At 38.9% G+C, this 72,089-nt stretch overlaps 1 protein-coding gene across 1 annotated transcript; it reads left to right on the top strand.

Moving 5' to 3' along the window:
- Positions 1–37,070: 37,070 nt before the first annotated feature.
- Positions 37,071–58,538, top strand: LOC129501867 (uncharacterized). The gene is made up of 6 exons (XM_055313163.1): positions 37,071–37,152; positions 42,870–42,940; positions 46,619–46,715; positions 48,182–48,283; positions 55,734–55,892; positions 58,049–58,538. The coding sequence occupies exons 1-6, from the start codon at positions 37,075–37,077 to the stop codon at positions 58,067–58,069; spliced, it is 528 nt and encodes a 175-aa protein (XP_055169138.1). The 5' UTR covers positions 37,071–37,074; the 3' UTR covers positions 58,070–58,538.
- Positions 58,539–72,089: the final 13,551 nt, after the last annotated feature.

Here is a 72,089-nt window from a genome sequence, read left to right as displayed (position 1 = left end):
ATTATGATCTTTTTTTCCCTTTCCTACTTTCAAAGTTTTCCACAATGGTCATGTACTACTTTTCTTGTTAAGGAAAAAAATCACATATATTTTATATTTTAATTCAAGTATCCTATCTTAAAACCTACTCCCTGCTGGGCTGCAATAGGTCAATCTAATAAACATGCCTATTAATTTGTTGGTGTATAAAATAATGTTTTAACCTAGTGAACTTGGTTGCAAGAAGCAGAAATTACAGTTTGCTGTACATTAAAGCCAGAAGACTAATTATAAAAAGTAGGGTCACATAAGAATATGGCAGCTCCTGTAACAAATAGTGTGATTGGATTTGCAGGGAAGGACAGTTTCTAAGACAAAGGAAAACAATTCCAGAAAAGCAAAGGCTTGCCAAGAAAAAATATAATAGACATCAACCTACCAGCTAAAGCACAAATGTATTTATTTAGCAGGCCTGTGAACAGTTTCTCTGGTGAACTTCCAATCTGTCTTAGACTGGGTTCCCAAGTAAAATCTGAGGTGGGAAGCTGTGTGCAGGAGGATTTTAGGCAGTGTTCATGGGAGACACTTTACCTGTAAGGATGTGAAGAAGGCTGAGCTGGGCAGAAGGAGGAGCTGACAGCAATGGACTTGCAACTGAGCTCTCAGCCAATCCTGCAGGGAGCTCTGGAGCTGAGACAGCCCTTTAGAGTTCCTCCAAACTCAGGCAAGGAGATAGGCCTTCATACACCCACATCAGTCAAGACGAGGCACAATCCTGGGCAAGGCAGTTTCCTGCAGCACAGGTGCCAGCACAGTGAAGTACACAGCTGTTAACCATTGGCAGCCCATAGTCCCAGCAGTGGGGGGATGGATGGGTGTGCCACAGCCCCAAAAAGGGTATCAGGGTGGGCACCACACTACATCAGTGTGGTAGAGCAGAGTTAAGCCCTACCCCTACCTCCTTTTCAAAAGCATAGTAATCACCAATTTTTAATATTTTATTAAAGGTGTAGTTACCCTCATAAGTAAAATAGACAAATTGTGACTCAGAAATAAAAAATCTAGAGATAAGCAAGGGCTAAAGACTGTAGACCTCCTAGGCTTTGAAATCAGAAGCAGCCAGTGCTGGCTACAGCATGGGGCTAGGGTGAGAAAGTCTAGGATCTGGAAGATGATGGCTCCTAGTACTGCTCTGTCCATTTGTAAAAATTAATCGAAGATTTAGCCACCCAATATACTCAGTACAAAGGCTCCCATCAGGTAAAAAAAAAACCATAACCCATTGAGGCGCTGGCTGAGAGCAAAGGGAATGCAGAATGGGTAGTAGAAAAATAAATTATAAATACCAACTTTAATCTTATGGTTAGATACATAAATGAGAATTATAGTAACCATATATATTTTTTCCTTATTTTATCTCTACACTTTTCTACCTTTTCCCTATTTTATACAAGGTATGTTGCTATGATAAACTTTTTTTTAGATTTTTATTTATTTATTTGAGAGAGAAACAGCACGAGCAGTGGAGGGTGGGTAGAGGAAGAAGCAGACTCCCCACTGAGCAGGAAGCCCAATGCAGAACTTGATCCCAGGACTCTGAGACCATGACCTGAACCAAAAGCAAACACTTAACCAACTGAGCCATTCAGGTGCCCTGATGTGATAAACTTTATACCATGCTTTTTAGGCTATAGGATCTCAAGTTGCAATTCTGACTTTATTAAAAGAGGCCTAATCATCATTCAGAACCAAAGATGATTATTAACACAGTTCTGTAAGCTCAGTCCAATAAAGAGGGCAAAGAGGAGAAAAAGCATCCCCCAGAAATGGTTACATAGACTGATGGGATGCTAGATCTCTCTTTCCTAAGGAGAGAGTGTGTTTCCTCTGGACTGAGAGACAACTGTATCACCTGAGGCAGGAGTATGTTGCTGTTTGAAAATTCAAATATGGGTAGAAGTGCATAAATAAAAACTAGCTATATAACATTCCATTAAAGAGATAAGCCACAATTGACCATACTATTCCTCCATCCTTTTAAGTTGGTATTTAAGTTATTTCTAGTTATTGCCATTACAAATTATATACTGATAGTTTTGGAATTTTGTAATGGTGTCACAGAATTGGAATCCAAGGATGTATTTCTAATCCTCTCAGCCTTATACAGCTCTGTGAAAAAATTCCTTCTCTCTTTCTGGAAGAGTGGCCAGCAGGGTCAGAAAACCACTGATAGGGGCACCTTAGTGCTTCAGTCTTAATGCCTGTTCATTGATTTCCCTGATTCTCTATGCTAAAATCTTCATACTCAGAAGAGTGGGGGAGACCAGGAGGAAGCTCCTTCTCAAGGTGGGATTGTACTTTATTTACTCATTCAACAATCTTTTAGGAGAAACCACTTAATATTGTGCCCTAACAGTGTTTCATTTACCACAAAATAAAATGTTAGCACTCTTCTAGAAAATATACAGAATTTCATGGCATACCTTTTGTCTTCATTCCATCTTTCTTTTCCATTCTTTTTTTATTTTTTATTTTTCACCTATTTCAAATTTCTTTACTCATACTATATTGTGGCTGCCTTCAGTTTTTCTTGATACAAAGAAGAGAAAGGAGAATTAAGAATACATCTGCATACTCATGACTGCAATGAACAGAACGCCCACCTTAGAGTGCTTTAAGCAATAAAGGCACATCATCATTTCAAGTAATAAGTCTGAAGGCATATTATTCAAGAATCAGTCCAGCAGCTCAGTGATGTCATCCAGGGCCCAGGGTCTTCCCATCCTTTTGCTCTGATATCCTCAACACACTGGATTTTCATCTTCTGGTTGGTTGTCTCCTGGTGGTGTGATGGCTGCAGCAACTACAACTATCACATCCTCACACCACAGTGCCAAATGCTGAAAGAGAGGAGGAAATGGTCTCCCTATATAAATCTCTCTCATGGGGAGAAAAATCTTTTCCAGCCCTGCAGATATCTCTTATGTTTCATTGACCAGAACTGGGTAATGTGGATACCATTAGCTGCAAATACACTGAGAAAATGGGCATCTGGCATTTTGAGCTTCATTCAAGAGGGAGGGGTGGGCTTTCCTAGAAGGGAGGAGGTAGTAGAAAGTATGTATTGAGTCAGCAACCAAGTGACTGCTTTAGATACAGGATTATGGAGTGGGGCTAGTGGTGAGTAGAGGGGTGGATGCATGTTTACATATCTATATAAAGACAAATCCTTTTTTAAAAGCTTTAAGGCCCAAATGTTGTCTTCAATGTTTCTATCTAACTATGTATCACAACATATGGCTCACAACTCTCATACACATTCTCTCACCCTTTCCTTGCCCACTCCCCTCTCTCACACACAAGAAGTTTCCAAAAAACGTCCTGCAACCTATTTTCTAATATTTCCATTTCAACACTGTCAGTGATGCAATATCTAATGTTCTTTGTTTGGAATGGTTGACATTAGCAGACATGTCTACAACATTTCCTTTCTAGATGATATATCCTTCTACGTAACAACAATCAGATGTGTCTGGAAGTCTAATGAGTCACCATGAATAAGTTGCTATATATAATTTGGTAATTCAGAAAAAAAACTCCAATAAGAACCTTATATTAAAATATAATTATAGGGGATCCCTGGGTGGCTCAGCAGTTTGGCGCCTGCCTTTGGCGCAGGGCGCGATCCTGGAGTCCTAGGATCGAGTCCTGCGTCAGGCTCCCAGCATGGAGCCTGCTTCTCCCTCTGCCTGTGTCTCTACCTCTCTCTCTCTCTATGTCTATCATGAATAAATAAATAAAATCTTTAAAATAAAATATAATATAATTATAAAATACCTACTTCTTAATATATAATGCTCCACCATCTACTAAGTAAGTATTCTCATATTCATTATCTTACTTATTCTCACAATGACCCTGTAGAGTCAGTATCATTATTAGCATTTTACAGATGAAGAAACAACTGGTCATTAGAATTAAGTGACTTTGGCTAGTCACAGAGAAGAAGTGACAAATCAGGACTTTAACTCACTTATCAAGACATTACACCAATTGCTTTTAGGTCCCACACAAGTAGGAAAGAATCCAGTGATTTCTCATATTTTATTATGTAACTACGTTTTTTAAGAGTTATGAAAGTTTAGGTATATCACTTAAACTCTCGGTGATCCTTAATATTTTGTTCTATAAATTAGGGACTTAAATAGATCAAAGGTTCCCAGCTATCAGTATAGCAACTAGAAAAGGTGACATAGTAAACCTCTGAGCTTCACCTGAGTAATATCTGAACAACTACCACTGCCACAATTCCTTTCCTTCCGACCGTTACCTCCAAAGTGGTCTTATTCATCTATATATGCATTCAAAAAACATTTATGAAGCAACTGCTATGGGCCAGAAATTTTCAGGGGGAAAGAGTTCTTCCCCAATGTCTATGCTTTCACTGTCAATAACTTTATACCCCTGCCCTGATACTCAAATTTTTATGGAAAGATTAAAAGTGGTTTATTCCTGATGTTTGTGTTCTAAAACTCTGTGAATCTATGACTTTGGACATGAGAAATCTAATAGAGTGAATATAAGAAAGAGGGACTGGGGCACTTGGGCGGCAGTTAGTTAAGTGACTGACTTATTGATTTAGGCTCAGGTCACGATTTCAGGGTCGTGAGATCAAGCCCCGCATTGGGCTTCATGCTGAGTGTGAACCTGCCTGAGATGCTCTCTCTTGCTCTCCCTCTCCCCCAACAACCTTCTTCTCTAAAAAGAAGAAGAAGAAGTGGAGGAGGAGGAGAGGAGGAGGAGGAGGAGGAGGAGGAGGAGGAGACATGCAGGGAGATAAGTGATCAGTGAAAGTAAAGGACTAAAGCCAGACATAGCAGCCCAGTCTTTTGCCATTAACAATTCCTCAGATAACGAGCCTCACTTGGTTGAGGTCCAGATGAAGCCAGCACTTCCACAGACCCAAACACAGCCCCATCACATCAGCCACATCTCCCCACAGGCCCACTGTGCCTTCTCATGAGATCAATGCCAGCACTTGATGATCAGATCACAGTTTGTATTGTCCCACCTGGGACCCCGGGTGCAGCCCTATGCTGTGCCTGTGGAATCTCATATTTCCTTTTTTTTTTAATTTTTATTTATTTATGATAGTCACACAGAGAGAGAGAGAGAGAGAGAGAGAGAGAGAGAGAGAGAGAGAGAGGCAGAGACACAGGCAGAGGGAGAAGCAGGCTCCATGCACCGGGAGCCCAACGTGGGATTCGACCCCGGGTCTCCAGGACCACGCCCTGGGCCAAAGGCAGGCGCTAAACCGCTGCGCCACCCAGGGATCCCCGAAATCTCAGATTTCCTACAGGCAAAGATGGGTGGTGATGGATGTTTATGACTCCAGAGGGCCACTGTGAAGATTGATGACTTATGTTTTGCAAAGTGTTTTTATCCCCAGATGAGAGCTGCTCCTTCAGCTGGCTGCTGCATGATTAGCATTTGCTTGCTTTAAATTGGTTGCTCTTGCCATATTTCAAGACCCCAAGAAAGACCAAGATTAAAAGAAATGCCCAGGAGTCCACTGATGACTCTTAGATTGCACTTCCCCAGAGGCTGATGGGCTGACAGAGATGGAACACTTCTTTTCAGCACCACCTTTACAGAGACACACTGCATCTTGACTTTCAGATGTGAGATCAAGATCACGAAAGTCACATTTGAACCAAGATCTGATGTGCCCCTTGAGGCCACGCTGCAGACTGCCAGCATACTGTTCTGCTTTGGGAACATTTCCAGGCTAATAGCAAAATGATTTCTTATGGGACTGCTGGAGGGGGAAAGACTGAGTGGAAATTTATCTTGCAATTTAGAAAAATAGTAAATAAGTTTGAGTGATAATCACAGAAAATCCAAACTGGTTTAATATGCATGGTTTCTAATAATGTGAAAATTGATTAGAAACTATACTTACTATCTGATTATCTTTAGAAAACCTAGAACAAAGACCAGTTTTGGAATTCTATATTATTTCAAGACTGATTTTTGGGGGGTTGGCAATTTGAGCAACTAACACTTTAAAAGATAAAAATAAATTGCGTTGATCCAATAAAGAGAAAATAAAATTCCTGTATTGCTTTTCCCCTGTGAAGCATTTTCCCTGGCCTTTCAAGTTTTTTTAAAGAATATTAAAAGTATCGAAATGAGCAAGAGTTATAATTTATAATTACGGACCCATGCACACTCTAAAATGTTTCTGTAGTACCACTAGCACAGGTATGGAAGTCAAACTTGAAGTAGTTACAAGTGCAGTGAAAATCTGCATTTGAGAAGTTCTAATGGCTAGTGGAGTCAGAGTTTTCACGAAATACACAAAGTAAACCCTTGCCCTACAAAATTAGATTTAAATGAATAGCTAGTAATAATGCATGAAGTAGTCACATGAATATTAGCAAAGATTCTTGACTAAATGTACTAAATGTAGAAGTACATTAGGAAAAATGGTGACTTCATCATGGCTTATTTTGAATTTTCAATTTTCTTAATATTTGGTTAAAGTCCAAGTGGCTTAAGGAATAATAATAAGTTTTATAGCCTTTGGCTTCTAGGTTACTCTCAGCAGTCCTCACTGAAGTCTGTATTAAGAATGAAAAAGATAAATTTACAAAGGCTGCCCTTTGACAATATCTCCCTATATTCCTGAATAAATTTCACAGGTGACTAGGAATAATATTAAATGGTTAGGCTTCAATAAGTAAATCAGTGAATATCCTTCTTTTGATCAGCTAAAAAGGAATCAGGAATTATCTGGCACTTAGTTATATTTTTACCATTTAGAAGTAGCAATTTTCACTGAGACACAGAAGCCCTGAAAGTGAGGGACAAAGCTACATCCACTCTATTCCCAGTCACAGTGCTGGGCCACAATATAGGTAGGTACCATGGGAATGACAGATGGGACCAGAGTAATCCAGTAAGCACATAGTCTTAACTAAGAATGTGACTACTACAAGCCCAGTGATAGGGCCTTAATACCAAAGAACCAAGTTGCTACTAACCTAGAAACCCTGGAAAATGGCCAAATAACAATAATAATACTTACCACCTCTTCTTGAGTGTCCACAATTTCACAGGCACATTGCAAACATTAATATTAATATTCACAACTCCATAAGACCAGAATGACTATCCCCATTTTACAGATAAGAAAGTCAGACCAAAAAATTAAATCATTTGCCCAGTTCGAAGCAGCACAACACAGGAAAAGCATAATTCAAAGACAAGCTACTCTGATAACCAAGCCAATGTACCAGACCTCTCTACAAACTCAGTGAGCCTGAATCCAGAGCTGCAAACACATGCTTATGCATCCTGTATATTTACATACTTGGGTCATGGGCATAATCTTTAGGGAAAAAAAGCACAGAAGTCATATAAAAAGGTGATCATATTTTTACACAATACATATTGAGAGCTATCATCTGCAAAATTACTTTTGTGACACTTTCCAGGTGTGATAGTCTGCATGTGGTCCTTGAACCATCAGCATTACTTTGAAGCTTGTTACGAATGCCCCACCCCACACCCACTGAATCATATATTCTAGAATAGATCTCAGCAATGTTTAACTAGCCCTCCAGGTGAAAGAGACATATGCTAAAGTCTGAGGACACTTAGGCTTTGACCAGTTCTGATTCGACCTCTGAAGTTAGAGCATGATCACATCCCTGAGGATACCTAAACAAATGTGGGGCTCTGACAGCAAAAGGGTGTCTGACACAGAGGCTCTGAGTCAAATGCTTCAGGAGACCAGAAAAGTTTAGAGGCTACAAGGGAAATGACCTATGACTCAGCCAGCAGCATGGGGAGAGTTTAACAGGACCATAAAGGGCACTTCAAAAAGTGGAAACAAACAAACAAACAAAAGTGGAAACAAAATGAGAGAAGGAAGTCACTATAGTTCCTTTAGCCCAGAGCCACTTAACTGATTAGGATTCATTTGTTGCAGATGAAGTAAAAATTCATTTCCCCGAATGTCAATCTAATATACATGAACACCCCCCAAGTCCTTCTTTTTCAATTATAAATATGCCTAAAGGGGAATTGTAATTTTAAAGTACCTCAATGTGAACAAAGCAACTAACTCCCTTGAGGTTATTTTTCATATTTAGATTAACTTAGTGAGACCTTATATTACCCACATCATAGTTTCTCTGTATACCCAAATTATTACTACTTTTCTCAAATGGCCAGTACAAATTTTAATAATAGCTGGGGTAATACTTTCAACTTTGGGGTTTTCTAATGTGAACAAGAAATGAATATCAAAATGTGGCAAATAAATAGGTTACAGATAAGTAAGAGACTGGAGAGAATATTTGTAATACATAGACTAGAAAAGGAATTAATATTCACAATATATAAAGAGCTCTTCCAATAAAAAAGAAAAACAACTTAATAGAAAAATGAGCAAAGGAAGCAAACGGGTCATTCATTCATCATTCAACAAATACTATTTTTTTAGATTCAGTATCATTTGCATCCTGGCTCTAGCCTTTCTAGTTGTGTGACCTTTAGCAGTTTTTTTTTCTTTTTAAAGTAAACAGAGGGATTGAATTCACGACCCTGAAATCAAGAGCCCCTTGCTTTACTGAGTGGGTGAGCCAGGCACTCCTGGGCTTTAGTACTTTATTTAACCTCTGACTTAGTTTTCTCACCAGTCATAAGCATCCTAATAACAGTACCTACTTCACAGGGTCTTTGTAAGTATAAAAATATACATAAAGTATAAGAAGGCTCAGAAACTGCTAGATATTGCTATTATTATGTTACATATTATATGATTAAGACTACTAGGCACTAGCAATTCTCAAAAGAAAAATAAGTGGAAAAAATAGTAAAAGATGTTTACTAGCAAAGATATGCACAGGTGTGTAGGGAAATAGCATTCCCATACTTTGTCAGTATAAACTGGGGGCAAAGATTGTGGAGCTGGTATCAACTTTAAATGCACATACCCTTCAAAAATAAATAAAATAAAACAAAATAAAATAAATGCACACACCCTTTGATGTCTAAATTAGAACACTAGGAATTTACCTGAGAGTACTCAACAAAAGCATGAAAATACTCATCACAACATTTTTATAACAAACAAAAAATTGAGGGCCACCTGGGTGACTCAGTTGGCTACGTGTCTGCCTTCAGCTCAGATCATGATCTCAGGATCCTGGGATCAGGTCCCACATCGGACTCCCTGCTCAGCAGGGGTCTGCTTCTGTTTCTCCCTCTACCCTTCCTCCCTCTTTGTGTTCTCTCTCTCTCTCGCTCGCTCGCTCTCTCTCAAATAAACAAATAAAATCTTTTTTTAAAAATTGGAAATATCCTGAATTCATATATAGAGTTGATTAAAATAAATAGGGTATTCAAATTCTGGAAAACCCACTGAGAAAAATAAGATAGGTGTGTAAGTACTGATATGAAGACATCTTAAAAATATATTGTTTTTCAAAAGAGTGTAATGTGATCTTTTTGTGAACATCTTAAAAGGATTTACACATTATATTGCATATGCATGAAAATTTTCTAGAATAACATGGTCACCTTGGGATGAAGAACTAGAGATTAGGGGTTATGGATGTAAACTAAACTTATTGTGGCAAACATTTCAAATCTATACATACATCAAATCATTATATTGTACACCGTGGACTAATATAGTGTAGTATGTCAGCTACATCAAAATAAAACTAGGAAAAAAAGAGAGAGGAGATTATCATTTTAATTTTTCCTTTTTATACTATTGTAATTTTTCTGGGAATAGATATTATTCTTTCTATGAAATTATGGATTATCTTTTTTCTCTTCTTTGTTTTTCAGTATTTTTTAAATCCGATTTTTAAAACGCAAATATTTATTCTCTCACACAATTTCCAAGATTCAGAAATCCAAGCACAGCTTATTATGGTGCTTCTAGCAGTGAAGATGCAGGCAAGATGTAGACCGGGGCTACAGACTCACCTGAAGGCTTGGCTGGGACTAGGGGATCTGACTACAAGGTCACTGACATGTCTCTTAGCCAGAGGCTTCAGTTCTTCCCTCTCGTCCTTCTCACAGGGAAGTTGCCATCTCTTTCACAACATGGTCTCTGTATTTATACACCATTGCTTCTGCTTCATTCTAATTCATTAGAAGTCAACCAGCCCAAATTCATGAAGAAGGGAAGTAGAAGTATTAATAAATCTGTAGACATTTCAAAACCACCACAGAAGGGCAATATTTGGGAGGCAGATTTCAGAGGGGAATGAAGCTAGAATCACAACATACTGAAGTAGATATGTGGAAAGAATACTGGCCTTGAATCAGGGGAGCTGGTGTCTATTTCCTGACAAACATACAGCCAGCACATAAAAAATGTTTGTTATATAAATGCATAAATAACTTTTCTGAGATTGCTTCCAAATCTTTGGCCGCGGGCATAAGAGCACATCACCACATTACAGGGCTCTCCAGAGGGCTGACTGGAATAATGGATAGCAGAGCTCTTTATAAACTCAACACTTATATTCAACGACACCTGGAGGTGAACATGGCCTGGACCATGAAGAAGGGGCTCCAGCGCACAGGAGTCCTAGCCCATCCCAGGCATCTCCTCTACCTGTCTAGCACCTAGGACCTGGGGAACAGCTCCGATTCCAGCTCTCTATCTCAGCCTGAGTCCAGGCTCCTTACAGTGTCCTACCACCAGTTAGGTGCTAGCAACCTAACATTTTATTTTATGAAACACTACCAAACTCTTCCAGTATTCCCTATCTCAATAAATGGTGACTCCATTTCTCCCACTGTTCAGCCCAAAAACTTGGAGCCATTCTCAACATCTCTGCCTTTCTCACTCCTCATATCCAGTTCATCAGCAAGTCCTTCCAACTATATTCAGAATCCAGCTGCTTCTCGCCATTTCTATTACTACCACCCCCTGCCAAACATGACACCTGATATACCAACATGATTTCTTTATATGATTGCAAAACTTTTTTCAACAAGCCATTTTCCTGGATCTAACATCCAACTCTGGATACAATTTCTTATGCTGCCACCAGCATCATTTGCAAAATTTTCCACAGGTTATAGAACACAGCATTATATAATAACTAGGTATGATGCATGCCTAATGGCACTATATTACAACCATATCATGATAAGCAATCTGTGAGCATCATCTGTCTCTTGCATCCCAAGACCCAGGCCTGACCAAGGTCTACCATGGCATGTAACATCTAGACGTACTAAACTATTCGTGATAAGGAGGGGACATTGCCAAACACAGAGGTTTGTAGAGCAGTAAAATAAAGTATACATGGTCCTCTAGGATATTGTTGTATCATCTAATTTAATTTAATCAAGCCTTGAACTGCCAGGCTTGGTCATGTCAGATAATAAAGACTTCATTGTTTGAACTATTAGTTGGCTTTTCTTTTGCAGCAAAAACATCCTTATCAATATAACAGCCATAACTAAAAAGGGTGGTGGCAACTAAAAATAACAACAAATACAATAGGTCAGTTAAAAATAGGTCATAAAATGATTTTAGAAACCCAGCAGAAGAACAGAATTGATGACACCACCAAAAATCTGAGATCAGGTAAATGTCAGCATTAAATTTAAAGTTCCCAACTACAAAGAAAGAGAGAAAGGTACACCAACTCTTTAGAATAAGAAAACTTTTTCCATAAATATCTCATGGATGCTAATTCCATGAGATATTTATCACAAAAAGATAAAGGACACAGAATAACAAAATGAGGCAGTGTGTCTGTAGCAAAAATTGTTGATGCTTCACCAAATATCCACGTACTTCTATTTCCCAGCCCCCATGAATCCAAGTGGATCATGTCACTAATTTTTTTTTAATGGGAAAATTTGTAGCTGCCACTGCTTTATTTAAAACTATCTTTTAGTTCCAGGGCACCTGGGTGGCTCAATCAATTAAGTGTCTGATTTCGGCTCAGGTCATGGTCTCAGAGTCCTGGGATCAAGCCCTAAATGGGGCTCCTTGCTGAGAAGGGAGTCTGCTTCTCCTTCTCCCTCTGCCCCTCCCCCAACCCGTGCTGTCTCTGTCTCTGTCTCTCTCAAATAAATAAGTAAAATCCCTAAAAAACAACAACAAACTATGTTTTAGTCCCTGAACTAACTGACACAGTCCCTGAACTGTGTCAGGTTGTTAGTCTTTTTTTTAATTCCATTTAGCAGTTAACATACAGTGTTATATTAGTTTCAACAATTCCATGCATTACTCAGTACTCATGATAAGTTTACTCTTACTCCTATTCACTTGTTTCACCCAATCCCCCATCACCTCCCCTCTGGCAACCATCAGTTTGTTCTCTATAGTTAAGAGTCTGTTCTTTGAACATAGAGACTTCTAACTCTGGGAAACGAACTAGGGGTGGTGGAGGGGGAGGAGGGCGGGGGGTGGGGGTGAATGGGTGACGGGCACTGAGGGGGACACTTGACGGGATGAGCACTGGGTGTTACTCTGTATGTTGGTAAATTGAACACCAAAAAAATTAATTTATAAAATAAAAAATAAATAAATAAAAATAAAACTAGACATTTAAGGGCAACCTGGGGGGCTCGGTGGTTTCGGGCTGCCTTCAGCCCAGGGCGTGATCCTGGAGACCCAGGATCTCTCTCTCTCTCTCTCCTCTCTGTGTATTCTCATGAATAAATAAATAAAATCTTAAAAAAATAAAAAAAAGTCTGTTCTTTGGTTTGTCTCTTTTTTCTTAAATTCCACATACGATTAAGATCATATGGTATTTGTCTTTCTCTGACTTATTTCACTTAGCGTTATACTCTCTACTTCCATCCATGTTGGAAATGGCAAGATTTCATTCCTTTTTATGACTAACATTCCTATATATTTATGTATATATATACATACATATAGATACATACATATAGATATATATAGAGATATAACACCTTCTTTATCCATTCATCTATTGATAAACACAGGGATTGCTTCTGTAATTTGGGTATTGTAAATAATGCTTCAATAAACATAGGGGTGCATGCATCTTTTCAAATTGGTGTTTTTATATTATTTAGGTAAATAAATACCTAGTAGAATTACTAGATCATACGGTAGTTCTATTTTCAATTTTTGAGGGACCCTCCATTATGTTTTCCACACTCTGCACCAACTTTCATTCCCACCAACAGTGCACAGGGGTTCATTTTTCTCTACATCCTTACCAACACTTGTTGTTTCTGACAGGTGTGAGGTGATCTCATAGTGGTCTTGATTTGCATTTCCCCGATGATGAGTGATGTTGAGCACCTTTTCATGTGTCTGCTGGCCATCTGGTCATCTTCTTTGGAGAAATGTCTGTTCATGTCTTTGGCCCATTTTTAATTGGAGAATTCGGCTTTTTTGATGTTGAGTCCTATAAGTTCTTTAGATATTTTGGACACTAACCCTTTATCAGATATGTCATTTGCAAATATCTTCTCCTACTCAACAGGTTGTCTTTTAGTTTTGTTGATGGTTTCCTTTGCTGTGCCGAAGCTTTCTATTTTGAGGTAGTCCTAGTAGTTTATTTTTGCTTTTGTTTCCCTTGCCTGTGGAGTCATATCTAGAAAAATGTTGCTACAGCCTATGTCAGAGAAATTACTGCCTGAGCTCTCTTCTAGGATTTTTATGGTTTCAGGTCTCACATTTAAGTCTTTAATCCATTTTGAGTTTATTTTTGTGTATGGTGTGATAAAGTGGTTCAGTTTTATTATTTTGCATGGTTGTCCAGTTTTCCCAGCACCATTTGTTGAAGAGACGGTCTTTTCCTATAGCATATTCTTGCCTCCTTTATTGAAGACTAATTAATCATAAAATCATAGGTTTATTTCTGGATTCTCTGTTCTGTTCCACTGATCTACATGTCTGTTTTTGTGTCAGTACCATACTGTTTTGATTACTACAAGTTTGAACTATATCTTGAAATATGGGATAGTGATACTTTCATTTTTTCTTCTTTTTCAAGATTGCTTTAGCTATTCAGGGTCTTTATGGTTCCATACAAATTTTAAGATTATTTGTTCTAATTCTGTGAAAAATACTGTCGGTATTTTGACAGGGATTACATTCCATTTATAGATTGGTTTGGGTAGTATGGACACTTTAACAATATTAGTTCTTCCAATCCATAGAGTATCTTTCCATTTGTATCATCTTTAATTGCTTTCACCAACATTTTATAGTTTTCAGAGTATAGGTCTTTCATCACCTTGGTTAAGTTTTTTCATGGTTATTTTATCATTTTTGGTGCAATTGTTGTCTTAATTTCTCTTCCTGCTACTTCTTAGTAGTATATACTTCTTATATACTTCCTGCTTCTTCTTAGCAGTATATACTTCTTATATACTTATTAGTGTATAGAAATGCAACAGATTTTTGTATATTGATTTTGTATCCTGCAACTTTACTGAATTCATTTATCAGTTCTAGTCATTTTATGGTGGATCTTTTAGGGTTCTCTACATATAATATCATGTCATCTGAAAATAGTGAAAGTCTTACTTGTTCTTTACCAATTCGGATGCCTTTTGTTCCTTTTTCTTCTCTTTTTGCTGTGACTAGGACTTCCAGTACTATGTTGAATAAAAGTGGTGAGAGTAGACATCTCGTCTTAATCCTTGTCTTAGAAGTAAAGTTCTGTTTTTCACCATTGAATATGATGTTACTTGTGAATTTTTTATAATTGGCCTTTGTTATGTTGAGGTATACTATCTCTAACCTTTCTTTGTTAGGGGTTTTTATCATGAACGGATGTCATATTTTGTCAAATGCTTTTTCTCAATAGATGATCATATTCTTTTTATCCTTTCTCATTGATGTGATGTATTACACTGATTGATTTGCAAATATTGAGCCACACTTGCATCTCAAGTATAAATCTCACTTGATTGTGGTGAATGGTTTTTTTAATGTATTGTTGGATTCAGCTTGCTAATATTTTGTTGAGGATTTTTATGTCTATGTTCATCAGAGATTTAGGCCTATAGTTCTCTTTTTTTTTTTTTTTTTTTTGTACTGTCTTTTTCTGGCTTTGGTATCAGGTTTCAAAGAATGAATTTGGAAGCTTTCTTTTTTCTATTTTTTAGAATAGATTGAGAAGAACAGGTATTAACTCTTCCTTAAATGTTTGTTAGAATTTACCTGTGAAGCCATCTGGACCTAGACTTTTGTTTGTTGGGACTTTTTTTTTTTATTTTAATGCAATTTCATTTCTGGTAATCATCTGTTCAAACTTTCTACTTCTTCTTGCTTCTGTTTTGTGAAATTATATGTTTCTAGGAATTTTTCCATTTCTTCTAGGTATGATATAAAAGAGAAATAAACCTTTGCTGTGTTAAGCTCCTGAGATTTTTCAGGTTTATCTACAGTCTACTTATTAAGATTCTGGAATCAAGAATGTCATTTAAAATAGATAACTAAAGTTTAATTCTTCTAAGCTGACCACACCTTTCCTATTACATAACCATCCTCAGCCCATCTCCCACACATACACAGAAATTCATACTACTCTTTGGTATCTTTTCTTGAGTCCACCAGGCATCCTATTAGCTCTAATAGATGACCCCTTCTCAGGGAAGTCTAGTTCACATCAATTCTGTTTCATCCTCTCTCTGCAGCGTTCAGGAAGTTGAAAACAGAAGGAAGATGAGGGCAAGTTTAAAACAAATTTAGATGATGATAAGTAAGAGAGTATTACCTGAATGTTGTATATATATTGGGAGAATCCTCTATTTTTTAGCAATAAAAATCATAACACACTAATACATCACTTCAAATGCTATGTTAAGAATAATCCATTACTGGGATCCCTGGGTGGCGCAGCGGTTTGGCGCCTGCCTTTGGCCCAGGGCGCGATCCTGGAGACCCTGGATCGAATCCCACATCGGGCTCCCGGTGCATGGAGCCTGCTTCTCCCTCTGCCTATGTCTCTGCGCCTCTCTCTCTCTCTGTGACTATCATAAATAAAAAAAAAAGAATAATCCATTACTATAAAAAGTTTGCCAAACCAAAAATATTTGAGATCTCCAAACAAGAGATTTTGCTTGACTAAAAACATTATTAGCACATACATTATTTCAATTATATAAAAATAAACTCTGAAAGAGCTGAACACTGCAGGGATAAAAGGGATAGACACCCAATGAAACACTGTTGAATTTCATCATTTCAGGTGCCAATTTACACATTTTTCCTACCCCTGTTTTCCTGGGTATAATGCAAGTACTGATCTTCCTTTACTGGAGCTGCTCCAGCCACCACTCTGGAAATGTTTAACACTGAGGCATCCCTCCTAGTAGATGGTTAGGGAAGGGGTTGCTAGATCTCCAAGTCTAACATGATCCCCCTTTACCAACACTCAGACCCAGGACACTATCTCCCAAAATGACCACTAATTTCCTTTGTAAACCTTGAATCTTTCCTCTTAAGTTCCTATTATTTATTAAGTTCCTGCTTATGATTTTACAGGAATTTTTCTTTGGTCCCTATTTCAACTTATTATTCCTAAAATCATTATTACTAGTCCTGTACTCCCTCTCCACAAGAAAACCCTACCCCCTAAGCTTGGGGCATATACCCAAAGATAGTTAATAATGCTAAGTATTCATCAGGCCATATGCTAGCAGTTTCCTACGGCCATATGCTAGCAGTTTCCTACAGCATCTTTAAATCCCCACAACCATCCTTTAAGGTAGGTACCATTATTAGCCCCATTCTGCAAATGAGAAAACTGAAAACCAAAGGTTAGGTAACTTGCTCAGAGTTTCTAGGCTGGGAAGTGGCAGGGTCACTGCTGTCTGACACTATTTAATTTAAGGAATTAAATGTACCACAGTATAATGGGTTTTAATAAACTAATGTCTTGTCTAGAGGCCTGACAGTGAGAGTGATCATTGGGTCGACAGACCATAAGATTGATGCTCCTAATCTGTCTAGGGCCTCCCACGCTTGGGTGTATGGCAACACTTGCTCAAGGGAGACCTGAGTATGTGTGTACATGGGTGACAGTGGCAAGTGCAGGGAATGGAACTTGGCCCAGCCAGGATAAGATATTACCCAAGTCAGTCCATAAATGGACAGCTTGGCTTTTAAAAAAAGGTTAATTTTTTTCCACCAGTAAATCAAGAAAAACAAATGTAAACTTCGTCATTTTTGGTGACTTTAGCCAAATGTTTAGACAGGTTAATCCAAAAATTGACTGACCACACAAGGGAATCCAATTTATGTAATGTCTGTACTGTCAGGACTGGCTTAGAGGAAGAGTCAGAAGGGCTCCTTAAAGGAGTTTCACCAGCTGCTGACCATCTTCTCAGTGCTGGCTTGATCCAGTCTCATTTCTCCCCTCACACCCTTCCTCCAGAATCAAAGTTAAATCAACCTCATTTTTTGAAGGTTCTTTATTCTTTTAACTCTATGGTATATTCAGAGTAAGGGAAAAAGACAAGATTCCAGTTCTTTGAATAGGTAATACAAGTATATATAAATATATAAATAAATATATATACATTTGTGTTTGTGTATATGTGTGTGTATGTACATACATATCTGGTCCAAGATATATATGCTCGAGTTCATAGTCATTTATTTAATCAGTATGTAACGTTATAAGCTAAATTTAACATCAATTCTCAAACCTTGCATTGAATAAGAGCACCCTCCTCAGGCCACAACTAACTTACTAAGTTATATTAATAGTGCTAAACTGTCACTTAGCTTCCAAGACAAGAAAATTGTGCAACAGTAAGTGAAAATTATAGAAGTATATGCCAGCCATCCCATAATTACTCCTCAAAGTCATCTAAAGTCAAATTCTAATTTAATAAAAGCTATTGCTGGGCAATGTTTTGTGTAGGGAAAAGAACACTAAAATAAAAATGTTTTAGTCAAAAGTTCCACCATTAACTGTAAGACCTTGAGTAAGTGGATGAACCTCTCTTAGTCTCCATTTATTCATCTCCAAGATGGTTATAACCCTTACTCAATCTGCCTCACTAGGGTCCAATAAAATATATCTGAAAGTACTTTGTAAAATACAAAGCAATTTTTATTTTTTCAAAATATTTTATTTATTTATTCATGAGAGACACAAAGAGAGGCAAAGATATAGGCAGAAGGAGAAGCAGGTTCCCTGTAGGGAACCCGATGTGGGACTCGATCCTGGAATCCCAGGATCACACATTGAGCCAAAGGCAGACACTCAACCACTGAGCCACCCAGTCACCCCACAAAGCAATTTTTAAAATACAAAGCAATTATAAATGTCAGGTATTATTAGTATTAATCTTTACTGAAATGATATATCATGAGGAATCACTTCGTTTTGTTCAGATCTAGAACATCTTACTTGAGAAAAAAGACATTTGTTATTTTTATATAATAGGTATCCACTTGTTTAAAGAGTGAATGAGGGATCCCTGGGTGGCTCAGCGGTCTGGCGCCTGCCTTTGGCCCAGGGCGCAATCCTGGAGTCCCGGAATCGAGTCCCGCATCGGGCTCCCTGCATGGAGCCTGCTTCTCCCTCTGCCTGTGTCTCTGCCTCCGCCTCTGTCTCTCTCTGTGTCTATCATAAATAAATAAATTTAAAAAAAAAAAGAGTGAATGAAAAAAAAAGAGTAAATGAAATCTTCAATTACAAACAAAAACAAAACACTGGTTCTGCCAAGGATCTTTGCCCCAATAAAGACGTGCACTTCAGACTCACATTTAGATGATCTCCTTTTCAGCTCCTTGGTAAGGCTTTGAATCATTTAAATTAGAGGTCAGTATCAACAAAGATTCATTAAGCATCAGAAGTAAGGCACTGTGTTAGGAATTCAAAGAGAGCTCAATGAAAAGCACTGAATTTGTATTTAAATCCTAGATACTAGGAAGCACCTCAAGAAATCACCTAATGTACCCACTAAGTTTCTCTACAGCTCCGTGTCAGAGAAAGATCTCAAAGGATAAAAATCTGTTAATTATGATTAACCTCTAGAAAGTGTGGTTAGAAGTAGGACCATCACTTCTGTTTTGTTTAAAAATTTTAAATACTGGGGATCCCTGGGTGGCGCAGCGGTTTGGCGCCTGCCTTTGGCCCAGGGCACGATCCTGGAGACCTGGGATCGAGTCCCACGTCGGGCTCCCGGTGCATGGAGCCTGCTTCTCCCTCTCCCTCTGCCTATGTCTCTGCCTCCCTCTCTCTCTCTCTCTCTCTGTGACTATCATTAAAAAAAAAAAAATTTAAATACTGTATGTTGGCAAATTTAATTTAAATAAAATATTTTTTAAAGTTTTAAATAATAAATACATGTTGCTTTGTCATCTTAGGAAACAAACAATGATTTGCAAAAGCTGGTAAGCTTTTAAAAGACTGAAGCCAACATGAATAAATAAATAAAATCTTTAAAAAAAAAATGACTGAAGCCAAAAAGTATAGTCAAAAGCCTTAGTTTCAAAGAACATTAGTCTAGGGATAACAATGCCCAGGCTAATACAAAACTTCAGACTCCTTTGCTTGCACCTCACCTTTAACAACTTTGTTAACAATGTATCTTGCACAGTTTTAAATGAAATATCTAATTTTTTCACCATAATTATAAATAATTTCAAAGGATATAATTTTTGGTATGCTGTAAATATTGATATTTTAAAATGTATACAATTGAATCTAAAAATCATAGTGATTTCATACTTATATATCACACACTAATAAATAAGCTCCTTTTTAAAATTTGAAAATGCTACATCCTTCATCTTTATCCTTCAACTCTGCCTGAATCTATTGGGGTTCAGAGCAAGAAACAGAACCCCACCCTACTTAACGGGGAGTCTGCTTCTCTCTGCCCCTCCCCAATGCCCATGCTCTCTCTCTCTCTATCTCAAATAAATAAATAACATATTTTAAAAAGAAAAGAGAAGAAAAGAAACAGAACCCCCCCAAGAGCACCTGGCTGGCTCAGTCAGTGGAGAATACGATTCTTGATCTTGGGGTTGTGAGTTTGAGCTCTACATTGGGTGTAGAGATTACTTTATAAATAAATAAATATATATATACATATATTTTTTTAAAGAAGCATTAGCCCTTCAAGACATGTTAAGCAGAAATGAATTTAATACAAAGAATTAGGCTCTTACAGAATCGCCAAAACAAGTGAGTAAGCTTCCTAAAGTCCAGTCTGGGCAAATCTATAGAGATAGAAGGTAAATGCCTCATTTATTACTAGGGCTGGTGTGGGGGTGTAGGAAGTGACTGTTAATAGGATAAATAACTTCAGGGCACCTGAGTGGCTCAGTCAGTTAAGCATCTGCCTTGGCTGGGTCCTGATCTCAAGGTCCTGAGATGGGTCTAAGCTCAGTGGGGAGTCTACTTCTCCCTCTCTCTAGACTCTCTCATTCTCACTCCCTCTCAAGTAAATAAATAAAATCTTTTTTAAAAATAGACTAAACAACTTCACTGGAACACAGCCCTGTCCAATCGGCTACTATGTGGCAGCTTTTGCACTATAAGGAAGAGTTGAGTAGTTGTGACACAGACTATGTGATCCTCAAAGTCTTAAAAATTTACTACCTGGCCCTTTAAAAAAACTCTGCCAACCTCCCTTTTATTCAAAGATGCAGTGTTGAACTGTCAGAAATAATATGTAATTTTTCATCTTCTCTTCTTGAAATGAAATTAAATAAGCACCCAAGGCAAAGATTGAGGCACTGGGGAAAGCAAGTCCTTACCAAGCTGTTGCTCACTCCTAAGAATTGTAAAAATACAGAATGGACCTCCTTGCAAGCTAGAATTTCCCAGCATGCTTCTTTACAAACTTTAAATATTTGAAATCTAAGAGAGATAAACAGTAGTTTTACTTTTAAATGGTAATATTTATAGTACACCGGAAATTGCATCTTTTGCAGCTATTTAAACTTATGATGAGGGCAGCCCGGGTGGCTCAGCGGTTTAGCACCGCCTTCAGGGCATGGTCCTGGAGACCTGGATTGAGTCCTGCATCGGGCTCCCTGCATGGAGCCTGCTTCTCCCTCTGCCTGTGTCTCTGCCTCTCTCTCTCTCTCTCTCTCTCTCTCTCTGTCTCTCATGAATAAATAAAATCTTTAAAAAAAATAAACTTATGATGAAAAATTTTAGATGTAAACTTAAGAATGTATGTGGAAAACATGGCCAGGTTTGTTGTTTTGTTTGTTGGTTGGTTTCATAATTTTTAGAGAGGACATGCAAGTAAAAAAAGTTGAAAGTCCACTGGCCTAAAGAAGAAAGTCATCTTTGATTTTAAGCAAGAGACTTAGGTAGAGTTATAAACTCCCCCTCCCCAACTGAAACTATTAGAATTGCTCTAAAAGTTAGCTATCTTCTTTTATTTGTTTTAAAGATTTATTTATTTTTAAGAGAGAGAAAGAGCACATGAGCATGGAGGAAAGGGATAGGGGGAGGAGCAGAGAAAGAGAAAGAATCTCAAGCAGGCTCTAAAGCCAGTACAGAGCTTGATGCAGGCTTGATCTCATGACCCTGAGCTGAAATCAAGAGTCAGTCACTTAACTGACTGAGTCACCCAGGCGCCCCATCCTCTTTTATTATTATTAAGGTACATAGTGTTTCTGTTCATTCAGTATATCACATAGAGGTTTCCAGAAGACAAAGTGTATGTACAAGTCATTCTGTATATGGATACATAAGTAAAAAGCAAACTAACATTCATTGAGCACCGATTATTTGCCAGGTTGTCTACATCAATCATCTTATTAATTCCTCATAATTAAACTATGCGGGATATATTATTATATTAATACTATTTTTTGGCTATGAAACAAAGCTGATACCAAGTGAGTGTAGGTCATGTACTTAAATTCATACAGCCAAACTAGGATACAAACCCAAGACTGACACCAAAGCCCATGTACTTTCCACTCCCTGCACTACTGAGTTCAGCTTTCTTATATAGCAGGCCTATACTTACATGTATCTGAATCCATGACCTGCAAGGATAATACTTATTTAATAGTGATAATACTTAGTTCCTAAAAATCCCTGGTACTTAGTTCCCCTTCAATCATCAGTTAACAGGAGCAGTCAAACTATGTAACAACCAGTGGCATGCCAGCACTAGCCACTCAGAACTGATGCCCATTCAAAGACAGGTATGGGGTTACCTGGGTTTACCAGCTGAACATCAGCCCTAACTATACCTAAACCCATAGCATTTTTAGAAAAATTGAAAAGGATAAACCTGTCCAACTACCTCATTTTTCAGATAAAGAAGCTAAAAACTAAGAGATTAACGTCTTGCCAAATATGACACCATTAGTTATTAGCTGGGTGGATTAGAACACCAATCTCCAGAATCTCCCATATTTTAATGATTGATTGATGAGTGTGTGAATGACTGACATAGCTCTGCTTTCTTTCTTTTAGAATCTAAAAGAACTCCAGGTAGCTTCATGTTTATAATCTCCAGCACTAGAGCATGAGTATTTCAGGATGGCTTCAAATAAGCAATTAAAAATTCAGAATAAATCTGTGAATGTCTGTTAAATGATTCCAGTCCTGTTATCTGTCCTATCTCTCTTTCCTTTGACCTCACATCCACTACTTGCATTTTACCAGTGGAAAACAGTGCATCTTACAATGCATGCAGAAAACATAGAGATCTTGTTAAACTGCAGTCTGATTCAGTAGGTCTGGGGTGAGAGCCAAGATTCTGCATTTTTAATAAGCTCCCAAGTCCAAGTGATGCCAGTGTTGCTGATCAGCAAACCACAGTTTCAGTAGGAGAGACTTAGACAACATTGTATAAGGAGTATTACTAAAAAAAAAAAAAAAAAAAGGAGTATTACTTTACACAAAGATTTTCCTAAATTACAAAAAAAAAAAAAAAAAGATGGAGTTTAGGATTATCCAAATTAAGACAATTTCTAAAATCTATATTTTTGAGCACTGAACTCTAAACCAGTAATCAAGTAGCTTCATCTGATATACTGCAAATGGAATTATCACACCTCTTCAGGGAAAAAAAAATCTATCATATGAACATACCTGCCCTGGATTACATTATCTCTTCACTTTAATAAAAGTAATGCTACTGCCTAGACAAATACCTACTAAAAATGCATGCTGCATTTTTCTCATGGAAAGGAATTCATGAGATTCTGTTTCTCTTTTACTTAATTCATTACCATTTACACTTTCCTAAAAACAACTCTACCACCAAGTGGACAATACAAAAATTAGTCTATGTGATACAATATTAAGGCTTTTTTCAATTCTACCCTCCAACTTCACAGGTTAGTGAAGGATTGATTATTAATTCTGGACTAATTAATAGAGCCCCAGCAAGACTCTCTATTCAAAATGGCCACCCTCAAAAGATAAGCCTAACCAAAGAACCATTTTCCAGTACCTTTTAAACAAAGGCATCTGAATAGGACTGACACTGCTGATTAGAGAATGTATAACAACAAGTAAATATTTCCTCTATGATACCAATGATTAGAATACACAGTTAAAGCAATTTTCTAACATGTGAACTCATGCTCAGTATTAATTCACTACCACAGATCCTAAACAATGAAGTAACATGATTTTCACTGCTTTTGTCTTGGGCTTTTATAATTCTATACCTACTTCAAAAATAAGGAAACAGAAACAAGCAATATTATAGGGACATACAATAGGGAGAGCACCAAGGCCCTCCCACTGTGAGGAATGTGTCATGTCCCTCCCCTTGACTCTGTCATGTAATTTATTTTGGCCAACAGGATATTAACAGAGGTAACAAGCAAAGGCTTAGAAAGAGCTTGCTTGACTGAGTTTATTTATTCCTTCTTCTCTGCTATCACAGGATACATGCCTTGAATAGTCTTCCATATTTACCTATCAATTTATAGAATTTGTATTTGGGATTCTTACCTCTATAAATAATTTCCCTCTAAGGACTTTTTTAGCTATATCCTATATTTTGGCATGTTGTATTTTCACTTTATCTGAAAGTATGGATTATTTATCTAAAAGTATGGATTACTCCTGTGATTTCTACTTTGACCCACTGGTTATTTTAGAAATGTGCTATTTAATTTTCATATATTTTGAATTTTGCAAAATTACTTTTGTTATTGGTTTCTAATTTTATTGATTTGTAGCTATAGGATATATTTAGTAATGATTTCAATCCTTTCGAACTTATTGAGGCTTTTTTTATGGCCCAATATATGGTCTATCCCGTAGAATGTTCCATGTGCACTTGAGAAGAATGTGTGTTCTCTTTGGGGATGGAGTGTCCTACAGTTGTTTATTAGTCTAGCTGGTTTATAGTGTTACACAATTCTTCTATGTCCTTGTTAATTATCTGCTTAATATTCCATCTATTACTGAAAGTGGAGCATTAAAGTCTCAACTATTATATTTTAATTTGCTATTTCTTTCCTTCAATTCTAGGAGCTTTAAATTCATAGAATGGGACACTCTGTTGTTATGTGCAGATGTTTATAAGCATGTCTTAACCCTGGATGGCTCAGCGGTTAGGCATCTGCCTTTGGCCCAGGGTGTGGTCCTGGAGTCCCGGGATGGAGTCCCACATCAGGCTCCCTGCATGGAGCCTGCTTCTCTCTCTACCTATGTCTCTGCCGCTCTCTCTCTCTGTGTCTCTCATGAATAAATAAATAAAATCTTTAAAAAAAAAAAAAGTATGTCTTCCTAATGAATCGTCCCTTTATTTATTATAAAACTTCCTTTGTTTCTAATAATGTTTTTGTCTTAGAGTCTTCACATGTGTGTCTTTTAATCTAAAATGAGTCTGCTGCAGACAGCATACAGTTGGATCATGTTTTTTAATTCATCCTACCAATCTCTGCCTTTTAATTGGAGTATATAATCCATTTATATTTAATTACTGATAAGATTTACATCTCCCATTTTGATATTTGTTTTCTACATATCTGATTTTTTTAGTTCCTTGATTCCATAACTAACTTTTATGTTAAATAGGTATTTTCTGGTGTACCATTTTAACTCCCTTGTCCATTCTTTTCTTATACATTTTTTAGTTCGTTTCTTACTGGTTGCCCTGGTGATTATCAGTAATATCTAATTTATAACAACCTGATCCTGATTAATACTCACTTAATTTCAGTAGTATATTTTAAAGATTGCTCTAGGGGCACCTGGGTGTCTCACTGGTTGAGTGTCTCCCTTTGGCTCAGGTCGTGATCGCAGGGTCCTGGAATCGAGTCCTGCATCACGCTCCCTGTGGGGACCCTGTTTATCCCTTTGCCTATGTCTCTGCCTCTCTTTCTGTCTCTCATGAATAAATAAATAAAATCTTTTTAAAAATAAAAAATAAATAAAAATTGCTCTAAACAGCTCTCTTCCCCACCACTCCACTACACTGTTATTATCACAAATTATATCTGTATACATTGTGTGCTTATTAACATACATTTATAGTCATAGCTTTATGCACTTGTCCTTTTTTTTTAAGATTCTATTTATTTATTTATTCATGAGGGACAGAGAGAGGCAGAGACACAGGCAGAGGGAGAAGTAGGTTCCATGAGGGGAGCCTGATGTGGGACTCGATCCCAGGACTCCAGGATCATGCCCTGGGCTGAAGGCAGGCGCTAAACCGCTAAGCCACCCAGGCATCCATCTGCACTTATCTTTAAAATCAGATATGAGAGGAAGAAGTAACAAACAAAAACTACATTTATATTATCATTTAAACTTAACTATGTGCTTACTGATGTTCTTTATTTCTTATGTGGATTTGAGTTACTGTAGAGTGTTCTTTTACTTAATTTTTCTTACAGGGCAGATCTGCAAATGATGAACTCTCTCAGTTCCTGTTATCTGTCAGTGTTTTAATTTTTCCTTGCCAGATGCTGAATTCATGGTTGACAGTGATGTTTTTTCTTCCTTTTTTTTCTTTCTTCTTTCTTTCCTTCAGCGTTTTGAATATGTCATTCAACTGGCTTCTGGCTTCTATGGCTTTTGATAAGAAATCAGCTATTAATGTTATTGAGGTTCCTATATATATAACAAGGCCCTTCTCTCTTGCTATTTTCTTTTTTTAAAAGATTTTATTCATTTATTCAGAAGAGATACGGAAAGAGAGGCAGAGACAAAGGCAGAGGGAGGGGGATCCCTGGGTGGCTCAGTGGTTCAGTGCCTGCCTTCAGCCTAGGATGTGATCCTGGAGTCCCGGGATCGAGCCCCACATGGGGCTTCCTGCATGGAGCCTGCTTCTCTGTCTGCCTGTGTTTCCGCCTCTCTCTCTCTCTCTCTCTCTCTCTCATGAATAAATAAATAAAATCTTAAAAAAAAAAAAAATGAAGGCAGAGGGAGAGGGAGAAGCAAGCTCCATGCAGGGAGCTTAATGCAGGACTTGATCCCAGGACCACAGGATCGTGCCCTGAGCCGAAGGCAGACAGTCAACCACTAAGCCACCCAGGTGTCCCTCTCTTGCTATTTTCAAGATTCTCCAGCTTTCAACAGTTTCATTACAATATATCTAGGGGTGGATCTCTGTGAGTTTATGTTATGTGGATCTGTTTTAACTTCTTGGATGTGTAGATGAATATTTTTCATCAAATTTGTCAAGTTTGCAGCCATTATTTCTTCATGTGCTTTTTTTCCCTTTTCTTGCACTCCTCTCCTCTGGGACTTCCATTACACTTATATTAGTAAACACTTATTGGTGTCCCATTGGTTTGTGAGGCTTTGTTTTACTTTGTTTACTTTTTTTGTTTTGTTCCCTAGACTGAATAATATCAACATATCTATCTTCAAGTTCCCTGATTCTTTTTTCTGCATGTTCAACTGCTGTTGAGCTCCTCTAGTGATTTTTTTCATTTAGGTTTATATTTGTTTCCTTTTCTTAGTTTCTCTTTATTGATATTCTCTATTTAGTGAAATGTGATTATTACACATTAATTCTTTAGATAGGATTTGCTTTAATTCTTTGGAATATTTAAACTGATTTAAGCTCTTTGTCTTGGGGGGTGCCTGAGTGGCTCAGTCGGTTGAGTGTCTGACTCTTGGTTTCAGCTCAGGTTATGATCTCGGGGTCATGAGATCAAGCCCCATGTCAGGCTCCATGCTCCGTGGGGAGCCTACTTGAGATTCTCTCCCTCTCCTTCTGCCCCTCCCCCTGTTTGTCCATTTTCTCTCTCTCTCTCTCTCTCTCTCTCCTGCTCTCTCTTGAATAAATAAATCTTAAAATAAATAAATAAATACAATAAAGCCTTTGTCTTGTAAATCCAACACCTGGGGTTCCTTAGGAATAAGTTCTATTGATCAATTTTTGTCCTTTTATGGAATATATTTTCTTGTTTCTGTGTATGTCTCATGATTTTTTAAGAACCAGACATTTAAAAGAATATAATGTGACAACTCTAACAATCAGATCCACCAACCTCACCTACAGAGTTTATTGTTGTTGCCACTTATTATAGTAATTACTTGTTTAGTGACTTTTCTGAACTAATTTTGTAAAGTCTATATTCTTTGTCATGTTAGTGTCTCTATTTAGTTAGCTTATTGGTCAACTAATGACTGGACAGAAATATCCTTAAATAGCTGGAATAACTAAATATCCCTGGCTTTGTTGTGAGCAGCTCTGTGTAGGTGTTGGAGCATGCCTTTAAAACTCTGTTCAGGGATGCCTAGGTGGTGCAGCAGTTGAGCATCTGCCTTTGGCTCAGGGCATGATCCCGGAGTCACAGGATCAAGTCCCATATCGGGCTCCTTGCATGGAGCCTGCTTCTCCTGTCTCTGCTTCTCTCTCTGCCTCTCTCTGTGTCTCTCATGAATAAGTAAATAAAATCTTTACAAATAATAATAATGACATAAAATAAAATAAAACTCAGTTCATGGGACACCTGGGTGGTACAGTTGGTTAAGTTTCCAACTCTTGGTTTCAGCTCAGGTCAGGATCTCAGGGTCATGGGATGGAGCCCTGCATCAGGCTCTGCGCTCAGTGCAGTCTGCTTGAGATTCTCTCTCCCTTTCTCTGCCCCTCCCACTTGTGCTCTTTCTCTTTCTATAATAAATAAATAAATATTTTTTTTAAAAAAAAAGGGCCTTAACTTCCTACTTGCATAAAATCTCAGACATGAGAGCTTAGGGCCTTCTCACATCTTTCCCCAGCATGCTCAGAGCTCTTCTATATAACATGGACTTCTAGATTACCACAATTATTTCAGGGCTTTTCAAAGCCCTTACAGACAGTACATTCATCAACTATTCCTTTTGAGCTTTTGGTATACTGTTTCCCCAACAGTTATCCATTTCCTAAAGCATTTGCAAGTTGAAATCCTTGCCTATAATTGTTTTGACAATGCCCCCTGTGGGAGGAGAAGGTTTTTAGCACTGAATGAGCTCTGAGTCAGCCTTGTAAGTGAACTCTTCTGGAGAACCAGTAGACAGATCACATAATGACAATTCTCTGAGAATGGGGCTTTGAAAGAGTTCCAAATTCATTCTGCCCTCTCTAGTGGCTGCCAAACTGCCCAGGAATATAGACTGTTATTAAGACTACTGCATAACTGGAAAGTGGGAGGTGGGATCAGGGTAAGTTAAAATGCCATAGAGGTCACTATTCTTACTAAGATTCAGTCACTTTTCTTGAATAAATGATCCTTGGGTCAGCAGGCCTTTAGTTAACTTCTAGAGTTCTGAAAATTTAATTCTGAAAATTTTTAAAGTATAGATGATATATATTAGTTTCAGCTATACAACACAATGATTAAATAATTGTGTATGTTACAAAATAAATTCTCCCAAAAAAATTGCCTTTTTTTATTGCTCTTCTGAAGGGGAATATTTTTGGCAGTCCTTTATTTTGCCATTTTTTTTTCTGACATTCTCCCATAACCTTTTTTAAGCCAAAAATAATCCAAACCACGGCTAAGTACTAAAGCACTAGCAGCCAGACACCAGCATTATGGAAATGCAGAGTCAGGAATTGTAAAGTAATAAAGACATAACAAAAAGCCAGTGTCTTCCATGAAATTGCTCCATAAGGCCCATTCAGAACATCCACTAATTTCCAACACCTCTCTATCCTCCTTTAATTAAACCTGCTCTTCCTTAAACACTAGCACCAAGATGAATGAGAGTGAGCTAGTTCAATTTTATTGATTCCCTGTTTTGTTTAATCACTGGAGTTGCTATTTTGTTTAATTACGAAAGATTGTTTTCAACTATTTCTATTTCAAATACACCTTGACTCAGTTACCATATTTCTGCAGAGAAACGTGCTCTACATTCCAAACAATCAACTTATAAGCTTTTTATACCCAACAGACCTGTTAACAAAGAATGTATGCTATTAATGGCTGAAACCTATACTGTGAAAAAATAAGTAGTACAGTTGGTGACCTCTAAAGGTCCTCACCTGGGTTTTGAAGGATGGAAAAAGAATTAGGAAAATGTGGGGAAAAAATACAAGAACAAAAGCTTCCAGCCCGGAATCAGCATAATATGATCTCAGATCTATGAGCAGACTAAATTGGCTATGGTGATGATTAATGTGCAGAGAAGAAGGTTAAATTTAGAGAGATGCTGCGGTTGGGAAAGACAATAGCAGACCTTAAGCAACAGGCAGAGAATTTCGTACTTGAGTTGTAAGACAACAGTTCACAACCATTTTATCTCTTCCTCCAATACACCTGAGAGATGCAATCACTGCCAGTGACAGTAGTGGCTCACAATTCAAGAGATTCTCAAATATGGAGTGCCACAGATCTGCTTTTGCAAGACAATGAAGCAGCAAGTGGCATTTTCCCCCACTCTCTAGAAACCCTACAACCTCTGTCCAGTCTTCATTTGCCTCTCCGATTCCTCATGCAGAGAGAAATCTAACCCCAGCCCTTTCAGTCCCCCCCCCCTCCAAAATGGCTTCTGACAGTGGGAATTGTGAATCAAGGCACCCGGTTTCTTCAGTGTTTTTCTGGGACCCTCATCAATGTCCAAACCCTGAATCTGAGCTAAGTAACTGAGCTGACTAAAAGAGAAACTAGCCTGGAGAACATGGGTCTTGTGCGTCTTACTGTGTAACTAACCTAAGGAAAGGGAAAAGTTATGAGAAGCTGCTGAGCAAGGGGCAAAAAAAAAAAAAAAAGGTGAGAAGAGGCCTTCCGGGGCCTGAATGAGTTGCAAAAGAGAACAGGGCAAAGAGAACCGAATGGGGAATGACCTTCTTCCTAGCTCTTACCTCCTTCCTCTGTAAAACTCCTCAGTGGCCTTTTTCCTGCTTTCCCAGTCCAGCTGCAGCAGCTTGCTCCTTCAAAGCTGTGCTCTGTGCTCCCTCTGCTGGCCCTGACACAACAATGGGATTTAAAACCAACTATAATAAAACAAGTTGCGTATGGGCGGCCTGCAGAGATGTTTCCCATCTACACATCCTCTCTTAAACGCTACGCTTCCTAGCAAAGATAAGAAGCCAACATCTGGGATCCCTGGGTGGCGCAGCGGTTTGGCGCCTGCCTTTGGCCCGGGGCGCGATCCTGGAGACCCTGGATCGAATCCCATGTCAGGCTCCGGGTACATGGAGCCTGCTTCTCCCTCTGCCTCTCTCTCTGCGACTATCATAAATAAATAAAAGTTAAAAAAAAAAAAGCCAACACCTTTTGTATTAGCAACAATAACAACAAATAAAGGTAGGCAACTGGTTAAATAAATACTTCATACTATGAAATTCAGCCACCTAAATTGTGTCCATCACTGTACCAGGTGCTAGAGATAAAAAGATTGTTAATACTTGACCTCTGTTCTCAGAAAACTCATTACAGAGTGGAGACCAACAGATAACATATTTCTTAAAAGGAAGAATTTTAGAAAACTTCTGTATCGAGGCACCTGGTGGCTCAATGGTTGAGCATCTGCCTTTGGCTCAGGGAGTGATCCCAGAGTAATGGGATGGAGTCCCACGTCGGGCTCCCTGCATGGAGCCTGCTTCTCCCTCTGCCTGTGTCTCTGCCCCTCTCTCTGTGTGTCTCTCTCATGAATAAATAAATAAAATCTAAAAGAAAAGAAAATTTCTGTATCATTTGCCTTGAATGATGATTCAAATATGTTCACTGAATCTACACACAAGCAACTCATGTAGGCCAGGCTGTGCTTTCTTAAATGTGCATCTTAATGGATAGCTCTAGTTACATGATAATATGGATTCATAATGATCATAACAGCCATCCACACTAGAACACCTACTGAGGACCAGTTTTTTGCTTTGTGTATGTCAGTTCATTTTCTTTTCCTTTTTTAGTATTTATTTATTTATTTATTGTTTATTTATTTATTTATTTATTTATTTATTTATTTATTTATTTATTTAAGAAAGAGAGAGAGTGAGGGGGGAGAAGCAGAGGGAGAGGGACAAGAAGACTCCACACTGACCACAGAGCCGGACATGGAGCTTGATTTCATGAACCTGAGATAACGACCTAAGCTGAAACCAAGAGTCAAACACTCAATCGACTGAGCCACCCAGGCACTCCAAGCTCATTTTCTGAATTAAGTTCAAAAATGAGACTAAGAAATAAACAGGTTCAGAAATGCCAAGATTACACAACTAGAAAGTGGCAAAGTCAGCATTACATCCAGGTCTGCTTGACTCCTAAGTCCCTCCAATCTCCTCCCACTACACTATCTTCAATCATTTTCCAGTTTTCACAAATATCATTGCTACCTGAGGTTCCCCTCCACTTGGCTGCTGAATATAATGAAAAAAACTAGTTTGAGAGTCAACAATAGTATCCTACATCCTGTTCACATTGAGCATAGCACAATGTGCTGGATGTGTAAAAGCCCATGGCCTTTAGGAGTTTACAATATTATGGAGCAGGGGCTATATGTAAAAGAAACCAAATATAACTGATGAGGGATAGAAGCAGAAAAATATTCAACTTTAGCCCAGAAGGCTTACCTGCACCATTCTGATAAAGATCAAATATGTGCCCGTTGCTACATCCTGAAAGGATCTCATGACTCCTGGGTATCTCACTGATAGATAATATCGAACTGAACGATAAGCACCAGAGAAGTCTTGCGAAAGCAGTTTTACCAGTAGAAATTCAAAGAAGACATTTATGATCTAATACTCCCTGGATGTCCCTACCCCCTTGAGCACTAAGCATATAACCACCAGCTCTATACAGCAAAAGTGCAGCCCTCTCTGCCCATGGGTCCGGTCCCCACGCTACTTAAATAAACTTACAAGTTGCATCAGACAACATCTCAAGAATTTTTTCTTGGCCATTACACTCAACAACCCCTCATTTCAGTCAACAGATTTTGTACCTGCCAGAAATAGGGGCACTTGGCTGGCTCAGTCAGTAAAGGACACAACTTTTAATCTCAGGGTTGTGAGTTCAAGTTCCACTCTGGGTGTGGAGCCTACCTAAAAAAAGGGGGGGGGGGATAATACGTGCCAGAAACAGGCAATTGGAAGACAAAATGGGAAACAAAGTCCATAAACAAGAACAGCCAAAATACTCTAGAATAAACATTTCTAAAAAATTGTCAAGCCTTTATGAAGAAACCTACAGAACTTTTATAGGAAGATATAATAAAGAATAAATAGAAAATCAACCTGTGTTCCTGGATGAGACAAAATATTGCAAATATATTAACTCTTTCCAATTTATTAAATTTAAAGCAATTCAAGCTACTGTCATTGAATCACTGTGATACCAGTGCAGAAGAGGACATGTTAATCAAATCTAAGATCCAATTAACAATGTTATAGAAGAATTTAGTTTATGGCAAAAGTGGACTTCAAATAAGTGGTTTGAAACAATTGGCAGTACATTTGGGAAAACATATATTTCTCTTGTGACCTCACAAGAGACACAAAAACAAATTACAGCTGGATTAAATATTTAAACATTAAAACAAACAAAAGTAACACGAAAATAAAAGAAATATTTTCATATGGGAATAGGAAAGGAAGCCTTGCCTAACATGCCACTAAGTTCCATCATCATAATAAAAAGCAGGGACACGGTTAACTAAGTCAGAAACAAAAACATCTGCAAAAGAATAGGCACCAGAAGGAAAAAGAAAATGATAAACTTCAGAGGAAAATATTTGAAATATATGTGATAGTCAAAGAAAACAGTATATTAATTTATTTTTGTTTTGTTTTGTTTTTTACATTTTTATTTATTTATTCCTGAGAGACACAGAGAGGCAGAAACATAGGTAAAGGAAGAAGCAGGCTCCCTCTGGGGAGCCTGATGTGGGACTAGATCCAGGGCCCTGGGATCATGACTTGAGCCGAAGGCAGACGCTCCACCACTGAGCCACCTAGGTGCCCCAGTATATTAATTTTAAAACAAGACAAAAAACAGATTTCGGAAAAAGTAGTATGCATGTATCTGTTAATATAAAAATGTATCAAGACAGTCAAATATAAGTTAAACTACTACTATTACTATTCTTAGTGAGTTTTTTATAGGTCGGTAAAAATAGAGAGGCTTTTACTGCTGTATTGTTTGAATTATTACAGTGATTACATGCTGTAAGAAAAAAATATATGCATATTCTCATTTTGAAGAACAACAGTAAGTAAAACAGGAGTCCTTCAGAAGAGAACTTCAATACTGAATAAGTAGCATCCTGAATCAATGAGTACCTGATGCTCTCCAGCTTGTGGAATATTTACAAAGTCTTCAGTGACCTAAGAAACTGGATGACTCAAATAGTAGTGACTTTCTGGTCTGGGGAGCTAACCTGAAAAAATCTAGCAGTAGATTCGCTAGTCAGTGAAAGTAGTCATAAAGCCAAAACCCTGTGTTAAAAGAAATGGACAATAGTGAACGTCCCATTTCTCCTTCCCACAGACCCAGCTTCTCACCACTCATCCTGCTTCGCCCTCAAGGTTTTGTCAAACTATCAAGGGAGAGATAAAAATGCCTGTGGTATTTTATACTACCTGCTGCAGGTTTTCATTATGATTCTCTGCATAAAAATAGAGAACAAAGAAAATGGAGGACGAAGAGGGACAGAGGTGGAAAAGCAGGCAAAGAAGGAAAAGATTCTCTGCTCTTAAAGTTTCAAAACAGGTTCTGGAAAGTCCCTGAAGCATATGAAAAGAAAAGGTTTGGGAGAGCAGAAGCCAACATTAACGCCATAAATTGGGAAGAATGCCTGGGGTAGTATTAGGTTCCCTACCTAGAGGTTAGAGGCACTGGCGTATCCACAGGCTTGAGGAGGACAGGGTCGTTAGTCACAGTCCTCGCTGGAAGGTGAGGAGTGATAGAGTGTGGTAATGAGAAGACTCTCAGTTAATTGGGAACCCAAAGAGTTGCTGCCCAGGTGAGATAAGGTCTAAGAACTGCTCCCCACATGACAACAGAATGACAGCATGACAGAAGGGGTGGCACCACGGTGTGTTGGCCAGAGACCTGAGACAGCCTCTGGAGCCCCACACACACACCTCAAAATGGCATGAGGGAGCAAGGGAAAGTTTTCCTTCCCCCAAAAGGACTATAAGAGTGGCTGAGACAGAACCAGAGTGCCTAAAGGGGTCTTGAGTTTCCAAGTGGAGTATGTGAACTGATGACCAAAGACAGAAACAGGAGTGGCAGGTGCCACCTTGGAGGGATGGCAATCACGAATCAGATCTCCACCACCACCATGTCCCTTACACACACAGATGCCACTCCTACCCCACATAGAAGGAGGAAGGGGTAAATCCTGAGTTAACTGAGGAAACCTAGCATTGACTAGATTAAGCCTCAGATATCAGGTAAAACGGGGCTCAAAGACAGAGTGGTATAAAAAAAAAAAGATAGAGTGGTGCTATCACTTATGCTTTACATTTCTAGAAGTCTGACTATGTGGGCTGTGCAAAATGAACCCATCATACCTGCTTTACAGGATTGCTGTAACGTGGCAAGGTGAGACCAAGATGGGGGAGGCCCTAGATACATCATTCCAAGCATCAGATGCTTGTTATCATTACTACAGCTCATGATTTCTTTGCCCAATCTCTTTCAGTTCCACTAGTTACTAAACACAAGGGGTACTGCCATGTGGCCAAGTTTATTCAGCTTTATTTTTATCATTGGCAAGAAATATTCCAATGCATTACCTCAGAATTAACATATTTCACTTTCCCACGTATAAACAGTGTGACTAGTGTTTTTAATTCAATGACTCCTGTAACAAAAGACATTCTCTCTAAGCTGATAAGGCACACTGATTCAAGATTTCCTTTAGATAGGAGGATACATGATTCAACAAAGCATTTTTCACAGGAGTTACTGTCCAGACAAGTTCTGCGACCTGCTTGTCAAATCCAATTTGATTGCACTGGGTTAAAATGAACTCCATTGACTACCTGTCTCCACCTCTGCCAATCACCCAGCAGGACATCGATTGGTTTTCCTTTAGAGTTATACTACTGAGAGCAAGAAAGTAATTCTCATTTAATGTATTTATCACACTCAGGGTGCAACTGCTTATCTATAGTATGCTAAGTACTTTGCATAATTACTTAATTTAAACTTGAAGACTACACCCATTTTATAGATTAGGAAACTGAGTCTCAGAAAGGTTAAGTTACAATGAAGGTGCAGAATACCTGGCAGTGCCTATATTCAATCCAAGTTCGTCGGATTTCTTTTCACTCTACCACAACACCCTGCTGATGAAAATACATAAACTTATCTGAAGCTTATATATATATTTTTAAAGTTCTTGTCCAGGAACTCAAGACCTAGGATGACAAATCATTCTATCACTCCTACCCCTCTCCTTTCCTACCCACTCTGCCGCACACCTTTCCTCTGCCACACTACTCACACCCATTCCCTAAACCCACCTGCCTGCTCTCAAGCCTTTACAGAAGCTGTTCCCTCTGCTTAGGCTGTCCTCGCCTTCCTCCTCCCTTAGAGAAATTCCAACCCCTCCGAAGTCGGGGCGGGGGCGGGGGGGTGGGCAGCGACCGAGAAGGCTTTGCTCCCCTGCCTAGGAGAATGGGCTGCCTCCGCCCCAGCTTCTACCACTTAGTTTATCTTTCCGCGTGTCACTCATTGGAATCGGCGTCTGTCTTCACCTGCCTCTGTAGCCACTTCCAGAAAGAACCCCTCAGAGCCACACCTCGGGGCCTGCATCTTAGCATCCTCCCATGTGCGGGAGTTCAACAGCCGCTGGCTGAGTTAATGGATGAATTTTATTTTACTTTTCATGTTGTGGACTGAATCGTAGGCAGGTAGTCCTGTGAAGCAAACTGGCTCTCACCAAGTGACTTTAGGGATAAGCACGAAGGAGGAAGGTTTCACTCACCCAAGGCCAGTTTTGTTTTGTTTTGTTTTGTTACGAAACCCCGCCCCCGTCTCGGCAGAGGCTCCGCCCAGGCCAGGGATGGCCCCGCCTCCCGCCCCGCCAAGCAATCGCTCCTCGCGACTGCGCGAGCCCGCCCAGAGCCCCGCCCGAGCCCCGCCCGAGCCCCGCCCGAGCCCGCCGAGCCCCGCCCGAGCCCCGCCCGAGCCCCGCCCGAGCCCGCCCGAGCCCGCCAGAGCCCCGCCGAGCCCCGCCCAGAGCCCGCCCGAGCCCGCCCGAGCCCCGCCCAGAGCCCCGCCCGAGCCCGCCGAGCCCGCCCGAGCCCCGCCCAGAGCCCCGCCCGAGCCCGCCCGAGCCCGCCCAGAGCCCGCCGAGCCCGCCAGAGCCCCGCCCAGAGCCCCCCGAGCTCGCCAGAGCCCGCCGAGCCCGCCCAGAGCCCCGCCCGAGCCCGCCCAGAGCCCGCCCGAGCCCCGCCGAGCCCGCCAGAGCCCGCCGAGCCCCGCCCAGAGCCCCGCCCAGAGCCCCGCCGAGCCCCGCCAGAGCCCGCCCAGAGCCCCGCCCGAGCCCCGCCCAGAGCCCCGCCGAGCCCGCCCAGAGCCCTGCCCAGAGCCCGCCAGAGCCCTGCCAGAGCCCCGCCCGAGCCCCGCCCAGAGCCCCGCCCGAGCCCGCCCGAGCCCCGCCAGAGCCCGCCAGAGCCCGCCCAGTCGCCGCCCCGAGGCTGTGGCGGGCGGTTCAGGCCGGCGGGAACCTCTCCGCCGCGGGCCCGCCCGCCATGACGATCACCTACAGCTGTGTCGCTAATGGCCGAGCGGTCCTAGCGGAGCTGGCCCTGACCGGCGGCTCCTATCAGGTACCCGGGTCCGGACCTCCGCCCTGGCAGGCTCCGCCTCTTCGAGGGTGGTGCCTGCCGGGCCCGCCCCTCAGGACGCTGCGCCGCCCGGCGGTCGGGGCCGAGGCCGGCGTCTGGGAGCCGCGGCGGCCGCCCGGCGGCGGGTCTCGGGCGAGAGCCCCCGCGCTTCCGGATGGCGGGGCGCAGTGCGCCGCCTAGGGGTGCGGGGTGGTGGTGCGCGCGCCCCACTTGGCGGGCACGAGCCGCCGCGTGCAGCTGCGATTCCAGAGACGCTTGAAGATTTTCTCTCCCCGCGGAAAAATGACTTGCAGCTCAGCCCACATCCATCGCACATGTGTTAGTTGCATAGTCCCGGGGTAAAGGTGTAGGGGATGCAGCAGTGAAGAGAAGACGCGACCTTGATGAGCTCCTTGTCTCGTTAGGACCAGGGGCTATAGAATTTGTCCAACAGTGTGAAAGTCCTGCGGTGGAGACAGGTCGAGATTGCTCCTGCAGCTTCAGGATGGCGGCTGCTTGCGGACCACAGCAGGGCTGACTAGGGTGCTTGGCCTAGAAATCTTGCGAGAGTTAGCCTGAGACGGGAAAGGGAAACGGGAACTCGGTTCGGGTGGAACAGCACGGGGTGCTTGTTTGGGGAACCCCAAAACCTGAGCGTGGCGAGAGCGCAGGGTCGCGGTGCGGGGGGGGCTAAAGATGAGGTCAGGAAAGCGGACAGGGGGCAGTTAACGAAGGGTCGGCCCTGTATTGTGGTTCTTTTTATTGTAGGGAAACGGGGGAGCAATTAAATAGAGGAATAGCAGGATCTGATTCATCTTTGGAAAACTTGGTTTGGTTACAATATGGAAGGTGGAGTGGAGGGGAGAAAACCAGTTAGCATGGGTTGTCTAAAGAGCCTGAGCGAAGGGCGTGACGGCGCAGATGGGAAGGAGGGCGCGGATCCTAGAGAGACTGTAAAACTAAGGGAACTGGGCCATGCCTAGAATGGTTTTCAATTTTTTTCTTTTTTTAATTTTTTCCCCCAGGATTATTGAGACCTAATTCACATATGATGGTGTATGAGTTTAAGATGTACTACATGATGATTTATCAAGAATTTTTTTCAGGTGGCATTAAGCAAGACTGAAATTACAGAAGGAGGAGCAGGATTCTGAAGGAGGAAGTCAGAGGGAATGCAGGGGAGGAGCGTATAGTTTGAAACAGGTTGAATTTTGTTGCCTGTTGGAAGTGGCCAATCTAGTTGGGTATTTCTTCCTCCACCTTATTCCCAAAAGATTGAAGTCAAAAAATGTCCAACAGGTAGCACTCAGAGAGTCGTGGCTAACAGTTGAAGCTAGTAGAAGAAGGTAGAAAAGAAAAGTATGAAAGTGAGGAGAGAAGAGGACCAAAAGGCAGAACACTTCAGGAGCAGGATAGAGAAATGGGACACCAAATGAGAGCTGTGGGTCCGAAAAGCCAGAGAAGAAAGTTAAAGGAATGGTTTATGCCCCCAAAGAAGTTGAACAAGACTTAAAAAGTGCTCATTGGATCTCCAATTAGAAGATGATTGATGATTTTAGGATTAGCAGTTTGGAAAAAGCAGTAGAGGCAAAAGCCCCATTGCTTGAGGCCAACTGAATGGGAGATGAGGGAATAGGAAGAGTGGAGTTAGACATTCTCACAAGATTTTAGAAGGGAAGTGAGATAGAGTAAAAGCTGAAGAAGTATGGTCCAGGAAGGGGCCTCACTTTTTAAAACAGGAAAGACTTTCAATGTATGTGGGCTAATGGAAAGGAGAAAAGGTTCACGATAAAAGAGATGAGGTTATGGGTACAGTAAGACCTGAAGGAACAGAAGGAGTAGAATCCAGTGTAGCAGAGCTCCTGAGTTGCTCAGTTGGTTAAGCATCTGCCTTCAGCTCAGGTCATGATCCTGGGGTCCTGGGATTGAGCCTCGCATCAGGCTCCCTGCTCAGTGGGGTGCCTGCGTCTCCTCCCTCTCCCTCGGCTCATGCTCACTCTCTCTCTCTCTCTCTCTCTCTCTAGCTCTCTCAAATATAAATAAAATATTGAAATTAAGAAAAAAAAGGAATCCAGGGTAGCAGTGGAGATGTGAGTCTTGGGTTATAGGAATATCCTCTTTATCTCAGGGAATAGAAGAGTGTGGACATAGAGATATAGAACTTGGTCTCCTTCTGGGTTCTCCTCTTTGCCAGTCCCTAAGTGCTGTGTTCTTCAGGCTTCTGTCTTCACTACTCCTTTAACTTGTCACATTCATTCACATCCATGGACACCTTTACCTTGATCCACTTCCAAAGTAATCTCTCTCCACAGTTACATCGCCTAACAGAAGAAGTTCAAACATATCATGTCTGGAACTAATTAAATTTCCCAACAGCTTCCTCCTCATCTGTTTCTCATCTTGCTGAGTGGTTCTACTGAGCCGTTCAAGCTGGAAATGAGGAGGCATCTTCCACTTTCTCATCTTCTACACCTTCATATTTGTTCATTTGCCATCCAGTTCTATCAGTTCTGTCTCCTGCATAGGTGTTGAACACATCTTCTTGCTTCTGAACCTTCTAGGCCCTGATTACTTCCCGCCAGAGTTCTTGAAAATGCCTCCTAGACATGATCTCCCGAACTTCAGCCTTGTCCCTCTCAGAACCGGCCTAAAAGGAAGCATGATGTCACTCTCCTGCTTAAAAACATTTGGTGGTGCCTCATTACATTCAGAATAAAATCCATACTCATTAGCCTGGCATTCGAGACCCTCCTGGTAGGGCTTTTCCACAATTGTCTCCTTCTCTTCCCACACATCCTGGTGCTCCTCCAGCTACCCTGAACTTCACACTCATCTCACCAAGGTCTTTACACCTCCCATTCCCTCTCCATGGAACCCACTTTTCTAAATTTTAACAATATAACCTCTTCTGTGTTTTGTAACTTTTCTCAAAGCCTCCCTGAAGCCTTCTCTATGCTCAGGCTAATTTACATCCCTTTATCAAAGTACTTACGGGGCTGAATTGGAATCTTTTCTGATCCCTCGCTGCCATCAGACTCCTTCAGGGCAGGAACTGTCATCTCTGTCTTTGCAGTGTACAATGCCTAGTGTATAGTAGATTGTCAACAAACGGTTAAGAAGGGAGAAAAACAGAAAGCTGAAGCAGTTCACAAGCCCAGTGGCCTTTCTTTCTGAAGCATGCAGGGAAGTAAGAAAGTAGAAGGACCTGGAGCAGTATGCAGTTGGAGGAAAAGACGAAAGGTTTGGTAAAACTGCTGTGCAGAAGCTGACCAGTGAGAAGTAAAAGAATGACAAGGAGCTTTAAGGAACAGTTTGGGGTTTTTCTTAGATTTTTATTTATTTATTTGAGACAGAGAGAGAAAGCACAAGCAGGCAGAGAAGCAGGAGAGGGAGAAGCAGACTCCGTGCTGAGCAGGGAGCCCAATGCAGGCTCCATCCTAGGACCCCAAGATCATGAAGTGAGCCAAAGGCAGACACTTAACTGACTGAGCCACCCAGGCTATCGTGTCTTTCCTCTGGGCTAAGTATTAATGTCACAGATATTTTATATTCATTAGAAAAATATTAGTATCTACCAAAGCTTATTCATGAGATCAAATCCACTGCTATTATAGGGTCCTAGAGCTGGACAGGACCCTAAAGAGCATCTTGCCCAATCCTTACATTCTTCATACAAAACAGACCCAGACAAGTCACTTTTTTTTTTTTTTTTAGATTTTACTTATTTATTCATGAGAGACGCAGAGAGAGAGAGAGAGGCAGAGACACAGGCAAACGGAGAAGCAGGCTCCATGCAGGGAGCCGATGTAGTACTTGATCCCGGGTCTCCAGGATCACACCCTGGGCCGAAGGCAAGCACTAAACCGCTGAGCCACCCAGGGATCCCGACAAGTCGCTTTCTTAAGATGTGCAGCACATTAATTCCAGAAATAGAACTAGAGCCTAGTTTGCCACTGGTTTCACTGCTTCATGTTGCCATTCACTTTGTTTCAAATTTTGCTATGATTTCATTGTGTATATAATCCAAAAAGGACACTTGGTGAAAGCTAGGGGAATATGTTTCAGTGGTGATAATACAGTAATTGAAAGTTTATGTATTCCCTTTATTTTTGTGTTTCTTAGGAAATCTTTCCCTGGATTTTTCAGGCAATACCAAGAATTTCAAGTTTTACTTTCTCCTATTAATAAGTTTTACTCAAAAGCTTTTATTTGAAGTGTTATTTTGTGGAAATGGAAAAGTGAATTAGGAATGTGCCTATTTAGGGTGCTTGTGTGACTCAGTTGATTAAGCATCTGACTCTTGGTTTTAGCCCAGGTCATGAGCTCTCAGTTATGAGATCAACCCCGGTGTCAGGTTCCACACCCAATACAGTCTGCTTTTGATTCTTTCTCCTTCTCCCTCTGCCCCTCTCCACTTGTGTGCTTTCTCTCTTTCCCAGATGAAGGAGGGAGAGAGACATCATCTCATAAGTTGTGAGATCAACCCCCCCCACACCCCCACACCCCCACCCCCATGCTCTGAGCTCAGCAGGGCATCTGCTTGAGATTCTCTCCCTCTGCCTCTCCACCCACCCCACGTCTGCCCGTACATGTGTGCTCACTCTCTCTCTCTCTCTTTCTCTCACTGTCAAATAAATAAATCTTTAAAAAAAAAGAAGAAGAAAAAAATGAATGTGACTATTCAAGTCTTCCTAGGTAACTTTCAGGTTCCTTTCATACTTCTAAAGTAAATTAATAGGACTCCATACAATTAACTATATTTAAGATATTCTCGATAATCGTTGACATCTCGCACATTTTCCTCCAGAGAATGAGCCTGACAAGATACAGATAAAAGAGATCTTGACAATTCTGTTTCATAGAAAGAAATCAGTGAATAATACTGAATAAAAATTTGTATCTTAATCAAACTAAAGAAAGAAGAATGCAAAGAAAGAAAGAGAGAGAGAGAGAAAAGGGGGGAAGGGAAGAAAAGGAGGAAGGAAGAGAGGAAGAAAGAAAAAAGAGAAAGAAAGAAAAAAAGGAAAGGAAGGAAGCAAGAAAAAAAGGAAAAGAAAAAGGAAGGAAGGAAGAAAGAAAGATAAATGCTTGGGATATTCAGAGAATAAGAGTTGAATACTTTTTTTAAAATTGATTGATTGATTTTAGAAAGGGAGAGAAAGTACAGTTGGGGACAAAAAGAGAAGGAGAGAATCTCAAGCAGACTCCCTGCTAAGCATGGACCACCCCACCTTCCCATCCTCCAACACAAGCTTCAATCTCATGACCCTGAGATCATGATCTGAGCCAAAATCAAGAGTTAGACACTTAACCATGAGCCGCTCAGGTGCCCCAAGGGCTGAATACCTTTTTTTTTAATACTTTTAATCCATTAACATTTTTAGGATGTTTCTAGTCACTGAAAAGATATTTGATTAATAGTGCTTCCTAGCCTTAAAGCCATGTGTAAGATGTGACTCTAAGATTGATTAGTGCAACCTGTATTTGCGTATTATAAGTATACACAGAAGTATATGTATATTTGTATAATTTTAATATTTTCCTTCAGATTCAAATGAATATTTCATAACTTGCCTCTTACCACACATTCTGACTACCCATTAGTTCTAGTGAACACTTGTTCTTTAAAAAACCAATCAGACCATTAGTAAATTTAGGGAGAGGAAAAATTAAAGACGTTACAATGTTACACAAAATAAATGCTGATAATTTATTTTTAGGAAGCAGCAGCAGCAGTGCTTAGACTAGTGCTTCTTAGAGCTGAACCAAAGACCATCATTCAGATGGGAAGGTAAGGTATATTCTTATTTTTTTTAAGATTTTATTTATTTATGAAAGACACACAGAGAGAAAGAAAGAGACCTTGGCAGAGGGAGAAGCAGGCTCCATGCAGGAAGCCTGATGTGGGACTTGATCCTGGGACTCTGGCATCACACCCTGAGCCAAAGGCAGACACTTAACCACTGAGCCACCCAGGTGTCCTGGTAAGATATATTCTTATAAAAGTCTGCTTTTTAACAATAATAATGATGTGCAACATCAGTTGCACGTGCTCTCAGTTGAACCCTCAGAACGGAAAACTTCTGTATATAAAAGTGTAAGATCAAATGAGAGTGATTAATACCAAATTCAGCATAGTGGTTACCTCTGCAATGGGAAGGGAGAAAAATGAAGTTGGGGAAGACTATACATACAACATTAATTGTATCTGTAAGATTTTAACCAGATGGTGGGTCTAAGGTATTCTTGTTATCTTATTCTCCACTCTTTTTTAGTATGCCCAAAATATTTCACTAATAAAAAAAGAAAACTTCCATTTGAAAAATCTTTAATAAGACCATTCTAAGCTATACTTTGGACATTACATAGTATGGCCTAACCCAGTCTTGACAACATTTTGCTAGTAAAAGAAGAGGTGGGAAATAAGAGCATCTATTACTTTTAGACTCATCATTGTTTTTTTAAGAGTAAGTTTGTTTTAAGCTTTATATTGTAGAATAAAACAAAATATAAAAACTACATCAAGAGAAAATACAGCCTTATTAAGCTTTACAAGGGAACGTCCCCACCAACTGCAGCTACCACCTATGGCAAAAATATGGAATACTGCCAGCCATCCCCAAAACTCCCCGCCATGCATCCTGTCCCATCCACAGCTTCCTTCCTTTCCCCCAAATCAACCACCATTCCAACCCCTATAGTAGTGACTTACCCTGGGTCTTCACTGCCTCAGCACCTAAATATGCAACCTCAGACACAAGAGCCTAATCCTACCCAGTTTTTTTTTCGATCTCTTTAATCTATATTTCCTCCCTGCATCCTTTTCCTTTCCTTACAGTTCATCATTGAAGATCCTGTAGAGTGTAGAGTTTCTGGTTTCACTGATTGCATATTCAGAATGCATTTCACAATGTTTTAAGCAGCTGGATCCACAGGCTGGATCCCTTCGGCAAGACTCTGGGTGTTTTTTTCCATCAGATGGTACATGTTGTCTGCTTATATCTCCTTTTGACATGCTAAGAGCCAGTGGTATTCCTTGCCTGCACCATAGAGCCATTCATTTATTGGAGAGTGCAAAATGGTGATATTCTAGTTTGTTCCCTCTTATTAGCCAGCATGATTTCAAAAAGAGATGCTTTTCTCATCTACTATTTCCTTGCCTATATTGTGCATTCTAATTGAATCATTTGAAGACCTCTTCCTGAACTCCTGCTCCATATATCCAACTGCCTATTCTGCATCTCTTTTGGATGTCTGATGGGCATCTCAAACTCATGTCCAAAACCAAGCCTTCTCCTACAGTCTTCCACATACCACTTTTCCAGTTCCTCAGGCCTGAAACCTTTATTTTTTTTTCCTGAAACCTTTATGATCCTTGACTTTTGTCTCCTTGACATCTAAACCCAATCCATCAACAAATCGTGTTGCCCTTCCAAATATATCCAGAATCCGACTGCCTCTAGTACTACTATAGGAACCACACCATCATCATCTCCTGTCTAGGTTACTCCATACAAAGTTCGGTTCATTTCTGTAATTGTGGGTTTTTTTTTTTAAGGATTTCTCTCTTAAAATTTGATTTAATAGCATTTTATAATTATGCAAAACATGCATGTGGCTCCAAAGTCAAATTAAGAAAACAGGTTTTCTTTAAGAAGTCTAATTTTCATTCCTTTCCTCTCCACACTGTTCTCTCTTCCCCCTAGACAGGTTATCCTAGACAGATAACCATTTTAACAAAGTTTTCAGTTTGTCATTTTCTTTTTCTTTTATTTTCTATAAGAGACACATGCATATATGTGCATTTCCCTTCAGGGAGTATATGAGAATGATAGACAAATGGTAATACATCATACACACTTTTCCTCCTCTTGCTTTTGTTAGTTATGGTGTATCCTGGACATCAGGTATTCATGGTTTGTTTTTGTTTTTGTTTTTGTTTTTTCATTTTTAAAGGTAGTTTCTGAATGTTACTCACTAATAACATACTAAGCGTAAATGTAAAATATCTCTTCCCTCACACCCAATATCAATTTACTTCAAATCACATATATAATTTTTAGAGAGATGATAGAATTAGCAACTCATTTTCAACAAACATTCCTCCCAATTTAGAAATAAAAATATTGGGCAGCCCTGGTGGCTCAGCGGTTTAGCACCACCTTCAGCCTGGGACCTGATCCTGGAGACCTGGGATCGAGTCCCACGTTGGGCTCCCTGCATGGAGCCTGTTTCTCCCTCTGCCTGTCTCTCTCTCTCTCTCTCTCTCTCTCTCTCTCTCTGTCTCTCATGAATAAATAAATAAAAATCTTAAAAAAAAGAAAAATATTTTCCAAGTGGAGAGTATGTGTATGAATCAATATCATCATTAAAAATATTTGTAGGGACACCTGGGTGGCTCAGTGGTAATAATAAAATCTTAAAAAATATAAATATTTGTAGCATATTGTATTCATGATATGATATGAAGGATTTACACTGAAAGGGCAGGCACATACTTTAAATTTTCTGCCTCTGGGATTATCTTTTCTCCCTGTTTCTGAGCTTTGTCATTTTGTATATATCCAGTTTAGCGTTTGACCAAGTCTGTCACCCACTAACCATTTGGATATATAGTGTTCAAAATGACTAGATTAAAAGTCTAGGCACCAAGCAACTATTTTCATTGCCAGATTTTTAAATTTTCTGGTTTGTTGGGCAGTAAAGATGGAGGCACTTTCCAAGAGTTTTCTAGCTTCCTAATATGTGACCCTGAGAAGGCATAAAAGGTCAGATGAGATACACTTTCACATACTGTAGAGGACTTTAATTTCCCCCTCCCCAGTTAATCCTGTTCCTCAGAATATTTAGTATTGGCAGTTCATAACTTTTAAATTCTAATCTATCATAATAGAAAGCCAAGAAGTACCAAAATTAAATATGTCTACCTAAAGATACAGGGATAGTAAAAATCAATGAATATAGTATTTTCTATAATGAGAATCTTTTTTTTAAGATTTTATTTGTTTATTCATGAGAGAGACAGGCAGAGACCTAGGCAGGAGGCAGGCTCTCTGCAGGAGCTCAATGTGGGACTCGATCCTGGGACCCCAGGATCATGCCCCGAGTCAAAGGCAGATGTTCAACCGCTGAGCCACTCAAGGCATTCTTATTCGATGAGAATCTTGATTCAGTCTTGTAATGAGTGCTATCTACCAAAGCCATTTTAAATATAGATAGATAAATAGATGGATAGACTTTTCTCTCCATTGTATTTCATTTTTATTGATGAAATTTTAAATACATACTCTAATTTTATAGTTTTTATTTAACATAATTTCTCACATGTATGAAAGATTTTCTAATTCTCATTATAAAAAGTTATATAGCTTGTACACTACTACTGAGAGCTTTAAAATAAAATTAGATTCTCTGCGAGGGTATTTAATTTCTCCAATGTTATCATGTAAATGAATGTATTCTTTTCAAGCTTTGTCTATCATACTCTCTTTATTGATGGAATCACTTACCTATGTGCTACAGACAATGCCTTGGATACCATAACACCATCTGCATTTCTTACAAACGTAAGTAATTTCTTATACTACTTTAAGGACTTTTTCAATTATTTAAAGTATGAGGTCTTTGTTTTATAGTATGTTAGTAATAGTGTCACTAACCAAAAGCAGATCACTTATTTGTCTATAAAAGAGAGCTAATTAATGACCTTCAGAGATTTCTCCTTTTTTTTTGACCTTCAGAGATTTCTTACACCTATTCTTCATCTGCCGTTTCCACACTTCTCCCGACCCTAAAGCAACGTCTGCAAAAGTCTACCTCACAGATCTATTAGACTCTCTCTTTGTATTTATTTTATTCTTTAAAAATAAGAGAAATTAAACTTTACTAATACTTAATATACCTTTTCAATAGCATGTATATTTAATTTACAAATGGGGTGCCTGGGTGGCTCAGTTGGTTAAGCATCCAACTCTCGATTTTGGCAGGTCATGATCGCAGGATCATGGGATCCCTATATCAAGCTCCCCACCCAGCAGGGAGTCTGCTTGGGATTCTCTCTCTGCCTCTTTCCCGTTTGTGCATGCTCGCTCTCGCTCTCTCTCCCTCCCTAAATAAATATTTTTTAGGATAAATAACAAATAAATAAATAAAAATCACTAATGGAAAAATTAGTCAGCAATGCTATATAGTTACTAACAGTTATTCTCCAGTCATATTCATGAATCATGCATATATCTTGTTAGTGAACTGTCTTGCTTTAACAAAGCTCAAACTGTAACCAGATATAGAATCAAGGATTATAAGGACTAATATTGTAATTCACTCTTCAGATACACCTTGATAATTGCTAGAGTCTAGATGGTAAACACTGTTAGCAATTTAAGTGACTATCCTCTAATTTTTTTCTCCTTCTGCTATTATGAGAAAACATCCCAACTTTACCGTCTTTCCAAAACCAGATGATACCAAACTGCCAACCACATAAATTTTACCACTGTTTCTGGGGAATACAATATTGAGTACAAACAACTGCAAGAATTCCTTCTTGAGACTTTGAAATGTCCTATAACAACCATAAGCCTTTGAAAGATAGTATCATGACATTTAGTTGGGATTGTTTAATTATCACTGAATGGATTTTGAGGGGAGGAGCAGGAGGGCAAAATAAGAAACACTTATTTTAGAAAATATCATGGAATCCCATCTTTCTTTGTCTGCCAGAGGTGAGCATCTGCTCTTCCCCTCAAGCCCTCAGGCATACAAAAGACTCAAAGTGGTATCTGTGGTCTCTCTGTATGAGGTTGTGATCTGTACTATAGCAGTGGAGAAGACTGGGAAGGCACAGTTTTCATAAATACTGCACCTTTGATTAGAAAGGACACCCTGCCACTGAAAAGCTAGAAATAGTGTGGAAATGGAATATTCTTTTATTTCACATTTCTGCCAGACTTTGCTTCAAATAAGCATTTGCTCTGTAATTCTCCAGTTGAAATTATCTATGTAGGTTAAATATTTCTATTAATGTCCCCAGGTTAGTGATACTTTTCTGAGAAATCCTTTGATGTCGCAAGAACATTTTTCTCCTTCAAATGCCGTTGCTGCAGATTTTCAACAAGTATTAGGAAAGTATATGGTATGTAACCTCCAACTGTACTCCTCAGCATTATATTATAGCTGAGAAAATAGTTTGGAGTTAGGAGATAAGAGCTATAAAGATGAGTGAGAACTGAGAACTTCTACCTTTATATAATGATAAGGAATGATATCCTCAATATATTGATCAGTGAATAAAACAAGATAGAGAAAGTATGTATGGCATACTATTATTTGTTTACCATTCTTATTTGCAACCATTTAAGAAAGAGGGAATAAATACAAATATATGGATTTGTTTGTTACAGTAAAAAAAAAAAAAAAAAGAGAGAGTGAGAGAGGGGTCAAAAAAAAGTATAAGCCAAAAACATTTTAATCATTGCCTATGTAGGGATGGGGGACAGGAATAGAAACTAGGCCTCCCTGAATGAAACTTGTTTTGCAGATTTGACTTTGGAACCATGTAAGTATTTTATATAATCATAAAATACTATTACATTAAATATATTTTTTAAAGATTTTATTTATTTATTCATGAGAGACACAGAGATAGAGAGGCAGAGACACAGGCAGAGGGAGAAGCAGGCTCCACGCAGGGAGCCTGACACAGGACTCGATCCCGGGACTCCCAAGATCACGCCCTGGACCAAAGGCAGGTGCCAAACCACTGAGCCACTCAGGGATCCCCTATTACATTAAATATTTAAAAATAGTCCCTAGAGTGAAATAAGACAATCATAAGAGGACAAATACTATGTGATTCTACTTATATGAAATACCTAACGTAGTGAGATTTATAGAGGCAAAAAGTAGAATGATTGTTGCCAGAGCCTGGGGGAAAGGGATGAAGAGGAATTAGTATTTAATGGATACAGAGTTTCAGTCTGGGAACATGGAAAAAGTTCTGGAGATGGTGGTGGTGATAATTGCACAACAATGTGAATATATTTAATGCCACTGAGCTATACAGTTAAAAATCTATACAATTACAATTATAAATTTTGCTATATATATTTTACCATAATAATTTTTTTAATTTTAAAAAGTAATACCTAAAACTCAAAAAAAAAGAACCTTATTGTGTATCAGGTTGATGGCTTAAAAACAGAAAAATTTATTTCAAGCAACTTTAAAACACAATAATTTGGGGCAGCCCCGGTGGCGCAGCAGTTTAGCGCCGCCTGCAGCCTGCGGCATGATCCTGGAGTCTGGGGATCGAGTCCCACGTCGGGCTCCCTGCATGGAGCCTGCTTCTCCCTCTGCCTGTGTCTCTGCCACTCTCTTTCTCTCTCTCTCTCTCTCTCTCTCTCTGCATCTCTATAAATAAAATCTTTTTTAAAATTTTTTTTAAAAATAAAATAAAACGCAATAATTTGATTGTATATTCCTAGTGAGATTATACCTTAATAACAAAAGAACTAAAAATAAATCTTAAAGTATTTCTTTTCAAGTGTCACATTGGTATTACTATTCTAAAATTGGTTTATATAGATATGTTACTTTCAGTAATAAAGTTAATGTCATTAGGAATCAAGATATTCAGCAAGAGTTACAAATATAAAGTCAAAGAATTAAGTAAAACCTTATCCTAAATTTTAATTGAAAATTAGTATTTTTTTTAAGATTTTATTTATTTATTCATGGCAGACAGAGAGAGAGAGAGGCAGAGACACAGGCAGAGGGAAAAACAGGCTCCATGCAGGGAGCCTGATGTGGGACTTGATCCCGGGCCTCCAGGATCACACCCCAGGCTGACGGCAGCGCTAAACCTCTGGGCCACCAGGGCTGCCCAAAAATTAGTATTTTTAAAAGAAAACCAAATTTGAAATTTTTAATTGAAAATGGAATATCGAAAGTTTTTTCTTTTTAAATAAAAAGATTTTATTTTTAAGTAATCTCTACACTCGACATGGGTCTCAAACTCATGGCCCCAATATCAAGAGTTGCATGCTCCATCACTGAGCCAGCCAGGTGCCCCCAAAATTTTTTCATTGAAAATACATCACATGATGTATTTTCTCTTTTAAAAAAAATCTATTTTCTAGCCTATTGAAAACCATTAGAAATAATGAGCAACCCAGAAGCAATGTGCCCCTTTAGCATCTAGATTATTGTCTCTAAATACCATTTTACACTAAAAGGAACCAGGCCTGATTGCAGGAATCAGGCAGGAAATGTATAAACCAGAAGCATTTTGTCATACCAGAAGCAACGAAGCTTCAAAGTTCACTGTGCTCATGTCAAAAAACTTAGGAGGGATCCCTGGATGGCACAGCGGTTTAGCGCCTGCCCCGCAGGCCGGCCGCGCGGGGCCGCGTCCCAACAGCATTGGCCCAGGGCGCGATCCTGGAGACCCGGGATCGAATCCCACGTCGGGCTCCCGGTGCATGGAGCCTGCTTCTCCCTCTGCCTATGTCTCTGCCTCTCTCTCTCTCTCTCTCTCTCTCTCTCTCTCTCTCTGTGACTATCATAAATAAATAAAAATTAAAAAAAAAAAGACTTAGGAGCTAATTTGAAGAGGCTAACACTAGTCAGTAATAGAATAACTTGAGCATCAAAAAGAGTAATAACTGCAGTGGATTGTAGCACATCAAATGTGTTAAATTCCTTGAGTTTCAAGATACTATCAAAGACAAAATAATCCCTCATCAGTCAACTCTGGAAGATACTGAAGATCTACCTCATCATTCCGAAAACCAATAAATAAAAGACTCAACCATTTTTTCTGACTTTCCTATATGAACTATACCTCAAAGAAAACAAGTAATTGACTAGGGAAAAGGTTTTTCTTTTGGTCTTTATAGAAGTATTCTAGCTTTCATAAACAAAGAAGAGGTGATAAATTTCACTATTTTATAATCCCTGATGAAATAATGGATCTAGGCAGTCATCATTGATGACTGAAAAAAATTAGGTGTGGGATGCCTGGGTGGCTCAGTGGTTGTGTGCCTGCCTTTGGCTCAGGTCATGATCCCAAGATCCAGGATTGAGTCCCGCATCAGGCTCCCCATGAGAATCCTGCTTCTCCCTCTGCCTATGTCTCTGCCTCTCTCTCTCAGTCTGTGTCTCTCATGAATAAGTAAATAAATCTTAAAAAAAAAAATTAGGTGAAAAGCTGATGAGGAACTTCATAACAGATTAAATGGGCTCAAAACACCTAAACCCATTTATTCCTAAATTCACAATAAGGGGTGATTGATCATTAATTATGTTTCTTAATATTACACAATCAGTGGTATACAGCACACATCTGCAGTATGCTTGCCCAAAACATCAAACTTGAATATGAGCAAGCCTTTATATCTACCAGTTTATAGGAAATAGATCAGTGACTGCATTAAATGATCCCACAGCAACACAATCAGCAAAATCCAGAATATAAGAAAATCTACAAGGGAGATAATCCAATTTCTTCAGCAAATAAATTGCAACAGGAAGAAAGTTAAAGAGAAGTCATAGATTAAAAGAGATTTACACATATCAACTAAAGTGTTGTATTCTGATCAACAAATATTTTTTAAAAAAACTGATTTTTTTAATAAATTTGTACACAAACTGTTGATGATATTAAGGAATCTATGTAGATGTAATAATGTTGTCTTATTTTTAAGAAAATTCAGGTCATATCTTTTAGAGATACAAACTGAAGCATTTACAGATTAAAATGATGTAATGTGTGGGATTTGCTTTGAAATAATATATTTGGGGAAGGGGTAATCAGTAGTACAATTGAAACAAGATTGACCATGTGTTGATACTAGGTGATGGATACATAGAGATTGATTATACTGTTCATTCTACATTTGTATATGTTTGAACTTTTCCATAATAAAATATTCTAAGTATACCTGTTTTAGTTTTCCATCTCTAGATCTAACAAATTCTACAAATCAGCAGCCTAAAACAGCACACACTTATCTCATAGTTCGTATGGGGCAGGAATCTAGGCCCCACTTAACAGGTTCTCTTCTCAGAGTCTCAGAAAACTCCACGGCGAGTGTCCTCAGCGAGGCTGTGTTCTCATCCAGAAGATCTGGGGAAGATTCTGCTTCCAGGCTCATTCAGAGCCCGTTGCAGAATTCATTTCCCTAGAGCTGTGCCAGGGTTGCAGCTTTTTGCTGGCTGTTGGCCAGGGGACATCCTCAAGTCCTAGAAACTGAGAACAGTGCCTTGACATTTTGCCATTCTCAGTATGGTCACTTGCTTCTCAAGGCCAGCAGAAGGCATCTCCCTACTCCAGTTTACTAAGTATTATTATAATGTGACACGATCACAGGAGTGACATCCCATCACCTTTGCAGTTAGTTGGAAGCAAGTCATACTTGGTTGGGTGGGGGTTGGGGGGTGACAAGGATGTGACGCATTGGGCAGTCACCATAGGACACCACAATGCCTGAAAAATAATTAAGGATAGATGCTTTTATATTAAATTCATACATTTTCTTACGAATTCTGCATATTCAGTATAGCCAAAATATATTAGTGATATAGCTCCTTGAAAACTAGTTACCATGAGAAAATATGCACATTTTAAGCAGTTAACACATCTGACATCAAAGAAATTTCTGTTTAACATTTATAAACTAATCCAGTAAGCATTAAATATGTAGAAAATTTTATAAAAGTTGTTGAATTTCTTACACAATAGTTAACAAAAAAAATACTTTTGAGAGATTTAAATATATATGTGTGTGTTTGTGTGTGTATAGAAGCTGAATGTCAATGAACTATGAATACATTATCTTAGCAAAACTTAAATGATTCCTTTAGGTTAAAAAAAACTAAGCATTTTTTAAAAGGACAGAAAGAGAAATAAAGGAACAAAAAGAAAAATTAAAACCATTCATCTTAACCTGATTATATCTGCAAAGACCTTATTTCCAGATAAGGTCACATTCACGGGTATCTGATGTTAGGAATTGAACATATCTTTCTGAGGGGAACACAATTCACCTAGCAAACTCCTCTTTCTACATTTACCCAATGAGCTCCTAGCAGAACAATTGTAAGTTGTTTTTTTTTTTTTAAAGATTTTATTTATTTATTCATAGACACAGAGAGAGAGAGAGGCAGAAACACAGACAGAGGGAGAAGCAGGCTCCATGCAGGGAGCCTGACGTGGGACTCGATCCCGGGTCTCCAGGATCACGCCCCGGGCTGCAGGCGGCGCCAAACCACTGTGCCACCGGGGCTGCCCAGCAATTGTAAGTTGTACGGGCCCATAACCAGCAAGATCAGAGTTCTGTTTAAGGTGGATTTAAGGGGCACCTGGGTGGCTCAGTCAATTGAACATCTGCCTTTGGCTCAGGTCATGATCCCAGGATTCTGGGATCAAGCCCCACATCGGGCTCCCTACCCAGCGGGGAGTCTGCTTCTCCCCGTCTCCCCTCTGCTCCTACTCTCTATCTCTCCCTTTCAAATAAATCATATCTTTTTAAAAAGTACTTTATATAGTGGTTTGGGAATTAAATGAGTTAATATGTGTGAAGTGCTTAAAACAGTACCTGACACATGCTAAGTGTTCAATAAGTTATTATTTAATATGGTTCTGCAACTGCGGCTTACTTTTTTTTTTTTTTTTGCGGCTTACTTTTTTAACATAACACTATTGTAGAGATCGTTTTTGTTAATACAGATAAAATAGAAGACAAAAATAGGAACAAAGGACAAGAACAATAAATGGAAAACAGTAACAAATATGGTAGATATTAGATCAACTATATCAATAATTACTTTAAAATTTAGTGATCTAAGTTAAGAGACAGATTGTCGGGTTGGATAAAAAAACTGTCAAGAGAATGAGAAGACAAGTCACAGACTGGGGAAAAAATATTTACAAAAGACACATTATCGGGACTCCAGGATGGCTCAGTTGGTTAAACATCTGCCTTCGGCTCCAGTAATGATCCCAGGGTCCTGGGATCAAGCCCTGTGTTGAGCTCCCGGCTCAGCAATGAGTCTGCTTCTCCCTCTCCCCCTGTTCATGCTCACTCACTCTTTCTCTCTCACTTGCTCATTCTCTCTCCAATAAATAAAATCTTTTTTAAAGAGACATCTGTTACCCAGAATACACAAAGAACTCTGAAAACTCAACAATAAGATGATAACCTGATTAAAAATTGGGCCAAAGGAGCACCTGGCTGGCTCAGTAGGTGGGTCATGTGACTCTTGATCTTAGGGTTGTGGTTTTGAGCCCCATATTGGATGTAGAGATTACTTTAAAAAAATAGTCTCTTTAAAAAATGAGCCAGTAATAAATAAATAAATAAAAATAAAAATAAATAAAAAAAAATAAAAAATGAGCCAGTGACCTGAGTAGATGCCTCACCAAAGATCTACAAGTGGCAAACAAACATGAAAAGATGCTCAACATCATACATCATTAGGGAATTGCAAATTAAACCAACAATAAAATACTCCTACACACCTATTAGAAGGACCAAAATTCAAAACACTGGCAACACCTAATACTGACAAGGAGGTGGCAAAATAGTAACTCATACTCACTGCTGATGGGAATGCATAATGGTACAGTCGCTTTGGAAGACAGTTTGGCAGTCTCTTACAAAACTAAACATATTCTTACCATACAATCCAGCAATCACCAATCCTTGGTGTTTAAGTAAGTTGAAAAATTACGTCCACACAAAAATCTGTATTCAAGTATTATAGCAGCTTTATTAATAATTGCCAAAACATGGAAGCAACCAAAATGTCTTTCCATAGGTAAATGGATAAACTTGTGCTACATCCAAACAACTGACTATGATTCAACACTAAAAAGAAATGAGCAATCAAGCCCTGAAAAGATATGGGAGAATCTTAAGTGCATATCACTAAGTGAAAGAAGCCAATATGAAAAGGCTACTTGATTCCAACTATATGACATTCTGGAAAAAACAAAGCTATGGTGACAGTAAAAAGAGCAATTGCTGCCAGGGCTTAGGTGCATGAATCAATGGAGCACAAAGGATTTTAACGCCAGTAAAACTGTTCTGTATGATACTATCCTGGTGGATACATGTCATACATTGACCAAACTCTAATGTAAACTATGGGCTTTGGGTAATGCTGTGTCCATGTAGGATCATCCATTGGAGCAAATGTACCACTCTGGCATGGGATGTTGATAGAAATCTGGGGGGTGAAGGAGGTGGAGGGGATAAGGGTATGTGAGAACTCTATACTTTACACTCAATTTTATTGTGATCCTAAAATTTCTCTTTAAAAATCTATGTATATAAATAAACAACTTAAATTTTTTAAAAAAAAGACTTCCACCACTGATTGAATACATTGAAATATTGCTCTCCCGTCCACCTCTTCCCTTTTCTTAGCAAGATTAAGGTGGGACAATCTGAAGCTTAGTTGATTCCTTATGCTGAAAAACAAGTGAAATGTACCTTTGATACTTTTGTTCAATTTGTACAACATATTATAGATTTTAATTATAGAAAATATTATTTATATTATATTTCATTTCTATATAGATGAAATACAATAAAAATCAAGATGGTAGCTCAATATCTACATTGAAGAGTCAAGTAACTGATGTAAAAAATATTATGTCCCAAAATATTGATGAAATTTTGGAAAGCAAAAAAAGACTGAATATCTACACTGATAGGACCGGTTATCTCCAAACAACTGTAAGTGATGCTCTCTTGTCTTGGTATCTAAATAGTGTTCTAAGCCTTGAGACAAATGGCTAAAAGCAAATGCATTCCAGGGATACTGTGAGATAATCCTATGTTTCCAAAATATGGCTTTATCAAAAAATTATTAGAATGCAACTAAAGTATTTTTTTAATTATAAAACAATGAAAATTTTAAAACCCATTAAAGTAGTAGGTGGCTATTTGCATAATATATATTTCTTACATTAATAAATACACAGGTTAATCAACAAATAAATTTCAAGGACCAAAAAAAGGAGGGAGAACTAACCAAAAAATGGGTTGAGAAAGTTACCAACTGCAATGTGTGGGCCTTATTTGGAATTTAATTCAAAAAATTTATAACTTCATGAGATAATTAGATGTTTGAACTCCGACTGGATATTAGATGACATTAAGGAATATTACTAGTTTTTAACTGTGATAATGGTACTGTGGTTATGCTTTAAAAAGAGTCATTACTTATTAGAGATACATATTAAAATATTTTGAGTCAGTTTATATGATGTCTGAGATTAGCTTCAGAATAATTCAGGAATAGAATGGGGTATAAATGAAACAAAATTGGCCATAAATTGATAACTGTTAAAACTGGATGTTGAAGGTGCCTGGGTGGCTCAGTTGGTTGAGCATTTGCCTTCAGCTCAGGTCATGATCCAGGAGTCCTGGGATTGAGCCCTGTGTCAGGCTGTCTACTCAACAGGGAATCTGCTCCTCCTTCTCCCTCTGTCCCCCCACCCAGCTCATGCACTCTCTCACTCTCAAACAAATAAATAAAATATTCAAAAACCCAGATATTGGGCAGCCCAGGTTGTCTCAGCGGTTTAGCGCCGCTTTCAGCCCAGTGCGTGATCCAGGAGACCCGGGATTGAGTCCCACATCAGGCTCTCTGCATGGAGCCTGCTCCTCCCTCTGCCTGTGTCTGTTCCTCTGTGTGTGTGTGTGTGTGTGTGTGTGTGTGTGTGTCTCATGAATAAATAAATAAAATCTTAAAAAATAATAAATAATAAATAATAAAAACCCAGATATTTGGGCACCCGGGTGCTAGGTGGTTGAGCATCTGCTTTGGCTCAGGTCATGATCCCAGGATCCTGGGATCAGGTCCCAAATCAGGCTCCCAACAGGGAGCCTGCTTCTTTCTCTGCCTGTGTCTCTGCCTCTCTGTGTCTCTCATGAATAAATAAATAAAATCTTTTTTTAAAAAAATGGATGTTGAATATATAAGGGGTTCATTATCCCATTCTGTCAACTTCTGTATATATTCAAAATTCTCTCAATCAGTAATAGTTAATTACCTTAGGGCATTTTAAATTTTATTTTTTACAGATTTTTTTTCTAGAATACCTTCTAGTTCCATCCACATCACTGCCAATGGCAAGATTTCCAATTTTTGATGGCTGCGTAGTATTCCACTGTGTGTGTGTGTGTGTGTGTGTGTGTGTGTGTGTGTGTATCATCTTTATCCATTCATCTATCAACAAACATCTGGGCTCTCTCCATAGTTTGGGTATTATGAACATTGCTACTATAAACATTGGGGTGCTGGTGCCCCTTTGGATCACTACATTTGTATCTTTCCGTTAAGTACCCAGTAGTGCAAATTTTGGGTCATAGGGTAGCTCTATTTTCAACTTTTTCAGGAACCTCCATACTGTTTTCCAGAGTGGTGGCACCAGCTTGCATTCCCACCAACAGTATAGGAGACGTCCCCCTTCTCCACACCCTCACCAACATCTGTCGTTTCCTGACTTGCTCACTTTTGCCATTCTGACTGGTGTGAGGTGGTATCTCAGTGTAGTTTTGGTTTATATTTCCCTGAGTGATGTTGAGCATTAAAAAAAATGTGTGTGTCTATTGGACATTTGTATGTCTTCTTTGGAGAAATGTCTGTTCATGTCTTCTGCCCATTTCTTGATTGGATTATTTTTTCTTTCCATGTTGAGTTTTATAAATTCTTTATAGATCTTGGATACTAGCCCTTTATCTGATCTGTCATTTGCAAATATCTTCTCCCATTTTGTTGGTTATCTTTTGGTTTTGTCGACTGTTTCCTTTGCTGTGCAAAAGCTTTTTATCTTGATGAAGTCCCAATAATTTATTTCTGCCTTTTGTTTCCCTTGCCTTTGTAGACATACCTAGCAAGAAGCTGATGCAGCCAAGGTCACAGAGGTTGCTGCCTGTGGTCTCCTCTAGGATTTTGATGGATTCCTGTCTCACATTTAGATCTTTCATTATTTTTTAGTGTATTTTTGTGTATGATGTAGGAAATGATCTAGTTTCATTCTTCTTCATGTGGCTATCCAATTTTGCCAACACTATTTGTTGAAGAAACTGGGTTTTTTTTTCCCCATTGGATATTCTTTCCTATTTTGTCAAAGATAAGTTGACCATAGAGTTAGGGGTCCATTTCTGGGTTCCCTTTTCTGTTGCTTTGATCTATGTGTCTATTTTTGTGCCAGTACCATACTGTCTTGATGATTACAGCTTTGTAATAGAGCTTGAAGTCCAGTTTTGTTTTTTTCAACATTCCTTTGGCTATTCAGGGTCTTTTCTGGTTCCATACAAATTTTAGGATTATTTGGGATGTCTGGGTGACTCAGCAGTTGAGCGGCTGCCTTTCACTCAGGTAGTGATCTCAGGGCTCTGGGATCGAGTCCCACATCGGGCTCCCCACAGGGAGTCTGCTTCTCCTTCTGCCTGTGTCTCTGCCTCTCTTTGTGTCTTTCATGAATAAATAAAATCTTTTTAAAAAATTAGGATTATTTGTTTCAGCTCTGTGAAAAAAGTTGATGGTATTTTGATAGAGATTGCTAATTTTTTCACTTTTAGAAACAATTTATTAAGATATTACTTACATAAAATAATATTCACCCACTTTGTAGACTTTGATAAATTGTGGTACTTGTGTACAATTGTGTAACCACAATCAGGTTATAGAATAGCTCTGTCATTTTTTTTAATATTTTTTATTTATTTAATAGAAAGAGAGCACAAGCAGGGAGAACAACAGAAGGAGAGGGAGAAGTAGGCTCCCCCACTGAGCAAGGAACCTGATGTGGGGCTCAATCCCAGGACCCTGAGATCATGACCTGAGCTGAAGGCAGACGCTTAACCAACTGAGCCACCCAGGCACCCCTAGCTCTTTGATCTTAAAATTTTTCTCATGCCCTTTGCAGTTAACTCTTCCCTCATTCCCGGCCCCAGCCCACCACTGATCTGTTTTCTGTCCCTATGCTGTTGTCTTTTCTACTTTTGGCAATAAACTTTCCTAAGTTTGTTGGAAATGGTCCTTTCCCCATTATATATTCATGCCTCCATTATCGTAGATTAATTGACCATATAACTGTGGGTTTATTTCTGGGTTCTCTATTCTGTTCTATTGATCCATGTGTCTGTTTTTGTGCGAATACCATACTTTTTTGAATATTATAACTTATATGTGGAATCTAAAAAATAAAACAAATGAACAAACAAAACAGAAACAGACTCATAAATACAAAGAACAGACTGGTTGTTGCCAGAGAGGAGGGTTTGGGAAGAATGAGCAAAATAGATGAAAGGGAGGGGTGCCTGGGTGTCTCATTTGGTTAAGCATCTGCCTTCAGCTCAGGTCATGATCCCAGGGTCCTGGGATTGAGCCCACATCAGGTTCCTTGCTCCTTGGGGGAGCCTGCTTCTCCCTCTCCTTCTGTTGTTCTCCCTGCTTGTGCTCTCTCTTTCTGTTAAATAAATAAAAAATCTTTAAAAAAATGACAGAGCTATTCTATAACCTTGGCTTTTGCTCAGATCATGATCTCAGGGTCATAAGATCAAGCCCCTATAAAGGGCTCACGCTCAGTGTGGAGTCTGCTTGAGATTCTTTCCCTCTCCCTATCCCTCCCCTTCTGTTCCACTCCTGCTCTCTCTCTCTCTCTCAAATTAATTAATTAATTGATTGATTGATTAATAAGATCATTTTAAAAATAGGTGAGGGATTAAGAGGTACAAACTTTCACTTATAAAATGAATCACAGAGGGGTACCTAGGTAGCTCAGTCAATTAAGCATCTGACTCTTGATTTTGGCTCAGGTCGTGATATCAGAGTTGTGAGATGGAGCCCCCAGTCAGGTCCATGCTGGGCATAGAATCTGTTTAAGATTCTTTCTCCCTGGGCAGGTTTAGTGCCTTCAGCCCAGGGCGTGATCCTGGAGACCTGGGATTGAGTCCCACTTCAGGCTTCCTGCATGGAGCCTGCTTCTCCCTCTGCCTGTGTCTCTGCCTCTCTCTCTCTCTCTCTCTGTCTCTCATTAATAAATAAATAAAATCTTTAAAAAAAACAAAAAGATTTTCTCCCACCCTATCCCTCTCACCTCCCTCCTTCTAAAGAAAAAAATCACAGAGATGAAAAGTATAGCATAGGGAATACAGTCAATATTGTAATGATGTTTCATGGTTATTGGTGGTGGCTACACTTATGGTGAGTATTAAATAATGTACACCATTGTAATATCACCATGTTGTACACCTGAAACTAATATAACACTGCATGTCAACTATCCTTCAATAATAAAAAATTAATAAGATAAAGTAAAATGTGAGTATTATATATACCCTTCATTATTTTTTAATATTTATTTATTTATTTTTAGAGAGAGAGAGTGCATTCAAGAGAGCAGGGGAAAGGGCAGAGGGAGAGAAGTCTCAAGCAGACTCTCAACTGAGAGCCTGACTTGGGGCACAAGCTCACAGCCTTGGGAAAATGACCTGTGCCAAAAATCAAGAGTTAGATGCTTAACTGATGGAACCACCCGGCCACCCCTATCTATAGTCTTCTTAAACCCTCCCATCATGCACCTTTGACCACACAGGGTAGAGTCCAACCCCCCTAACATAAGGAGCTTCTTCTGACTATATTTTTGGTCATATCACCAAGAGACCAATCTTGCAATTTATAAATTTCAAAAAATAAAAAACTATTTGTAGGTCTCCAAAATACGTGTTGCATTATTTTACACCTTAATACATGCTGTCCCTTTTTCCTTGCCCTAAAAACTTCTACTCACTTGTCAAAACCCAAATCAAGGGTCATCTCCTCATTGCCCAGATTGGGTTTATCACTCTCTTATCTCTGCCATCCCTGCAACTTTTATTGATTGATTTATTCAAAAAATATCTTTTGAGGATTTGCTGTCTGCCAGGCTCTATATGAAGAATTAAGAATATTTTTTAAAGATTTTATTTATTTGACAGAGAAACCACACATACAGGGGGAGAGGGAGAAGCAGCCTCCCCAAGGAGCCCAATGTGGGGCTCCATCTCAGAACCCCAGGATCATGACCTGAGCTGAAGGCAGACATTTGACCAACTGATCCACCAAGGCACCCCTGAAGAATTAAGAATATAATGATGAGGGGTGCCTCAGTGGCTCAGTTGGTTGAGCCACTGCCTTTGGCTCAGATCATGATCCCATGGTCCTGGGATCGAGCCCAATGTCGGGCTCCCTGCGCAGCCTAGAGCCTGCTTCTCCCTCTCCCACTGCCTGCTGCTCCCTCTGCTTGTGTACTTTCTCTCTCTCTCTCTCTCTCTCTCTCTCTCTCTGTCAAATAGATAAATAAATAAAAATTTTAAAAAAGATTATAATGATGAGTAGTTATTTACAACCCTAGCAAATAAGCCCTCAGTGTTAGTTAAATTAATACTATTTATTTGAGCAAAGCACCCTCTACATCATTTTTATAGCAGGAAAAAGATAAGGTCACATTCGTTTATATAACCTATAAAGGAGAATTAATAAAGTAAATCATTATCTAAGATTGTATTCATATTTTATGAAAGTTATAACTCAAGAACTCAGATAATATTGTCCAAGCCATTTAGATTCATTCAAAATTCATTAGTAAATGTTCTTCAGGGGCCATTATAATGTACAAAATACTATGTTGGTCATCTTTAGAAATAAAAGAATAAAATGAGATGTGTGCCACAGTTTAATCTACTGCAGAAGACAGATTTGTATAAATTAACTGCAGTATTAAGTGTGGGCTAAGTGTCACAATAGGTGGATAAAGGATAACAGTCAAACAATGGAGAACTGACAGGATTACATTCTTACAAAGCACTTTGAAATGGCAGTCATAAAATTCTGCAATCAGTATTACCTCATTCTGTTATATTAGGAAGCATGTATGGGGCACCTGGCTGGCTCAGTCAGAAGAGCATATGGCTCTTGATCTCCAGGTCATGAGTTTGAGCCCCACACTGGGTGTAGAGATTACTTAAATAAATTTTTTTAAATAAAAATTTTTTTCATTTTTTTTATTTTAATTTATGATAGTCACAGAGACAGAGAGGCAGAGACACAGGCAGAGGGAGAAGCAGGCTCCATGCATCGGGAGCCCGACGTGGGATTCGATCCCGGGTCTCCAGGATCGCGCCCTGGGCCAAAGGCAGGTGCCAAACCGCTGTGCCACCCAGGGATCCCAAATAAAAATTTTTTTAAAAGGAAGCATTTGCTACATGATCAGAGGCCATAGTTGGGAATCAAAACTATTTTATTATAAACATTCATTTCGGGGCAGCCTGGGTAGCTCAGCAGTTTAGCGCTGCCTTCAGTCCAGGGCCTGATCCAGGAGACCCGGGATCAAGTCCCACGTCAGGCTCCCTGCATGCAGTCAGCTTCTCCCTCTGCCTGTGTCTCTGCCTCTCTCTCTCTCTCTCTCTCTCTCTCTCTCTCTCTCTCTGTGTGTCTCTCATGAATAAATAAATAAAAATCTTTAAAAAATTCACTTCAAGCACATGAAAAAACTTTCAGAATAATATACCTAATGCCCCTGTAATCATCAGCCTACTTTATCTAACCTAATATTTTGCCATATTTTATCAGGGCCTTTGTTTTTAAAAGAAATAAATTAAACATATAATTAAAATTTCTGTGTACCTTTCCTAAGCCCATTCTAATCTCCCACACCAGAACCACTATCATGAATTTGATATGAATTATTTGTATGCATGCTTTAATTCCTCTGATATGTATCTATAGGTACATATGTATCTACATTCTTGGTTTGCATATTTAGCTTTATATCTGTTATATACACATTATAATGTACATATAATGAACTAAAACCTGAGTTTTTAGTTCAACATTTAGTTTATGAAATGTATTAATTTGAGCACATTTAGATCTAATTTACCAATTTAACTTCTGACAGCATATCATTACTATCTAAATAAACACAATGTACTTTTCTCCTTTAACAAACATTAATGTAGATTTCAACTATTATGAACAATATTGCCTTAAACACCCTTATTCATGTCTCTTGGTACACTTTTGCAAAACTGTTTTTTTTTTATTATTTTATTTATTTATTTATTTATTTATTTATTTATTTATTTATTTATTTTTAGATTTATTTTTTTATTTGACAGTGCAAGCACATGCATGAATGAGCAGGGGGAGAGACAGAGAGAGGGACAAGCTCATCACAGGGCCTGATCCTGGCCTGATTTCAGGACGCTGAGATCATGACTGAGCAGAGAAAGTCAGACACCCAACTGAGCCACCCAGGTGCCCCTGAAAAACTATTTCTAAGACAATGATCTATAGAGTTTTTTGATCTTACATACTTATTTGTAAAACATTCTTGAGAATGAATTTAAATATGTATATCTAAATTATATATTCTTCTACAATAACATTATATATTATAAAGCACATGAAAAATAGAAATTAAAAGAATGAGATGCAGACAAAATAAAATATTAAATAATTTGTTTTTATAAGAAGATTAAACCTGTTTCTCTCTGATTTTTTTTTAAGATTTCAGTTATTTATTCATGAGAGGTACAGAGACAGAGGGAGAAGCAGGCTTCTCACAGAAAGCCCGACATGGGACTCAATCCTAGAACCCCAGGATCACGCCCTGAGTCAAAGGCAGATGCTCAACTGCTGAACCACCCAGGTGTCCCTGTTTCTCTCTGATTAAGGAAAGTATTAAGGGGCACCTGGGTGGCTCAGTGGTTGAGCATCTGCCTTTGGCTCAGGTCATGATCCCAGGGTCCTAGGACTGAGACCCATATCAGGCTTCCCACAGGGAACCTGCTTCTCCCTCTGCCTATGTCTCTGCCTCTCTGTGTGTGCGTCTCTCATGAATAAGTAAATAAAATCTTTTTTAAAAAATAGAAAAGAAAAAAATTAATAATGTATTTTAATGATAGTAATTCTGATTAAAAGTCAGATCTGGTTACAATCACTATTTATCTATAAACATGGCAGGTGGAGTACTCAACTAGAAGCAAAAATATGTCCTCTTTGCCATGCTTTTGTTGTTTATGTTTGCCTTATTGGTATAATTTTGCTTAAGTTTATTTATCTATTTAAGTAATCTCTACACTCAACATGGGCCTCAAACTCATGACCCTGAGATCAAGAGCTGCATGCTCGAGGGATCCCTGGGTGGCGTGGCGGTTTAGCGCCTGCCTTTGGCCCAGGGCGCAATCCTGGAGAACCGGGATTGAATCCCACATCGGGCTCCCGGTGCATGGAGCCTGCTTCTCCCTCTGCCTGTGTCTCTGCCTCTCTCTCTGTGACTATCATAAATAAATAAAAATTAAAAAAAAAAACTTAAAAAAAAATCCTTTAAAAAAAAAAAGAGTTGCATGCTCTTCTGGCTGAGCCAGCCGGGTACCCTTTGTTGGTAGAATTTTTAAGCCATATGTCTACCTTTTAGTTTAAATAATATGGGTTGCCTGGGTGGCTCTGTCAGTTAAGCATCCAACTCTTGATTTCAGCTGAGGTCATGATCTCAGTATTGTAAAATCGTACCTCATGGCAGGCTCCACAGTGGGCTTGGAGCCTGTTTAAGATTCTCTTTCTCCCTCTCCCTTTGCCCCTCCACCCAACTCTGCGTGCAAGCACTCTCTCTTAAAAAAAAAAAAAAAAAAAAAAAACAGTTGCCAAATATTTGAATAGATAATGAATAAGAGAATAAAAATATGTTTTAAAAAAAAGAACTCCTTCCTTCCTTTCCCCAGGCTATGAAGATATTTATACTGTTTCCCAAAAGTTTTAAATTTTGCTGCTTAAACATAGATCTTTAAAACATCTGGAATTTTATTTTTGCATATAGTATGAAGTAGGAATCAAAATTTTATTATTTTCTGTTAAAACACCAGTTTTCCCAAACACCATTTATTGGATACCTCAGGCTTCCCCATTTGGTTTGTAATGAAATCCTGCCCTATATTTTCATTCTTTTCATTTATATAATGTATTTTATTCTAAAGGTCTATTTATCCTTAGACCAGTACTGTACTTACTGTGGTTTTATAAATCTTAATATCTTACACTGCAAGATACTTTCTACTTTTTGAAAATTGTTTTGGCAAGTCTGCTTTCTCTTTCAGTGAAGTTTAGAATCTCAGGTTATACACACGCACAAAAAATTGTTGGGATATTACTTGGAATTATATTTATATGGGGAGAATTGACATCTTTAAAATATTATTTTCCCACCTCTGAACATGCTATGTCTCTTTTCATTTTTCTAGGTCTCTTTCAAAATCTTTTTGGGGTGCCTGGGTGCCTCAGTCAGTTAGGCACCTGCCTTCAACTCAGGTCATGATCCCTGAGTGCTGGGATGGAGCACCATATGGGGCTCCCTGCTCAGCGGAGAGTCTGCTTCTCCCTCTGCTCCTCACCCCACTCATGCTCTTTCACTTCTTTCTCTCTCTCTCAAATAAATAAAATCTTTTTTAAAAATCTTTTTTAATTAATAGGAGCACAATTTTTGCATATTAATTTTGTATCTTAAATCTCAGTGAACTCTCATGGTAATATTATTTATCTATGGATTTCTTTGCATTTTCTACATAGACATTTTATCATATATAAATAATGACTGAATTTTTTCATCCTTTCCAACACATATATATATTTTTTTAAGATTTTACTTTTGGTCTCTGCCTGCTGCTCCCCTTCCTTGTGTTTTCTCCCTCTCTCTCCATCAAATAAATAAATACAATCTTAAAAAAAAAAAAAAGATTTTAAACTAATCTTTACACCCAACATGGGACTGGAACACACAACCCCAAGATCAAGAGTCACATGCTTTACCGAGCCAGTCAGGTGTCCTTTTGTTTGCTTGTTTTACTTGTCTTACTATGTTAGCTAGCAATGCCAGGATAATGTTGAATAGAAATGGTAATATCTGAAATACTTGTTTTGTTCCCCACTTAAAAATTAATATTTCTAATGCTTCCCAATTAAGTATTAAATTTACATTCAGATTTTGATACTTTTTAACAAGTAATAAAACCTCCTCTATTCCTCATTTGCCAAGACATTTTTTCATGAAAGGAGGTTGATTTGTATCAAATGCTATTTTCACATTGAGATAGTGATTTTTCTTCTTAAACCTGTTAATATGATAAATTGCACATTAAATGTTTGTATATGTTGTAGAATTCAGTGTTATAATTTTACCTTTTGCTACCTCAAAAGACTGACTCTAGCAACGTATTAAAAAATGTATACTCGCGGGATCCCTGGGTGGCGCAGCGGTTTGGCGCCTGCCTTTGGCCCAGGGCGCGATCCGGGAGACTCAGGATCGAATCCCACGTCGGGCTCCCGGTGCATGGAGCCTGCTTCTCCCTCTGCCTGTGTCTCTGCCTCTCTCTGTCTGTCATGAATAAATAAATAAAAATCTTAAAAAATATATATATGCTCTATGCCATGTGAGGTTGTATTATATAATTTTTATAGTCTATCTTGTGCCTATAGTTGGTTTCATTTTCTCATTCTTAAACTCTTAATTTTTTAATCAAGGTTTTTTTTTTTTTTTTTTTTTTAGTCTTTTCAAAGGACCAGATTTTGGTTTACTTATAATTCTGCTCAAAACTTAGTTGATTTCTAATCTTTTTTGCTCTGAGTCCTTTCCAAGTGCCTGTAGCCACATGTAAAGTTCTTTTCTGGACAAAATTCTGAAGCCTGGCTATTTCTTTCCTTCCTTGCCCTCATGCCTCCCTCTCAATTTAAGGACAGCTACCTTGAGGCCATTAGGCTTGAATAGGAAGCTTATTATACCCTTAATCTGATCTATTGCAGGGCAGAATCTTTTTTTCCTCATTGAGGTAAAACTGACATTTTAAAGTATACAATTCAGTGGTGTTTAGTACATTCAAATATTGTATACCCAACACCTTATTAGTTCCAAAACATTCTTGTCCCCCAAAATGAAAGTCTCATTCCCATAATCAATTATTCTGCAGCCCCTAGGAACCACTAATTTGCTTTGTTTCATGGATTTACTTATTCTGGCTATCTCATATAAATGGAATCACACAATCTATTATCTTTTATGTCTGGCTTCTTTTACTTAGCATGATGTTTTCAAAGTTCATCCATGTTATAACATGCATCAGTAATTCATTCTTTTTTGTGGCTGAATAATACCCTATTATATGGATATACCTCTATTTCTTTATCATTCATCATCAGTTGGTGGATGTTTGGGTTTCTATCTTTTGGCTATTGTGAGTAATGCTGCCCTGAACATTCAAACAGAAAGAAGTACAAACTTTTGTTTGAATATTTGTTTTCAATTCCTTTGTGTGTATACATAGGAATGGAATTACTGTCACATGGTAATTCTGTGTTTAAGTTTTTGATGTAGCTTCCAAACTATTTTCTGTAGTGACTGAACCCAGTAACATAAGAGGGTAGCCACAAATACCCACAAGTAGTGTAAGAGGGTTCCGATTTTTCCACATCTTCTCCAACACTTGTTATTTTCCTATCTTTTTTAAATTATACTCATCCTATTGGGTATGAGCCAGCATCTCATTTTCTTTTTTAATTAGCATCTCATTTTAATTTGCATTTCCTCAGTGATTAATGATGTTGAACATCTTTTCACATGCTTATGCGCCATTTGTAGATCTTTTTTTGGAGAAAGTCTATTCAAGTCCTTTGCCCATTTTTTAATAGGTTTGGGGGTTTTTTGTTATTGAGGAAGGGCAGAATCTGAATGGAAATTAGTTATTAAAGAGCTTTTCTTTTATAAAAAAAATATTTATTTATTTAATCATGAGAGACAGAGAGAGAGAGACAGAGACACAGGCAGAGGGAAAAGCAGGCCCTTCACAGGAGCCCAATGTGGGACTCGATCCCGGATCCCATAATCACTACCTGAGCCACCCAGGCATCCCTATTAAAGAGCTTTTCAATCTTATTTCCTATTATTTGGACCAAAAAAACATCAGCTTACCCAATCTTTCAGTGTTTCACATTTCTGCACCCTCTTTATTTCTTTTTCATTTCTTCTTGCAAACCAGCCATTTGGTACCTTGATAAATACAGCCAGCAACAAGAACTCATACCACTACCATTCTATTTTCCAACATTTTCTTCCAAAGGGAGATGCAATAGACAATTTGTATACCTTCCAAGTTGTCACAGGTGATAATAAAACTATCAAATATTTTACTCTGGAGAGCACAGTTCTTTATCTTTCCAGGCTCTAATAGCAGTTTGTTCACTTACCTACCCTGACAGTTAAGCCAATGCCACATTTTAGATTCTTGTGAAAACATCTCATCCTACTATCAATTGCAAAATTAGTCAGAGAAACACTAGCTGTACCAACATACCTCAAGTTTTCAGTATTTTTTAATTAAATAGAGGTTTATTTCTGGTTGTATAAGTAGAATCTAAGACAGGTTTTCAGTGGGTGTACTTTCACGTGGTAATCCAGAAACCCAGCTTTTTCCATTTTGTGACTCTCCCATTGCCTTGGGCCTCAGAGTCTTTCAGTTTCAGGTGGCAGTTGGTTAAACAGAGAGTGGAGGAAGCACATTTGCATATAGCCACTTTAGCCCCAAAGTGACACCCATCACTTCTACTCACAATCTATTGGGGTAAGAATTAGTCTTACAGCTTTGTATAAGTGCAAGAGGCAGAGAGGGACACAACATAGGGTGGGGTGAGGAGCCTGAAAAATGGGTCTGTGATTGAAGAGTCTCTTGCCAGCAACAATTCTACATTATGGAAGGGAACTCAAGTCTTCAGTGGATGGTTGGCTGTCTTTATCACATGTGCACTAAAGGAAATTCTAAAGGAATTATTTTAGGTAGTTGGATATTTATCTCACAGGGAAAGTCCGAGTTTCAGCAAAAAATTAAAGAGCAGAGAAAGTTGTAGAAAACATTAAATGAATACTTACAAGTGGTGAGAAGTGGTTGGATTCTAGATATACTCTGAAGGTGGAGCAAATTGGAGTTGCTGACAGACTGAATGTATGGTAAGAGATAGTTAAGGAAGACTCCAGTTTTGAGCTTAGTTAGCAGGAAGGATGAAAATTCAATATAGTACCATTCATCTCCTCATGTAAGCCCAAAGCTTAGCCTGCTATGCCTATGAGCAGTGAAAGAAACCCCAAGCCCTTAGATGACAGAAGCCAACATCCTCACCCTCCCAAATCCAGAGAAGCTGCACTGCAGTTTTTCACGGCTTTTCTAGGTTCCTGCACGAGGCCTTACTCTTACTTTCTTCCAAATTCAGCTATGAATGTAAGTTTGCTTATATATTTTCTCTAGCACTTCTGAGTAGTAATAGTGGCAGGAGGGTAATGGGATTACTTAATCCACCATATTGCTAGATTTATTAACTTTTCATTAGATTATATGTCTTTCTTATGGCAAAAGTGGCAACATCTAAATCCCACAAAAATGGGCCACCTGGATGGCTCAGTGATTGAGCATCTGTCTTTGGCTCAGGTTGTGATCCCAGGGTCCTGGTATCGAGTCCTGCATCAGGCTCCCCATAGGGAGCCTGCTTCTCTCTCTGCCTATATCTCTGCCTCTCTGTGTCTCATGAATAAATAAAATCTTTAAAAAAAAATCTTTAAAAAAATAAAAATAAAAAATCCTACAAAAATATGGTAAAAAAATTTGAAGTTTTATTTCACTTTACTGCCTTACCTTCCAAACAAATCTCTTTTATGCATACATGATTACATGAAGAAAAATTATTTCCTCTTTGAAGACAGTTGAAGAGAAGCAACTCCATAAAATACATTTGACTGAAGTATTTTACAGTTTTTCTCACATTTTCACACAGATAGCACATAATCATTCTCATTAAACCTCCATATTTTGCCTAGTGAAATTAGTTTTCTCTCTTTTCCCTTGGTCTCTATGTAAGAGACTCTACTGAATGTTTTTAGGAAGTCGATTTGGCTTATCAAAAACTTTCGCTTATCAAAAACTAAGTCAACAAGCTTTTCAGTCAGCCTACAGGTAAATAGGAGTCATGGATTTTAATTTGGCAGATTAAACAGGTACATTATCCTGGTATACTCTCATAACTCCAATAAAATGATAAGTTAAGCAATTAGGGATTTTAATGTATAAATCACTAGGACAAAAAACAAGAGAGAGGCACCTGGGTGGCTCAGTTGTTTAAGATTCTGACTCTTGATTTTGGCTCAGGTCATGGTGTCAGGGCAGTGGGATTGAGGCTCCACACTCTATAGGAAGTCTACTTGGGATTCTTTTCCCCCTCTGTCTGTCTCTCCCTCCCTTTGCCCCTGACCCCATTCACACTCTCCCTCTCTCTCTCTAAAATAAAATAAATACATCTAAACACACACACACACACACAAAAGACAACAGGTAAGAAATGTCAACAATTTTGGAAGCTAGAAAATGGATTATGAGTACTTGTTAGCCTTAGTAGAGCAAAAAACTCAAAACACATTTGCAGAAGATACTAAGCAAAAGATACTAAGATGCAATGTGATCCAGGCCACAGAACCTTGGAAAGGACCAGAAATTGGAGATACATGGTACTTGTAAAAGTAGACATGCAATATAAGTCTAGAAACAAGAGCCTGGTTACAAAGTCTTTCAAAGGAACAAGTTACCTTTAGAGCCCTTTTCCTACTTTTCACAGCCACATTGCTTCCTCTCCTTAACCCTGACAAAAGATGTTATTATCTAAAAACAATAGACCAAAGAGGCTCTAAACTCAGACACCATGTACAATTGAGGCCAGAGTGATCAACAATATTAAAATTAGATGGATTAAGTGAAAAATCTTTTTTTAAGTGAAAAATCTTACCCTGAATATCTAGATTTTGATATAGTGACCACTCCCCCAACCTCTGTCTTCAGAAGGTAATACATCCTGAAACAATAATAAAAAGCTATATGCAAGCTTATTCATAGAACAAAAGAGATATTTTGAAAATTAAAACAGTAAAAATTTAAAATTCAATAGAATTATTGTAATATAGGGATCCCTGGGTGGCGCAGCGGTTTGGCGCCTGCCTTTGGCCCAGGGCACGAGCCTGGAGACCCGGGATCGAGTCCCACGTCGGGCTCCCAGTGCATGGAGCCTGCTTCTCCCTCTGCCTGTGTCTCTGCCTCTCTCTCTCTCTGCGTGTGACTATCATAAATAAATAAAAAAATTAAAAAAAGAATTATTGTAATATAAAGTAGAGATATTCTCTCAGAAAGGAGAGCAAAAAGAGAGAGGAAAGATAAGAAAGACAGTGAATCAGTCTAAGAGATCCAACATATGAATAATGGGAGTTTCAGAAAAAAAAAAAGGCAATCAAAGGAGAGAAAATCAGAGTAATACAAGAAAAATTCCTAGAACTAAGTAGCATGAGTTCCCACATTGAATGAACAAAACAAGGACCATAGCAGGGGACGTAATCCTGAAATTAAAGAACATCAAAAAGGAAGAAAGATTTTAAATGTTTTCAGTGGGTAGCCTGGGTGGCTTAGCAATTGGGCCTCTGCCTTTGCCTCAAGGCATGATCCTGGAGTCCCAGGATCGAGTCATAGGGCTTCCTGCATGGAGCCTGCTTCTCCCTCTGCCTCTCTCTCTCTCTCTCTCTCTCTCTCTCTCTCCCTCTGTCTCTCTCATGAATAAATAAAAGCTTTAAAAAAATGTTTTCAGAGAGGAAAAAAAAAGATTTCGCAGTTAGAATACCACATTTCTATCAATATACAGGTGCTAAAGAAAAATAGAATGTTCTATGTTATGCACTGTTGCCAATACAGCAGTGAGTGAAACATACCAAAATCCCTGCCTTCATGGAGCCTCCATTCTCGACAATCATTAAGTAAAATTTACATAACGTGGGGCACCTGGGAGACTCAGTCAGGCATCCGTTTCTTGAT

Source organism: Nyctereutes procyonoides, unplaced genomic scaffold (genome assembly GCF_905146905.1).
Source record: "Nyctereutes procyonoides isolate TBG_1078 unplaced genomic scaffold, NYPRO_anot_genome, whole genome shotgun sequence".
Taxonomy (NCBI): domain Eukaryota; kingdom Metazoa; phylum Chordata; class Mammalia; order Carnivora; family Canidae; genus Nyctereutes; species Nyctereutes procyonoides.
Note: the sequence above shows the minus strand (reverse complement) of the source record. Positions and strands in the feature narration are given on the sequence as shown.

What these genes read in the sequence shown, in the direction of transcription:
- LOC129501867 (XM_055313163.1), top strand. Translation starts at nt 37,075, where the DNA reads ATGACGATCACCTACAGCTGTGTCGCTAATGGCCGAGCGGTCCTAGCG. An exon ending in TGACCGGCGGCTCCTATCAG is followed by an intron (nt 37,153 to 42,869) that starts GTACCCGGGTCC and finishes ATTTATTTTTAG; the next exon opens with GAAGCAGCAGCAGCAGTGCT. An exon ending in AAGTATTAGGAAAGTATATG is followed by an intron (nt 48,284 to 55,733) that starts GTATGTAACCTC and finishes ATTTCTATATAG; the next exon opens with ATGAAATACAATAAAAATCA.